Source organism: Marmota marmota, unplaced genomic scaffold (assembly GCF_001458135.2).
Source record: "Marmota marmota marmota unplaced genomic scaffold, marMar, whole genome shotgun sequence".
Taxonomy (NCBI): domain Eukaryota; kingdom Metazoa; phylum Chordata; class Mammalia; order Rodentia; family Sciuridae; genus Marmota; species Marmota marmota.
This window is the reverse complement of record NW_026000082.1, coordinates 11,763,913-11,834,673: the sequence shown is the minus strand read 5'-3', so window position 1 is coordinate 11,834,673 and position 70,761 is coordinate 11,763,913. Positions and strand designations below refer to the sequence as shown.

Here is a 70,761-nt window from a genome sequence, read left to right as displayed (position 1 = left end):
TACGTGGAAGTGGTACGTCCAGGAAGGAATCAGCTTGCTGAATCCCTCCCTCCTCTATGCCAGGCCTCTGCTAGATCCAGGCACAACATGGACCAGAAGGGCTCTAGGTCCAATGCTGAACCAAGACACTGACCCACAACAATCAGACATATCAGGAGATGACAGGAGGGCTGGGGGCCAGTGGAGGGACAGCTTCACTATGCCTGTGGGGACCTGGCTGCAGTGGACCTAGAAAGGTTTGGCAGAGGTGGATTTTCCAGCTGGGCCTTGATGGAAGGAGTTTGCAGGCAGGTAGTGAGAGGGACAAGTGGCATTTCAGGTTACAAAGAAAAGTATGTGCAAATGTGCAAGCTAAAGGAACATCAAAGGTCAGGGAACAGTACCAAGTGCAGGGTGGCTGGAGTCAAGGTGCAGGAAGAGAAGAATAGCTGGGAGACAGCCTGGACAGTGAGGGGGCCGGTGGATGAGCGGCCTGGGAGTTCCTGCTTAAGGGGAGGGTTTTAAAGACTGTGGAATTAGGAAACTCCTAAGCAAAATCCTAGCTACATGTGCCAGGAGCTTCCTATCTGGACAGCTGTTTGATAACCAAAAATCTGGAGCAGCTGGAGAACATTGGGTACTTTATTCGCACCCCCCACCCCCACCCCACCCCAGCACCTGAATGTGAAATTAGGGCAGGGACTGTGTCTGATTCATTTCTGTGGCCCCAGCAGGTTCTGGTGCAGGTCAGGGACTCAATGCACATGCCAGGAACGAGCAAATTAGAAGACAAGCCGGATCAGGGGCCAAACCCTCCCTCTGCCATGGTTTCTCAGGGTTCTGCTGTTGGTGCTGTCTCTAAACGTGCAAGAGCCTGCGCCCGCCCTCCTGATGCAGACAGCAACGCACCCTGATAAAGCCAGAAGGGTTGGATTGCTTCAGAGCCAGAAAACACCTGGCCCGTGGCAGGCTTACTTCGGAGGCAGGCAGCCCACATGGCCATAGGGACACCACTTGAGGCCAGCTCACAAGGAAAGATGCATCCAGCATTGTCACAGGGGCCTCGGGACCAGGACTTGAACCAATCAAATATTAGTGTTTTCCAAAGGTATGATTTGGGGGAAGCCGTACGGTGGGGAGGGGGCGTCAAAATAATCCAAACCCTAATCAGCATTAATGAGCTCCTGCCGCACACAGGAGATGTGTGGTGTGTGCACAGTGACCCTCTTTATCTTAGTCTGTTCTCCCACTGAAACCCCCTCCTCAACCTTCCATCCCCTGTGCCATACCTGGCTTCTTACCTGGTCTCCTTGGCACGCCTGTCCTCCCTGTAATCCACTCTCTACCTGGCTGGCAGAGTGAGTGCCCATACTGCACCATGTCATGCTCCTGCCCAAAACCCTCCCACGGATCTCATCACACTGAAAACAAACTCAACTCCTTTCAGAGGCTGGCTTGGCCCTGCGAGTCCCGACCTCTGGCACCAGCTCCATCTTGTCTCTTACCCCTGGCTCCAGCTGCTCTGGCCTTTGTCCCCCAAACTCACACCGTGGCTTTTGGGCCATTGGCAGAGGCTCCTCCTCTGCTCGGCACACCCTGATCCTCCTTTGACTCCTTGTCCTGCAGGTCCTCCTCCAAGGGTCTTCCTGGCCTCGGTCTCTAATTAGGCCCACACCCCCGCGTCACTTGCTGCCACATGAGTGTCCTTCTTCACAAGACCGCATGCATCTGAACTTACCATATTCTCTTATTTATTCCTTGCTTCCCCCCACACACCAGAACACCCTTCCTGGGGCAGTGACCTCGGGTGGCTCTGCTTCCTCCTTCTCGGTGCTGGTGTCCCCTAGCAGGGCCTCATGCAACGTGCTGAATGAACGTGTGGCAAAAGACCAGAGGGCCCCCGCCCCACCTCCAGCCGGTGAGGGTCCCCCGCAGCCCGGCAGAGTGGATCCCCAGCGTGCGCACCAACAGATGGTGTGGAGCCCAGAGTGGGCGCAGCTTTTATTAGTCTGAGTTGCTTTTGCTCAGAATAGGATTAGCATAAGCACCGTCCTGGCAAGTGGATAAGGTAAAGCTCTGTTAGTTACATTCGGATTTTGCTTCTCTGCTGCAATCCAGAGCCCCTCCCTCTGCTGGGTTAGCCCAGCTCATGGCTCAGGGTGCTGCACAGAGAAGTGGACGGGGTGGAGCGGCAGGGTGGCACTGGGAATCCTTGACCTCTCTGTCCCCTGCATCCTACCCTACCACCCCAGGCAGAAAGCCTGTCACTGGCCAGCCTGCCCCCATGTCCAGGAAGGTGCGATGACAACAGACAACTGTCTCTGGACTCCTGCGGAACCCTCCCAGCAGCCCAGCAGGAAGATGAGCAGCAGTGTCCTCATTTGACACTTGAGAAATTGATGGTTCAGGGAGGTTGAAGGACTTGCCCAGGGTGACTCAGCAGGTCATCGCAGACAGGCTACAAAGCCAGGTTGTGAGCCTGGTCCTCGGCCTCCCAGCCCTTCCCAGCCTCACTCTGGGGAGCCGCATGCGCCTCCAGGGGTCAGGTGTCAGCTCACTGAGGCAGCGAGCAGCTGCGTCAGAGGCCGGAGTCTGCCCTGGGAGACCTCTTTTCTGGCTAAGAAGTAACCCTGGCCTCAGCCGTGGTCTCTGTGCTCCCCAAGAGCATTCAGCTTCAGTTCACAAAGAAAGAGTTCCGTAACATCACTTTGCAACCATGTGTACACCAAGAAGAAAGAGCTACTAACATTGTGGAGTGCTTCTTCAGGGCCAAGGCCGTGCTGAGGAAGGACTTTCCATGTCTTATCTCAGTATTTGAAATTCCATTAATTTCTCTAAGTAAGGAACCTCCTACACATGATTGAAAAAACAGATTACCAAAAAGTATGTAGGGAAAAATAAATCTCTCTCCCTCCTGTGGACTCTGTACTCTTTCCCTCTCTAGATATCAATGACTAGTTCCTTCCATATCCTGCAAAGTCCATGAGTTATTACCATCTCATTCAATCATCTCAACAACCCTTCGAGGTGGGCATTATTATTTTTGCATTACAGAATCAGGAAACTTCAGAGACAGAAAGCTACTTACCCAAGGTTACACAGCTTGAAGTGGCAGAGCTGGGGTTTAACATGGGCTGACTCTAAAGCCCATGTGTTGATGACCACTCTGTCTCCTGCAAAGAGAAGAGAACCAGAAAGGTGAGTTTCGAAGCGTGGGCTGAGCTAGTAGCAAAGCCCCTTGCAAAGTCATGTTGAAAGTTGGAGCAAATCCGAAAGGCCCTTCAGAAAAGAGCTGGCTTAACTCACACCCACCATCTGGTCACGCTTTCCCATCCCACCTGCCATCCAAGCTGCATTTGTAACATTTTTCAAACCTCCTTCATCCATTATCTCATCAGTCCTTGCTGAAGTCCTGCTTTTGCGAGGCAGGAGTGACCACTAGGGAAACTGAGGCTCCAAGAAGGAAGTGAGTGGACCAAGGCCACAGAGGTGATGAGAGGTGGTCTGGGGCCCAGACCGGCCGTGTCACAGCCTGCTGCAGTGGCTGCCCTCACCAGCGGCTCCCATCCAAGCCCCTTAGCTTGATGTCCCCATGATCTGGCCTCCACCTTCCTCCTGGGTCACTCCCTTCCACACTCCAGTCTTTCCAAATGTGTCACCGTTCCCAAACATGCAACAGCCTTTCTCAACCCCTATTTTCACCTGCCATTTCCTCTGCCAGCTTGCTTGGTGGGCTCGTGCACATCATTTCTTAATTTCTCTCTGGTCCCTGGGACAGGTGCCTGACACGGTCTTTTCATTGTTGCTGTTATCACTAGTGTATGGGTCATTTCATAGGGTGGCCTGGAGCCCAGGCTCTGGAGCAAACTGCTTGGGTTGAAAGCCTGGCTCGGGCAGTTGCCAGCTGAGTGATCCTGGGCAAGTCATCTACTTGTCTGTTCTCGACATCTCTGCTGATATTTTCTCAACTCTATCACGAGGAGATGTTGTACGGAGAAAACACCACTTACAGAACATGAAACATGGAGCCTGGCGCAGAACAAGCCCTCAATGTAGCCTGGCTATCATAGCTTTATCTGCGCTCTGCGATGCCTGCCTGGGACCAGTCCCTGTGCTGGGCACCACAAGTGGACTCCGAGGCCGTCTCTGGCCTTAGAGCCCAGGAGGAGAGAGGTGTGTAGACAGCCCATGTTGGTGCACATTCTGACCGTCACTGTTCTACGCGAATCCACCCTGGTGCCTGGTTTCTGTGGATCCAACACTATTCTGCCACCACTCCTTCCCACCAGAGGAGCCTGGGGCCTCCTGCCCCCGCCCCCTGAGTGTCTCCTCCCTGGGGAATGGCTCTGTCAGCTCCCCCTTCTCTCCACGTGAACACCAGAGACGGCTGTCCTCGAGATTGAAAAGGCCAGCTGCACTTCAATTTATCTCCCCAGGCTGCTCCCCAGCTGAGACTTACTGGCTGTGCCTGTCACAGTGACCCCGCAGGCTCAATTACACATCTGCTTCCAGGAGAGACTGGGGAAGGAACCTGCCTAGATTTGCCGGGTGGCCCCAAGGGAGGGACATGGGCCCTGTCAAACGTGGGACCTCAGACAGCATGGGGCCCCCTCAGCTGCCTCTCTTGGCATGCATGAGGAAACTGAGGCCAGGCCCAGGGAGATACATTGGAAGTTCCTGCCAGAGAAAACGGGCCCCGAATGAAGTCCAACGTGGGCCCTGAGTGCCATCTCAGGAGTTCCTCTCACTGTCCTCGAGGAGGTGACTTCATTATTCCCCAAGCAGCCTTCTTCCTGCATAATGAAATGTTTGCTATGGAACATGCTTTGAAACTTAAGCTGAAAGAAAACATTGCACTTCCAGAGACCAAGACCACAATCTGTCCCCCAAAACATGTTAGAAATGCAGCAGCGCAGGCTGACACGGGATCCCGGGTGTCACTGGTGTCACTGGTCTGTGGTGACAAAGCAGAGTCCCAACTTTGCCCCCAAAGACAAGGACCCCGAGCCCCCTTATACATAAGCATGAACTTATTCTTCTCAAAGGGCCCCCCAATTATTCCTGGGAGTCCCCAAGAGTAGCTACAAACCAGCCCATCGGCTATAGTCACTATGAGGTAGCCCCACGCTCTTCCTCTGGGGCTCAGGCTCCTTTCCCATCAATAGCCTCAAGGGTGAGGCCCTTGGAAGGCTGCCACTCCTGAAGGTGCCTGCCATGGGGACAGGGTCAGGGCCCAGGTGCTGTATTCTGTGTCCCATGCTGCCTTTTGTCCACTCAGGGGCCATGGGAATTGAGGGTGAGTCCCAAGAGGGGAGCCCAGGTTCCTCAACTCCCAGCTCTGCCAAGTGGAGTCTGACCGACATGGAACCCCTTATAGATTGAAAGCTTATCATCTGAGAGGCCCGGATCAGCCCACCCCACTCACCGTACCTGAGCGGCCTCCACAGTGAAACAAAGGTGAAAATGCTCACTTGGTAGGGCGGTGGAATGAGGTCATGTTACACAATGCCTGGCTTACACTAGGTGCTCAATGAATGATGGCTGCTGCTGCTGCTGCTACTACTACTATTCTGTCTGAGACTGAGTTCCTGGGGATCAAAGGCAAGTGATTCGTTTGAGAGGTGATCAGAGGATTCTTCATTGAGGTGTTGGTATGAGGGGTGAGGGAGCTGAGGTCTGTACCCACTAGTCATTGGCTGGGATCTGCTGCAGGAGAATGGGCATGAGGTTCCTGGTGGCTTTCCTGCATGAACACAGGCCAGGCTAGGGGCCTCTGAGGCCAGAAAAAGTCCTCAGGCAGAGTGGTAGGGCCAGCCCTGAGAAGGTGCCAGGTTGGCAAGTGCAAGATGGTGTACCCCAAGAGACATAGACAGGAACTACCAGCGTCTGGCACAAACACTATGTAGTGTCACTTCACATGAAAGATGAGATGCTACAAGTGTCTGTGTCAGGCTGGGGGACCCCAGAGGGGGCGGAGGCTTCTTGACTGTGTGACCTTGGCCTGTGCAGTCTTTGTCCTGTTTCCCTGCCCACCAAGCAGGGAGTTCAGCCAGCTCCCAGAGGTTCCTTATTCCCCAGCATTTAATTCAAGCGTCCCAGGGCCCTTGGGAAGAGGCAGGCAGCACCAGTGTGAGGCTCCATGTCAGAGGTAAGAACAGAGCAGAAAGGAAGCAACTAGGCCAGTAGATCCCACCTGCACCTGGGGATCACCTGGGCACTTGATAGAAATGCAAATTTTCAGGCCAAACTTCAGAAACTCTTGGGGTGGGACAAGCAATCTTTTGTCTTTTTTTTTTTTTTTTGGTACCAGGGATTGAACCCAGAGATGCTTAACCACTGAGCCACATCCCCAGCACTCCCCCCCCTTTTATAAAAAATATATATTTTTAGTTGTAGTTAGACACGATGCCTTTATTTTATTTATTTTTATGTGGTGCTGAGAATCAAACCCAGTGCCTCTCACATGCTAGGTGAGCGCTCTACCGCTGAGCCCCAGCCTCAGCCCATCCCCAGCCCTTCTTAATTTTTATTGTGAGATAGGGTCTCACTAGGTTGCTTACAGTCTTACTAAGTTGTTGAGGCTGGCTTCAAACCTTTCATCCTCCCACCTCAACTTCCCAAGCCGCTGGGATTATAGGCATGTGCTCAGCTAGCAATCTATCCTTAACAAGACCTCCATGGGGTGCTGGTCCTGTGCACGCTCAGGTTCCAGACCAAGGTCCAGCTGTGAGTCAAGGCCAAGCTGGGACTGGAATCTATCTCCTGTGTCCCAGACTGTCCCTTCAGTCATTTGGACGCAGGGTCCAGTGTCTCTCTGCTTCTCCCAGATACCTTCCCCCTCACATGTGATGTGCCTGGGGTTTATGAAAAATCTCAGCGTGAGGGGAAGAAAAGAAAACCATTTTGGAGTCCTGGAATCCGACAGATCTGGAGGCCTTTGTTATCCCTTCTCTGCCTACCTACTTTCTACAACCACTTAAAAACAGAGACGTCCATCAGTGCTTCCTGAGGTGGGAGCCCTTCCCCTTGCAGCGCCTGGGTCACAGCAAATAAGAGAGAGGGAGCAGCTGCAAAGGTATAAATTATGCAGGATCCCCCAAGAGCAGGTTGGCTTGTTCAATTGCCTGAGAGGAGGCTGAGCATGATGGCCTGTAATTCCAGGGATTCGGGAGGCTGAGTCAGGAGGATGGCAAGTTCCAGACTAGCTGCAGCAACTTTGGGAGACTCTGTCTCAAATAAACAAACAAACAAATAAAATGCTGGTGGTGTCACTCAGTGGTAGAGCATTGCTGGGTTAAATGCCTGAGAGGAGAAGGGGATCAGGCAAGGCCACTCAGCTAGACAAGGTTCTTGACCAGGCCACCTGCACAAAGGGGACCTTCTAGCTCACTTTCCACTCCACTCCTCTCTCCTGCAAGGGCTCTTGGGATTGCTGGCTCTGCACCATTCTTCAAGTCTGACTCGATGCTCATCAGCACTGTGTTCCTGGGCCTCACTTGGGGCCCTCACCTCTTCCACCAGCTCTGGTCAGCCCACCATCCATGGCCTCCTCGGCACAACTCCAGGGTTCTCCCTTGCCTCGGCCCTCCATCCCACTATTGCCTCCTGGACTCCTAACAGACAGCCTTGACTCCATGAGAAAATAAAAGCAGCACACAGGGGCTGCCTCACCCTCCTCCCTGGCAGAACATGTGCCCGCACCACAGCGCTGGGTTCTGAGAGGCCAGATGTTGTCCCTGCCATGCCCGTCCCTCTCCGTACTCACACCTCTCCCACACAGGGCAGCCCGCTCTGCTTCAGCATCCCCCTTTCTCCCTTTCTTAGCTTTTCCCATCAGTATGTAAACGCATTCAAATACCCCATCCAAGACAAACACAAGCAGCAGACCGAAACCTCCATCACCATCTACGAAATAACCCCCTCCATCACCTCTCCCCGCCCAGGCTGTTCCCTGCCTCTCTCCTGCTCTTCTCAGCAAGCCTGTCCAGAGGCTGGGACTCTGGCTGCCTCCATTCCTCACCTCTGCCCCCTCCCTGCCCTGGCTTCCCTTGCCTGGGGTCACCAACGCTGTTCCCATTCCCATATAAACCACAGCTGCGGACCATTTCATCCTTGAGACCCATCCTTTCGCTCTTCCAAACACCCGCCTTGTTCCCAGGCTGCTGGGGGCTTCTCTTCATGTGTCCAACTGGGACTCAAGTGGCTACTTTTAGGTGTTGGTCACTGTGCTTGGGTCTAGTGACTCAGGGAGGAGCAAGATGGTTAGAACTTGTCTTCCAGACAGTACAGAATAATGACATCCTCAGGGGTCATGCTTTCCTCCCCCAGTCTCTCCTGGGAATCACACCTTGTGCAGTCTTTGAGCTCTTATCTTCTGCCCAGACCTCTCTCCCAAGTTCCACACCCACACCTCTAACTACTCTGAGGATAATTCCTCCAGAATGGTCCACAAGCAACTCAAATTTGCAAGATCCAAATCAGACTTGTACTCTTCCCCTTAAATTTCTCCTCTATTAAGAATCAGGCCATGCTCTTCCTCGGCGCTGCCTTTGGAGGTGGCCGCCATTCGTATTCGGCACCATGGCTGCCCTCAGACCTCTTGTGAAGCCCAAAATCGTCAAAAAGAGGACCAAGAAGTTCATCCGGCACCAGTCAGACCCATACGTCAAAATTAAGCGTAACTGGCGGAAACCCAGAGGGATGGACAACCGGGTGCGGAGGAGGTTCAAGGGCCAGATCTTGATGCCCAACATTGGTTACGGGAGCAACAAGAAAACCAAGCACATGCTGCCCAGTGGCTTCCGCAAGTTCCTGGTGCACAACGTCAAGGAGCTGGAGGTGCTGCTCATGTGTAACAAATCTTACTGTGCGGAGATTGCCCACAACGGTTCCTCCAAGAACGGCAAAGCCATCGTGGAAAGAGCGGCCCATCTGGCCATCAGAGTCACCAATCCCAATGCCAGGCTGCGCAGTGAAGAAAATGAATAGACAGTTCACATGCACATTTTTTGTGTGCTTAAATAAAGCCACAAGCTGCCAAAAAAAAAAAAAAAAAGAATCAGGCCAGCTATGGAGGCTGTGATTGTGGCTCAGTGAGGGTTGTGGCTCAGTGGTGGAGCACTTGCCTAGCACGAACATTGGGTTCGATCCTCAGCACCATATAAACATAAATAAATGAAGTAAAAAAAAAAAAAAAGAATCGGGACAGCTGGGCGAGATGGCACATGGCTATAATCCCAGCAGCTTCAGAGGCTGAGGCAGGAGGATTTTGAGTTCAAAGCCAGTCTCAGCAAAAAATCAAGGTGCTAAGCAACTCAGTGAGACCCTGTCTCTAAACAAAATACAAAATAGAGCTGGGGATGTGGCTCAGGGATTAAATAATCCTGGGTTCAATCCTTGGTACCAAAAACAAAAATAGAATCAGGCCATCACAAACCACAAACTTGGAAAATATTTTTCATTCCTCCTTCCAGTACCACCTTATCTATCTTTTACACTGGCTTTTGTCCTTCCTATGGCCGATGCCCTGTGCCCTTTTCCCTGACACAGTCCCTAGACTACCCTCCTCTTGCCCCCTCTGAACCATGGCAGGGACACAGCTGGAGGGAGTAAAAGTAAATCTGAACAGACCAAATGTCCATCTGTGGTGAGTGGATGAACACTTGTGGTCTATCCATACAATGTGGTATAGACGGTCCCAACTTACAATGGCTTGACATGTTTTTTTTCAATTTCATGATGACACACAAGTGATAGGCATTTAGCAAAAACTGTACTTTGACTTTCGAATTTCGATTTTTCCAGGCTAGTGATGTGCAATCCTATCTGTATTCTCTCACGATATTGGGCAGTGGCAGCAAACCTCAGCTTCCAGCCAGCCACATGGGTAAACCACCAACATGCTAAGCCATGGTATTCAGTAGCTTAGATATATTAAATTTTTTTTTTTTTGGTACTAAGGATTGAACTCTGAGGCACTCAACCACTGAGTTACATCCCCAATCCTAGTTTTAATTTTATTTAGAGACAGGGTCTTACTGAGTTGCTTGTGGTTGCTGATCCTCCTACCTCCACCTCCACTTGCCTAGCATGTGTGCACCACCAAGCCCAGTCTTAAATCCATTTAAAAAAAAAAATATATATATATATAGATAGATAGATAGATAGATAGATAGAGAGTGTAGATAAGCACAATACCTTTATTTATTTATTTTTATGTGGTGCTGAAGATCGAGCCCAGTGCCTCACACATGCTAGACAAGTGCTCTACCCCTGAGCCACAACCCCAGCCCCTTAAGTCCATTTTTCACTTAAAATATTTCAGCTTACCCTAGGCTTATCAGGATGCTACCTTATGGTAAACTGAGGAGAATCAGAGCATCTATATCTCTCATCCATAAAGAAGAATGAAGTGGGGTTGTTTTTGTCGTTTCTGGTGCTGCCGATTGAACCCAGGGCCTCACACACACTAGGCAAGCCCTCTCCCGAGCCACGAGAATGAAGTATTAGTACTCACTGCAATGCTGACGACCTCGAAAACACTGAGCTAAGTGAAATAAACCAGACACAAAGGTCACATTTCGTGCGATTCCTTTTACATAAAAGGTCCAGAAAAGAAACATCCATACATACAGAACACAGATTTGTGATTGCCAGGGGCTGAGGAGGCAGAATGGGGAGAAATTGCTTAATGAGTAAGAGGTTTCACTTTGGCATGATGAAAATGCAACTACATAGAGGTGCTGTTCACACAATGTATGAAATGCCATTGAATTGACCACTTTAAAATGGTTAATTTTATATGAAATGAATTTATGTTAATTTTTATGTGAAATTAGCTTTTTTTTTAAGTAAAACACACACACACACACACACACACACACACACTGACCTTGTTAGTAGTCCCTTGTCGGTTCCCTGGTTCAGCTCTACAGTTTGGCTGCCCAGGCCTCCCCTGGTCTGGCTCCCTCCACCTCCTTGGCCTCACCTCCAGCTACTCCCTGGAGTGGCCTTTTTGCCACACAATCTCAGGGACTTCTAGAGCGCCACACCCACCCACCATCTTCTTCAATGCTTCTGGGCCTTTCTACATACTGTGGACACTTTTTTGTTTGTTTGTTTGTTTTTATATTTTTAATAATTCTATGCCATGTAAATAAAGTTTTTATTTTTGTTTCCTAAATAATACCTATTCTTAATAGCAAAATTAGAAAATATCAATAAACACAAAGGAAAAAGAGTCATGCCATTTACAGGCAATTACCTGTGGACACTTTCCCCACTTGTCCAGGCTCATGCTGCATCTTTTAGATGTGCCTGGGGATTCTGATCCCTGGGAAGCCTCTGGGGCCTCTCCCACCCTGGTCAGGAGCCTCTGGACGTCCGCCCTCCCAGCACACTGCGCAGGTCCCTCAGCGTCCCTGTCATCCTCCGTCATTGAGTCTGTCTCCCTCCAGGCTGTGAGCCCTGATGAGGTTCTGGTCATCCCTGTACAAGAGTCCACAGGGTCGCGAGGAAGAGCATCAGTGTGGAGGTGACAGCATGAGGAAGATGGACCTGGGGGGCCCAGGGGAAGGGGCTACTCTGCCCCTGTCATCGAGCCCAGAGTCTCTTGGAGGTGGGGCATTGCCAAGGGCAACATCGCTACAGATGGAGGCACAGGGCATTGGAACAGGAGTGAAAATCACGTGGGCGCCAGGTCACAGAGGACAACCGAGTGGCAGCCTGTAGAGCAGAGGCCTGGGGGACTAAGTCAAGGGGAGGCCCTGAAAGCCCTGTTTGACCTGCCACCTGCCATAACCACACACATGATCACACCTGCACACATCATGACAACCCCCCACATACACCAGCCCAACCACCACACACCATCCCAACCACACACTATCACACCTATACACATCCTGACAACCTCCCACATACACCATCACAAAACCACACACCATCACAACCACACAAATACAACCACCACACACCATTACAACACAACCATACCATCACAACCACACATATTATCATACCAACACACCTTCACAACCACACACAATCACACCAATACATGACAACCATATACAACACACCCACACCCACACTATCACAACCACACTCCTTCACAAGCACACCATCACAACCATACACCTCACAACCACATACCATCACAACACATACCATCACAACCACACCATCACAACACAACACAACCATACCAACACCATCATGATCACATACCTTCACAACCACACACACACTATTACAACACAACACAACCACACCAGTACCATCCCAACCACACACCTTCACAACCACACACAAGATCACATCTACACACACTATGATAACCCTCATACATACCTCCATCCCAACCACTACACACCATCCCAAACACACACAACACAACCACACTCGCACCATTACAACCACACACCTTCACAACCACACACTATCACACCTACATATATTATGACAACTCCCACACACAACACCACAGCACATGATCACCCACACCATTATAACACATAACTTCATGGCCATACACACCCCAACACAAGCACCACACACAAATACTACCACACCATGCCACCTCTACCACACACACCATCACCATTCTCCACTGAACAGAGACCAGCACACAGTGGGGAGGGGTAGAGCAGCAACCAGAGGTGTCACCCCAAGAGCAGAGGGGTCAGTCGCACAAGGCAGGAGAGCAAGCTCCGACTCTACCCTGAGGGCCTGGGAGGAAGTCCCCTTGGCTGTGTTACGGGTAGAGCACAGGGGCTGGCCCTGCCGGCCGAAGGCCCTCAGGACACTGGTTCCTGCAGTGTGGGGCAGGTGAGTTGGGTGTCCCCATGGCAAGGACTCGTAGGACCCAGATCAGCCCACGTCCTCACCCAACCTTCCCCCGGGGCCAGGCTGGTCTGTGCCCAGGGTGATGGCCAGCAGCAGTGAGGGTAGGGCTGGCTGGTGGGGGCCACGAGGACGGGGGAGAACGCAGGTCGGAGAGACAGTGGCACATGGACGGGCAGATCTGGCCTTCCAGGTCCCCTGCGCCACTCTTGCCCTGGCCCCCATTCTCCTGAGGTGGCCGTCTGCTCCCTGGTGATGGCACTGATACCTCCTTGCAGCCCCACAAGGTGGTGCTGTGTCCAGCGCCGGCCCTGGCTTCTGCCAGGTGGGCAGAATGGCCTGCAGAGGTCTGGCTGGTCCTCTCAGCCCTGCTCCCCACCCCCCTGCTCCCGGGGCTCAGGAACTCCACAGCACAGCAGGCGCCCCCCTCCAGGCATAGACCCCATGCCCTCTCACACCCGAAACACCCAGCACTTGACCACACAGGCCACACCTGCCTCCTGTAGCCAGTCCCTGGGCGGCTCTGGCCAACTCCTAGCTCCATTGGCAGCTACCTTTCTCACGGCTCCTACCACCCCATGGTGGGCATCAAGTGAGACACCAGGGAGGTGCATATGCATGAGTGTATAGAGGGGGTCACATTAGACACATGCACACATGCAGACACACCTAACACACCTGCACACTCGGCAATATGCAACTCCTCAGCCTATGCCCCAGCCCCACACAAGGGAACTCAGACATTCTTGCATATGCCCCAGAAGGACATGGGGACACAGGACCCAGAAATGCCCTGCTGCTCAGAGTGGCAGGTCTGGTTGTGATGCCTAACACCCAGAAGGCCTCCCTTCCAATGCCTCTTTTGCTATAAAATTGATCTGGGAAGGCGGCCAGGGTCCAGGCAGGGTTTCTCCAAGCCCCAGACCAGCCCCCATTCCAGCCTAAGTTCAGCTCCAGTAAGCAAAAAATTTCTTGCCCCCCACCTGCACCCAGCCCTGGTTTTGCTCCCTCTCCCCTGGCTGTGTGACCATGGGCAAAGCCTTCCCCTCCCTGGCCCCTCTTCTCTTCCCGAGGCTGGGTTGTCCTCTACCACTAAAGGGAACTTGGATCCTGGTGAGAGACACGGGCAGTGGGGACATGCTGTGCTGGAGGGTCCGGCACGCCTAGATCAGACCCCCCGACTTCTGGGTGACCTTGGCACCCTGAGGAAACTGAGTGATACCTATCTTATAAAGAGCCCAGCCCAGGGCCTGGTGCACTAGGCACAGGTGGGAGATCTTTGCTTCTTCAATGAGGTGAGGAATTTTTACCTTATGGCAGGGGTTGATGGAGAGGGGACGCCGTGTTTTTAAAAAATCCACAAGACTGACAGAGCTGGTGGTGCCTAAAGACAGGGAGCTACAGCGTTAGGAAGAGAGGTGACTTTGTCTCCTACCCCACTAAAATCCCTCCCCTCCATGCCCTCGGCCTGGCACCCAACTCTGCCAATGCCTTCACTCTGCAGGTCAGGGGAGGATGTATGTCCAGGGGCATGGGGCAGTGGCCTAGTGTCCATGCTGTGTGCACCTGTGCACATCTGTAATGTGTGTACACATAAATGACGGTATACCTGCCTGTGCAGGAGGACCCCTCTCCACCTGCCTGGCAGTATGTGCAAAACCACTCAAAGGAGCCTGGTGGTTTGGGTTCAAATCCTTAAGTCACTTGAGGGATTTATGACCTTGTCCAAGTTACTTCACCTCTCTGTGCCTCAGTTTCCTCATTTATAAAATGGCATCACCCTTGCTTGGGACTGTCCACCTGCCTCCCGCCCTCAGGCCTCTGCCCACACTTTCTCCACCTTTCCCCTTTTCTGCCTGGTGACTGCTCTGTAGTCTTGGCCTCAGTAGCTCCTTCTCTGTCTCCTTTGGGCCAAATACCTCTTGTTACCACGCTGATCAGAGAGAAACCATTTAACTGATGGGTGACCCCAAGAGCAGCCTCCTGAGGCCACTTGTTTCTAACTCCACCATCAACTTGCTGTGTGGCCTTGGGCACCTGAATTCCCCTCTCAGGCCTCAGTGCCCCCTTTGTAAAATAGCCAGCCCCTCCTCCTCAGGACAGGCCAGAGGATCACAGGACAGAGGGTCTGGGAAGAGCACTTTGCAAACTGCAAGTTGCTTGGCACCTATACGGAGGAGTTTTTATACAAACAGGCCTCCTTCCTGGTCCTGGAGGTAAGCCCAAATGTGTGCACCCCTGTTACCTGGCGCTCAGGTGTGGGGCTGTTTCTGTTTGGGTTTGCTTGGGTTTGTTTGGGTTTGATTTCAAAGAAGGGGCACTCCCTCACCCAGGTGACGTGGGAGGGATCTGATCAACAATGTTGCCAGGGGAATCCCGACGGCAGGGGGCCCTGATCACCCCCCACGGTGATCAGGCAGAAACTCACCCCCCAGGAAGGAGATGGCAGCGAGATGGCACCACAGGGACGGGTATCCCTTGGAGTCATGTGATCTGGGAGTGTGTCTGGTCCTCTGGGCAACCTGAGGTCAGTAACTTTCTCTTTGGAGCGTCAGATATAAGCCAGGATTTATGGTTTGGGGAGCCCCTATGCCCCAGAGGGGCATCAAGTGAGGACCCAGGGAGGGGTGAGCATCCTAGACCCCCAGGCTGGGCCCTGCTCTGTGGGAAGGCTTCCTCATGCCCTGTCCCCACCGCCTAGTAGCCTCTGCCCTCTCCCTCCTGCTCAGGGCTGCAGCCTCCTAGTGAACTTGGAGCTCTGCTCTCCCACACCCCCTGCTGGGAACACCCTTCCTCCCTCCCTTTGCTCCCCTGTTCATGTCCTTTTTCAGGATCCTGCCCAGGCACCCCCTTTTCTTGGGGAGCTTCCCAGCCCCAGGGCAAAGCTGGGACTTCTGGTTGGTTTCCCCAGACCACTCATACTTGCCACTGGCTACTCATCATCTGCCCAGTTCAGGGCCTAGTACCCCAAGGCACAAATAAATACCCCTAAAGTGTCTTTCTGCTGGTGACAGTAGAACATCTCAGAGACTCCATGAGGTTTCGTGGGAAGAGCCCCCAGAAGGAACTGGACTCAGTCCCCACTCCATCTCTTACTCCATCACTACAGGGGGAGGGGGTAGTCTTTGGTGAGCCCCTTCAGCCCACCCTTGCTAAGCCTCAGCTTGCTTTCTTCCTTTTTGGACTGAGGGTTGAACCCAGGGGTGTTTTACCACTGAGTTATATTCCCGATCCTTTTTATTTTTTATTTTGAGACAGGGTCTCACTAAGTTGTTGAGGTTGACCTCAAACTTGCGATCTTCCTGCCTCAGCCTCCTGAGTCACTGGGATTATAGGCATATGCCACCATGCCTGGTGAGCCTCAGCTTTCTTACTTGCAAAGCCTGGAGGTTGCAAGATTAGAGTGGGTAAACTGTGCATGTGGCCCAGTGAGCAGGAGCCACTGAGATGTATCTCCATTTCTGCCAGCAAGTCTAGGGCTCTTTGCAGTGCACTCCCAGGAACTGCATCCAGGGATGGTCTGCTGCTGAGAGGTGTAGGCCTAGGTTGGGCCAGGGTGCTGAGGAAGCTGGAGCTGCCCTCCTAAATGTATCCCCTATCCCAAGTCTGGGTGAGCTAGGAGGAAGCCAGCAGAAGGTGGTGAGCTCTGTTGGTTGTTCACCAGATACCACTGACTTTGGGCAGAAGCATCAGATGCTTGGGAGGCCCTGAGGCTGTCTGGGGCAGCCGGGCCTGGCTTGGGCACTGTGTGTTCTGTGTTCTGGGCTTCACAGGCAGGCCAGTGCAGCCCTGGTTCATGGAAGCCTTGACTGAGAACAGCCTTAAGCTCTGACAAGGCACATGCTGGGATCTCAGGAGCCCAGAACCCATTTTACAACTTGGAGTGGGTCTATGGGTCTGTGTGTTTCTGGTCGGTACTTAAGAAGCTCATAGTTTGCATGGAGAGTATACCAAGAAAAAGTTTGGTAGCTGGGGGTTAGGAGAGGGACTCTAACATCAGATGGCCGGTGTAAGTCCTGGCTGCACCCCTCACTAACCCAGTCTCTCCGTGCTGCACCTCTGTAGTGAGACCTAATAGTTAATATGAGAACAATGCCTGGAGCTCAGCACTGGCCCTTGCCTAGCGGAAGCTATTATCTGTGACCTCAAGCAAGTTACTCAGTTTCTCAGTGCCTCAGTTTCCTCATCTGTGAAATGGAACTTATAACAGTATTCACCTCACAACCTTATTATGAAGATTCAATGAACTAATTTTTAGAGTGTGCTTAGATTCTTAGAACACCACAAACACAAAGTGCCGGATGTTAGCACCTGGCACGTATTTTGATCCAGCTATGAGTGTGGGCAACAGCTGGCATCTGCTCTCCTCGTCAGCTCCCTGACATGCTCTACTGAAACAGCTGAGGTCCAGGCCCTGCTGACCTGTCCATCGGCCAGATTTGAATCCCCACTCTACCATTTCTTAAAACTTATAATAAGAGTTACTGTTCGGAAAATTAAATGAGAAAATAAATGCAAAAGAATCTAGAAAGATGCCCAGCATACAGTAAATTTCCGTAAATTCTCCTCTCACTGTTCCCAATTCACAGATGAGGAAATTGAGGCTTTAGGAGGTTATGAAACCTGCCTGAGCCTCCACACATCACCAGTGGCAGAACCAAGACAGGAGCAGTTTCAACCTGATCTGCTGATGCCTTCCTGCCACCTTCCTGCCTGGACCCCAATGCCCTAGGGTCCTGGCTCCTGCGGGGTGCTGGGAAGAGCTGCTTGAAATTGGATGGACAGACCAAGATGACTCAGTCAGGAGGTGCCAGAGACAGCCTGGAACCTAGGGCTCAGCTCTGTGGGACAAGCCGTGCGTGATGCCATCATGGCAGGCTGTGCCCCTCTTGGCCCAATGGTTTCCTCCATTCTGAAGCCAGGACACAGGGACTTCCACCATCATTCCGAGAGAAGCTGTTGGTCCCACCTTGGTGCCTTATTTAATAACTCCTCTGCTGGCCTCTCCCACTTCCCCTCCAATATGCTGAGCCCCCACCCCAGCCCAGGCACCATGGGCTCTTCCATCCTCTACGCATTGCACATGCTGTTCCCAGTGGCTGGGATGCCACTCCAGCTCCTCTGCCTGATGAGTGTCCTCTCAGCCTTAGACTCCCTCTGTCCTCCTCCAGCTCTTACACAACTGTCACTCATTTCAACCCCATCTTGGTCCCTTCAGTGTCGAGAGGAGAGCACTCGTTTATCTCCACGCACATCTCCGCTCACCCAGGAGATCCACTGTCACCCCCCGGGATGCTTGAGATCTACTTGTCACTCTTCTGTACCTGCTGTGTCCCAAGGAGGCTGACCCACATTCACTGTGCCCACCGCATCAGAGGATGGAGGACAGGAAGACAGGTTCCCCGTCCTCTTGGCTGTGCCCCAGGAAACACCCGCCTCCTCTGTGTGACCCCCAGTGTCACAGCCCAGGGCTGCGTGCTCTCCTGGGGCCTCTCCACGCGCTGACACACCTTTGAGAAACATCCTTTTATTGAGCTTCTCCAGATCCCTGATTTCAGGGGACAGTCTCTTGGTTCTTGCCACCCTGACTGGTACCCGCGGCTTCAAGCATCCTGCACCTCACAGTAGTTTTCAGGCAAATCTCTCTCCCTGAGGCAGTGAGCTCCGCAGGGCAAGGCCAGCGTCTGGGCCAGTCTGCTTCTTCATGCAGAAAGAGGACACAGGGAGGACACTTGAGAAATGTCCTTGACTTGGATTGCACCAGAACATAATAATCGCACACACAAAGAATTGAGTGAATTTTGAATCCACTCATTCACCCACTCATTCAACTGCAAATGCTCCTTGAATGTCACATGTGTCTGGCAGGGGTGAACAAGACAGAATGGATGGCTTCCTGGGGTTCGCGTTGTGATGAGGAGACACAGGCACAAAAAGCAAAAGCAAACAAACACCTGGAATCATTTCAGATGAATGCTCTGAAGAAAAGCAGGGCACAGGATACACAGTGACGGGGCCACTGGAGCAGGGAAGGCTGGGAGGAGGCCAGGTTGGGGGTGCTCTGGTGCAACACGCAGGCTGTGGGAGGAAGGGCCTTGTTCTATTGAAGGACAGCAGGGAAGAAGGAGGATGAAGGGATGATGCGGGGGATGGGTGGATACCACCTTATTGAAAGGCCCCTTCCACCTTTGAGATTTGAGGACTCCTGGCCCTGGCCCAGGTGAGGCCTTCTAGCCAACAACTTCCTGAATCCGTGCAGGTGAAATCCCCGTGTGAGATGCTGCTCTCCGTGTTCTCCTAATTCATCCTCACAATCATCTACCTCCATTCCACCCATGAGGGAAATAAGGGTCAGAGAAGTTAAGCAATCTGCCCAAAGCCACACAGAGTCAGGGAAAGAACTGGAAAGAAACCCAGATCTGCCTGAACTGTGGCCCAGCAGGTAATTTCCTAATACTAGTGCACCCATTTGCCAGGGACCCCCTGGTCAGGGACATCAGCCTTACAGAAGTAGTCTGGTAACAGGACCCAGAGCTTCTGTCCAGGGGTAGGTGCACCCTTTGGAAGCTGGGGTCCCCCCAAGCTCTCTCCACAGCTCTCCTCTGTCTGTAAAGGGAGCACTAGCAGGTGAGCAGGCAAGCTGCACCATGCCCACGTGCCCCGACACTCTTGCAGGGCCAGGCACGTTGGCTAATGGGTATCATTTCAGCCCTTTCAGTTCTAATAGACACTGTGCTGCCATAAAGACTGTCATTTCCTGCGGCTCACGCAGATAATCAACATGCTGGCCGCCTGGAGGGCTTGGAACAGCAGGCTCTGGGCACATCTGCGAAGATAGAACCATCTTCTCATTCTCTGCCCTTCCAGACCTTCCCCACCAGACACTGCCCTTGAGTCTGAGGGCATTGCCATAAACCCTTCTTTTTCTGTACTGGCCTTTGAATCCAGGGGTGCTCTACCACTAAGCTACATCCTCAGCCATTTCTATTTTTTATTTTGAGATAGTATCTAGCCAAGTTGCCCAGTCTAGCCTTGAACTTGCGATCTCCTGCCTTGGGCTCCTGCATTCGACCACTCTAAATATCTTTTTTTTTTTTTTTTTTTGGTATAGGGGATTGAACCCAGGGACCCGTAATCACTGAGCCACATCCCCAGCCCTTTTGTGTGTTTTATTTTGAGACAGGGTCTCACTGAGTTGCTTAGGACCTGGCTAAGTTGCTGAGGCTGGCTTTGAACTCGAAATCCTCCTGCCTCAGCCTCTTGTACCACTGGGATTACAGGCATGCGCCATTGCATCCAGTCACTCTAAACACCTCGAAGGCAGGAATGTCATTTGATTTGCACGCTGCTGTGTGTCTGGAGCTGTCACAACTACAGACACAAGTATGGAAACCAGTGGCTGCTTGTTGGCTTGTTAAATGTACTGTGATTGGGCTACCATTTTTTTTAAACCTGAGACGATGGTCAGCATCATCAGTTTGGACTGCTTGAGCAATCAGTATGCAAATACGAAAGTGAACAGGGGAAAGTAGTGTATTATAAAAATAGTTTTGTTTATTTCTCATTAATAAGATTGCTCTACTTCTTGGTATCTGGTAAATCCCTGGAAAAAGGTGGGTTGATTTGCATAATAATCCCAGAGGTCATCCCACTAGGAAGGGTTGGGATTCTGATCCCTGTGATATAAGTTGAGAAAGAAGTTTACATCTTCTTTCTAAGTTAGATATGAATGGTAGAGGCTCTGAGTGAAGAAGCCCAAAGAAGTTACAGAGGCCGACAAGAGACTCATCTGAGGACGAGGATGGACTAGTGATCTGAGCTCAGGATTAGGGGCGAGGACAGACACACACCGGACTTCAGTGAGCTTTTTGGTGAAAGATCACAAGAAACACCTGTCCTCAACCTCTGTCCTGCGCTCCTCCTGAGCACAGTGCTGGGTCTGCTGTGGTTTCCACTGGAACTGACCCAGCAGGCCACCACCACCTGGGTTGACCAGCATCCAGCAGGATGTGCAGGGCCCGTCTTTAACCCCACATCATATGGCAGGGCTGAAATACCAGTACTAGATGGGATTTTGGCTCCCCTTCCCTGTCCCTGGAGTTTGGAGGCAGAGCTGGCTTAGATGAGGTCTTGAGGTACCCGGGTCAATTTAGGAGGCTGGAAGCCTTGGAGAGACACTGGACTTCCTCCTAGTGAAGGCTTGGGGTGAGCAATGAATGGTGCCCCGAGTTAGTGAAGCACTTATACAAGTCACAGAATGTGTCCATGGTACCCACACTACCACCAGTGACGACAGCTGTCCAAGCCGACAAGTGACACACACAGGAGAGTCCTTTTCTGGAGCAGAATATTTTTAACCTTAATCATAACCACAATTGGGCCCACACTCGGCAGGCTGCAGTTTACAAAGCCCTTCTCCATTCATGTTCTGAGCCTCACGCCAGCACTGTGAGATAGCAAGGCAGGGGGGTGGTCCCTAGGAAATGGAGGCTCAGAGAAGGACCTGACTTGCTCTTGGTCACCAACAAGTCGACTGCCTTCTAGGGATGCCAGATGCAAGCCCCTGTCCTGCCTGCTCACAGCAGCATCAGGACCACGATAGCAGTGATCATGAGGACTCCAGCCAGGATGCAAAAGCCCAGGAACACGATGTCACTGGTGTCCTGGGCCACCATGGTCACTGGGCCCTCCAGCGCCTCTACCTCCTCCCTGGGGGGTGCCTCCTGAAGGTGCTCAGCAGTGGCAGCATAAGGTCCAAGCCAGTCAGAGCCGGACAGCAGGTGCACAGAAGCCTCCTTGCGCCGCGGCTCACAGCGGACCTCGTACTCATGGATGTCCTCCAGCCCAGGGGCTGAGAAGTCGATGTATAGCACACTGACGATCACCGAGGTGTTGTTTCTCCTCTGTGGGGTCACAGGGCACTTGCTCTCACCTGATGGAGCACAGGCTGACCTGTTCCCTTAGGCATATGTAGACCTGGTCTGGTCCTCACTCAGCCACCCATTCCCTTTCACTCAGAGCCTTGGTTCCCCATCCAGAAAAGGGGCCCTATGGGCATGGGCTGTCTGGAAGGAGAGGATCAGATTTGATGAGGTAAGTTAATGAAAGGCGGTAGCAATAACCACGGCCAACAGTTGGGGGCTCATTTACCATGTTTCAGGCTCTGTAGCTTAAGTGCATTATCTCATAATTCTCATTAATATCCCTATTTTACACATGAGGAAACTGAGGCCCAGAGGTTAACTCTTATCTGGGATCACCTAGCATATAAGTGACAGAGACTGTATTCTCACACAGAACCGTTCAACTGTGCTACTCAAACCAAAAAGCATCAAGACAGTCCCCATCTGTGACAAATGTGGGTGACCACCAAGGCCAAGAGAGCAATGTTTTGCCCACAGTGAGGCTCAGGAGCAAGTCTCCTGCCTCTAAATTAGCAGCTTTGTCCCTGGGGTTGTGGGGCCTTCCTTCTGGAGGCTTCTCTCCCAGTTGTGTGTGCAGTATGAGTCCCTGCTCTCAAGTCACTGGACACCCAGAGACAGCACCCTAGGATAGGGAGAAAGCACTGTGGAATGAGATGTTGGGGAGCCTACTGCCTCCCCACCCCAAGAATGACGGAGGCAGGGGTCAAGGTACCCTGAGTTGGTGGGGCACCAGGGCCTGTGGGGCAGAACTTTGGTGAACAGTCTGGGGGTCTGGAGGGTGGGGCTGCAGTGACCCAAGGCCACTCCTCACCATGTCACATATGTAGCAGACTCTTTGGGCCACCCAAACTGTCCCTTCTAAGGGGGCTGCTGCAGAGGCAGGGCTCCTAAAAACAGAAGCCACCTAAAATAGGTAGCAGCACAGGCAGAAGGAAGCTCCCATCTCCCAAGACTGGGCCGACCCCTTGGGAAGGGTTGAAGGGTGTGACAATCTGGAGTTTTACAGACTAGGTGACTTCTGGGATCTCTTTGGGCTTCCAAAGGACCCTATTCCCATGTCCCCAAGGGAGCCTCTTACATTTGTTCCTCAGTCTGTCTGCCTCTATACCCTGAAAGGGACTTTTGTCCTGAGATTTGGGGACATGGGACGAAGTAAGACAGGAGCCAAGAGTAAAATGGGACCCAGTAAGAAGGCTGAAGCCAATCTACATAATGAAGAAAGGAGAGAAAAACCATATAAGATGAGGAGGGGGTTCAGCAGGGGGTGGGGGTCTTTCATGAGTAAGAGCCTTTAGAAGGACAAGAGGTTTTCTAGGTTGGGAAGTCAAGTCTCTATGGTTTTCAAATGAGCACAGAAAGATTGGGCTTTCATTTTTTATTGTTGCTTTTGGCCATTTGAGCCTCTTTGAAAGCAATTCTACGTAGAGACCGGCCTCAGGGGTCTGGGGCTGGTAAGGGTTACACTAAGCATCTATGATCCAAGGTTTTCAAGTTTTACATTTCCAAGCTACTGACTCCACGATTCTATGGGTCTGCGGCCCTGAGTTCTGAGGTGGTTCTGTTTCTATTAGTCCTTGGTTCTGGGAGTTTCTGGGATTCTTTGTCTCCATCTTTCCATGACTCTGGAATGTGATTCTGTTCCAAGAAAATCCCCAGGGGACTCAGGGCATGGAGCAAGGATGAGTGCAGAATGTCTTTGCAGCAAAGACCAGCCCCCCTGCACTTCTCCTCTCAGGACCAGGAGGCAGAGGAGCAGACTGGAGGGACCAGAGGCCTACAAGTGGCTCCTGCTGCAGGACAAACAGCATCTGCTGAAAGCCCGTGATTTCTGCCAAGTCAGCCCAGATTCCAAAACTGGGGAGTCTCTGCAACAGAGGGCACAGTTCCTTCTCTCACCACTGTCTTTCCTGACCTCTTCCTGGAGGGTGCTTAGGGCACTGGTCAGTGACTCTCTGAGGGCCCTATGCCTGGGTTCATGACCTTCAAAATCCAAGGATAGTAGAAAAGTTTCATTTGTGAGCCTCACAGCCTTTGGAGGGAAGTGGATCCTGTTATTTGAAAGATGCTTTTGTTTGTGGAGCCCAGGGATGGATTTGGATCCCAGGTTGGGGAGGATGGGCAGGAGTGAGCCTGACAGCCTTGTGTACTAAAGAAGTAGAGATGTGGGTGCCTGGGGGGGTTCTGAGGGAGAAAGGGAGGAACAGCAAAGATCTTAAGTGGTGTTCATCAACAGGCTTTTATCATGTAGGGGGCGGGAGGTGGGGACTGGGGATTGAACCCAGGGGTGCTTAACCACTGAGCCACATCCCCAGCCCTATATTGTATTTTATTTAGAGACAGGGTCTCACTGAGTTGCTTAGGGCCTTGTGAAACTGCTGAGGCTGGCTTTGAACTCACAATCCTCCTGCCTCAGCTTCCTAAGCCACTAGGATTATAGGCATGTGCCACCATGCTGGGCTTTTGAGAGCAGCACCAGGGGAGGCTATAGGTTGTCACTGGGCTGTCCAGCAGGATCCCCTATTCAATCCCCCCACCTGAGTTCTTTGCTATGTCTACACTAAGCAAAGATGTTGGGATAAATGAAGCCAAGAAGGGGTGAGCTCTACATCCAGCCTTGTGTACCCCCTAGAGCCAGAGGAGAAGCTGGGGCAGGCAGGTGCCTTTCTGCAGGGCCAAAGCCCCTCCCCCAGACCCATGTTCCTCCTCTCCTCCCTCCCCATCTCACCCCTACCTGAGATTCAGTGCCACAGGTGTCAAAGCGGGCCTGGATCCGGAAGTTGTTGCCGACCTCCTGGGCAGCACAGTTTCGGCTACCTAGGTAGACCTTGGTCCGCTCCAGTGGGGCCAGCACTTGAGCCGAGATCAGGATCTGGAAGTCCGTGCGTGAGCAGCTCACGTTCATGGGCACCACTGGAAATGAGAGGGAAGAGCTGAAGGCCTTAGGGGCAGGAGTCTGACCCCTCCCTTCTCAACCCCTCTCAAAGGGTAGTGGATGGGGAGAGAGGCCTTGGAAGAGAAAGGCTCCTGTGGAGTCCTACAGGCGCAGCGTGGGGTGTTCATATGCACCACTCTATTAACACCATCGGACTGGGAGCACTCGAGGACAGGCACCATGTCAGGGATTTATGCTTGCCTGGTGTCCCCAGAGTCCAGTGCAGACTGGACAGTCAGCAAATGCTGAATGAATGGTGGAGTGAGGAGTGAATGAAATTCTTAAGTGTAATAAAAGCACCTCATGCCAATCACTTTGCCATGTGCCCACCAATTCACTTAAACACTCATTCAGTCATTCAATAAGTAGCTGCGCACCAGATTTACAGAAATGGGTGGGGGGAGCATTAAATCCCTGCCCTCATGGAGCTTACATTCTAGTTGATGCAGAAGGCAACAAATAGGTAGAATACACATAGCATAGAGCGGAAAATCAAGCCAGGATGGAAGACAGGAAGGGCAGTGGGGGGAGGAGGAAGGAGAGTTGCAGGGGTTTTGGGTGCATCTGATACTGGGATTGAGCCAAGGCCTTTCGGATGGTAGGCGCTAGGTGAGTGCTCTGCCTCTGAGCTGCATCCACAGCCTAAGAATTTCAGTTTTGAAGAGGGTGGTAAGGGGACCCCCACTGTAGGTGGACCCCATGAGGTAGACACCACTAAACCTATTTTAGTTTTGTAAACTGAAATTCTGAGAGGTGAAGTTGTTTGCAGCGGCCGAGTTGGGATTTTAACCATTGAGTCTATAGAATTCCCGAGTCCGACGTCTCTCAGGGGGCTCTTGCTGCTTGACAGCTCCCCGAACACCTCCTAGTCAGCACTCTGTGTATGACTCTGAGCATCATACGTGTGTGTGTGTGTATGAGTGTGTGTTGTGTGTATTTGTGTGTGTGTGTGTATACGGGGGCCAGGGGCACATGTAGGGGAAAGGAAGATGGTGGCCGGTGGGAGGAAAAGAGACTGGCCTCTCAGGCCTCTGTGGGAAATGCCTCAGACACATTTCAGCCTCTGGTGTCTGGGCAGTCAGGGATTTATGGGCTGGCTGTCTCCCACAATGATCTTGGTGGCGCTGAAATGTGTGTCACCCCTGATTGATGCTGCGGCTGCCCTCCCAGTGGGGAGGCCGCCCGCAGTCTGGCCCCATCTGGAACCTGGCCCTGCACAAGTACCCCTGTCTGACCCTGGGCTCCCAAAGGGATCTGGGAGGGCGGGGAGGGGAGTCCCTGCACTGAAGTCCCTGGAACAGGAGCCAGGATTAGAGCTGCCCCAACCTTCAGTATCTGGAGGCACTGAAAGAAGCGGCTGGTCCTAAATCACACAGAGCTGGGAGAGGGCTCAGGACTGAGAACAAGACTATCACAGGCAAGAGGGACTCTAAAGATCTTTCAGTGAATGTTTTCATTTTGTAAGTGGAAAACTGAGATCCAAAGAGGAAGGCAGATGCCAGCTCCCTGGGGCAGAGCCCCAATGGCACCTGGCTTTCTGGAGCATGCCCTCCCCCCAGTGCAGAATCAGGGGAGGGGATCAGTCTGCAGAGCCACAGCTGTCCTGCCCGCGGGGATGGAGCCTACTGAGGCCCAGAGGGGTGGGTCTGCCCAAGGTCACTTCCCAACCACCGGCTTGCTGCAGCTCTGTTTCCTTCTCCATTGCCAGGGCCCCCAAATCCCCTGTCGTACAGGGTAAAGAGAAAGGAAAGAAGTTGGAGTTGTGCTCAGTGGTAGAGCACTTGCCTGGCATGGGTGAGGCACTGGGTTCGATTCTCAGCACCACATATAAATAAAATAAAGGTCCATTGACAACTAAAAAAAAAAAAGAAAGAAAGAAAAGAAAAGAAAGAGGAAAGATCTTCTGAATGCTGAATAGGTCGAGACCCTTGAAGGAAAGATGCCCTCAGAGCCAGGCTTCTAGAGCATTCATCAACCCCTTTTACAGAGGAGCCCACTCGGGTGGTCAGCAAATGGCAGCTCTGGATGTGGTTCTGGTCTGTCCAGCCCTGGGATCCCCTCCCCATGTCCTGCTCAGGCACACACAAAGGCAGGAGAGTGGGTTCTAGTCCTGGCTGTGCCATGGACTGCCTGTGTGACCACAGTGAAAGTGAAGTCCCTTCCCTCCAACACCTCCATTTCCATATCTGCACAGCAAGGAGATTCGCCCGACTAGGCAGAGGACACGATAGGTCCAGAGTGCAGGCATTTCTAGGGCCATGAGCCAGAGAAGGGTGGTGGGAGGAGGGGAGAAGAAGTGGCCTCTCTTCACTGACAAAACTAACCAACACAAATACCGGCTTCCTCTGCAGTAGAGTATGGCCATCTGACTGAGTTCAAACCAATGAAAGACAAGAGAAAATCTTGTGAGAGCTTCTGGAAAAGCTTTTTGCTTTCCTGAGACATGTGGCTGGCACATCTACTACCCTCTTCCAAACCGGAACATGGACAGGATGTCTGGCATAATACTGGTGGCAGCCATGTTGCAACCATGAGACCGAGTCTGCCAGAAATAGCACTTGGAATCCTGTTGAGTCCCTGGATCAATAGGTTGCTGCCTAGCTCCAGACTTTTCTTTGTGTGAGGAAAAACTAGTGCCATTTGTTCAGTCAGTATTTCCAAATGATACGAGCAGGGCTGTAGGCATCTCCATGGCTCTGCCAGTTGCTTCCACAAACAATATTGCCACATTTTGGGTAGTACCCCTGGATCCAGGGGATCAACCACAGTAAGAGAGAGGCCAGGGCTCCATGAAAGAAGGGGCCAGGAGAAAGGAATTAGGATGGTGGAGTTCAAGCTGGAGAAGGAGGGTCCTGCCATAGTAGAAAGAAGCAAGGGCCATCCTTGTGTGGTCTCAAGGTCCCAGGAGTTGGCAGTGGGACCAACCAAACAAGGGCTGGCAGAGGCCATCCATGGGATCAGAACGAGCTGGCAGGATGGAGGGAGAAGACTGCACAGAGCTGGCTGCAGAGCCTCGCCTTCCCCCTACTCCAGTGCACCCACGCCCTTGACCCCAGCTGACCTCCAATGTAGGCCACAGAGAAGCCCCTGCCGGTGCTGCTGCGGTCCGTGTGCAGCAGAAGCAGGAGCTGGTTGTGGCTTGAGGTGATGGGTGGTGGCAGATGGTGGCCACACCAGTTTCCCAGCTGGGGTGCCTCCTCACTGGCCCCATCAAAGGCTGCCAGATGGTCGAAGTCACAGGTCCTGGTCAGGCTGTTGGGCTCCTCCAGGTCCAGATCCAGGAAGAACACCTTGACCCGGTAGCCAGGAGGCAGGCGGATGGTCCAGTGGCACCGGATATTGTTGGGGTAGGAACTGGGGTATTGAGGGCTGGAGAAGTTGCCTCGCACAGCCATGTACACCTCCTGGCATTCTCCTGGGTGGGGGAGAATGGGGGAGGAGGAGCATTGGGGAGGAGGGTAAAGAAGGCCCCCTCTGCTGCGCCAGCTCAGTCAGGGCACTGCAGGGGCCTCATAGTGACCACCCTGGCAGGTATGGACACCACAGCCAGCAAAACAGACAACCGATCCTGAAGTTTGCTTTAAATTGAAACTAAGCTGGGTACAGTGGCCCATGCCCATAATCCCAGCGGCTCAGGAGGCTGAGGCAGGAGGATCGAGAGTTCAAAGCCAGCCTCAGCAATGGCAAGGCACTTAGCAACTCAGTGAGACCCTGTCTCTAAATAAAACACAAAAATGGGCAGGGGATGTAGCTCAGTGGTTGAGTGCCCCTGAGTTCAATCCTTGGAACCAAAAAATAAAAATTAAAATAAATTTAAATAAATAAATAAACTGAAACTAGCTGAAAGCTGGGACTTTCGTTCCAAATACAACCCCTTCAAAAATGTTGGTCCTGTTAGGAATTCAGGAATAACACCTCAAATATGTCCTCAAACTTAAGTCCAAGCTCCCTGGTAGACAGACAAGGCAGCTCAGACAAGGCAGCTCAAACGTGGCCTTGCCCTTTTCTCACAACCCGTTCCTGTGGACTGAGAAATTGTCCTCCACGTAGTCATAGGTACACTCCTCGTTGTCCTCCACCTCCTATTGGCTGTTAAAGCCAGGTCACCAGCCTGTGGTGCTCGTGGGCAGTGGTAGAATCTGTAAGTGACCCCTATGGGAGGAAGCTGGGCCACTGGGAACAGAGCCTTAAAGAGCATATTGGCCCCGGCCCCCCCCCGCCCCCGCTCTCTCCTGTTTGCTTCCTGGCTGCCATGAGTGAGTCATGCTTNCTGAGGCTGGCTTTGAACTCTCGATCCTCCTGCCTCAGCCTCCTGAGCCGCTGGGATTATGGGCATGGGCCACTGTACCCAGCTTAGTTTCAATTTAAAGCAAACTTCAGGATCTGTTGTCTGTTTTGCTTCCTGGCTGCCATGAGTGAGCAGCTTTGTTCTACCACACGCTCCTGCCATGCTGTTCTGCCTCGCCACAGTCCCAGAGACCACAGGCCAAGTGACCATGGGCAAAAGCCTCTGCAACTGTGACCCCAAATCAACCTTTCTTCCTTATACGTTACTTTGTCACAGTGACAGAAAGCTAACACACCCATGCACCCCCTACATTATTACAGCCTTACCAAACAACTTCCAGTACTGTGAGCACACCAGATACTGTCTTTCCTGCCTTTACACACCCTGTTCCTCCTACTTGGAACCCTTCTGCCTCTGGTGAAGTCCTTCAAGGCACTGATCAATTCTCTCCTCCGCCAGGAAGTCCCCCACTATTCTTTCTGTTAGCACACGTCACAGTGGGCTATCATTGTCTTAGCCATCACCCCCACTGGACTGTGAACTCTCCAAGCATTCATTGTTCCTTTGTACACATATTAATTGAGTACCTACTATATGCTACATAAAAAAAAAAAGCCCATGAGGAACTCACAGTGAGGCAGGAGGAGATTGATATATAAATGACACGTGCAAATGAAAAGCAGTAGATCACAGTGAAAAAAATTTTGCTAAGGAGTTGAGGAAGGGATTCATTCTTTCTGAGTGAATCCGGGAGTCTTCACAGAGGAAATGACATGCTTATGCCTTGCTATTGGCCAGGAAGTGAGTACTAGAGCATTCCAGAAAATGCAGAAAGCCCAAGGCCCCAAGGGGACAGAAAAATGTGGCCTCTAGAGGCATACAAGGAGGCACAGCATCCGGGTGAAGCTCCTCCTACCTGAGAAGTAATGGGCCTTGAAGCCCCGGCCTCCAATGTTAAAGTCGGACTTGAAGACCACCTGCAGCTCGTGGCCCAATGACACGAGGGTGGGGGGCCTGGTGCCACCACAGAAATGGTGCCCATGGGCAGGACCAGGCCCCCCCAACACTGCCACGTAGTCATAGGTGCACTCCTCGTTGCCCTCCACCTGGAAGTCCACAAACTCCAGCTTGATGGTGGCAGGCCCTGCAGCCCGGATCACCCAGCGGCATTCCACGTTGTTGGGGTAGTTGTTGGGGTACTCAGGGCTGGTGAGGACCCCTGATAGACCAGTCAAGACGCCACCGCACACATCTGCAAGGGAGCCCACTAGAACTGAATTTCTCTCCCCATAGCTCCCAGCCTCCTCCCTCCCTGGGAACCAGATGCCCCCAAATGCTGCTCCCACAGGGATGTCATGGGAACCGCATCACCGTCCACTGAAAGCTTGGTACACCACAGGCAGAGGCCTAGCACTCAGCACCTACTCCACCTTTTAAAATCTCTACCCTAACCCTGGCGGGCATGTGTTGTTGTTTTCCAGGTTAAGTAAGAAGATCAAGGAGCAGAGCAGGTAAGTAACTCACCTGAGTTTGGGTTCACCAGCAAGACCCCGGGGGACAAAGATCAGAGTGCAAGGAGTTTATCTGAGAGATCTAGGAACATAGATGTGAGGGAGGGAGACAGGGACGGGAAGTATGGACAGGTAGCTGCTGAGCCTCATGAGGAGCTCTGAGTCAGGAGGGCACAGTTTATGTCACCCAGTGACATAATGTCACCGTTTACGAGGGCACTGGGCATTTACACACCAGTTCCCAGAGTCCAGGATGGGGGCTGCTGGGGTCGGGTGACCTTCTGAAACTTCAGAGAAAACAGGTTGGCGGGTTAACAGTCTAAGATTCTTGTGTTTTAGCATTCCATGGTTCTGTGCCTCTAAATTCAGCAGGACTGGGCATTCCACCCAAGTCCCCAGTGTTGCTGTGAGTGGACCCTGGGAACCAGGAGCCTCTGCTGTTGTCTGTTGCTTGGGCTGACCTGACTGAGCCTTTGGTCTTGACCTTGGGAGAAGGGAGAGCTTTGAGTCTGCACAGAAGCCTGAGGACACGAGGAAGGAGTCGAGGAGAAAGGCAAGAAGAACAAGGCCTTGGCTCCCTGCGCCATCCTACGCTGCAGGTGACATGCCTGCTTGAGGGAGTGAGGGTTAGAGACTCCACATAAGGGGCCAGTTCTAGGAAAGGTCCTGGGAGGGAGGGTCACCGCTGCATACAGACCTATATGCACCTGCCCCGGGCCCTGGGCCTCCCTGCACCAGGAAGGAGCAGGATGTGGCAAAGCGTCAGCAGCAGGAGCAGCAGCAGGGTCCCCAGCAAGCTGGTGTCAGGACATGGAACAAGAAGGACAAGGCAGAGAGCACCCAGGCCTCATTCCTGCACGTGATGAGACCCTCTGGGGGCTCCAGGAGCAACAGAGAGAGGCACAGGACTACTGCCTGAGCGTGAGAGCCCACGGCCACCAGGTCAGTGAGGTCATGCTGCCCCAGCCTAGAGGTGGTGCCCAGGAGCAGGGTCAAAGGTCACAGCACAGCTTCCACGCTAAGGTACAGACCTCCCCTGACTCTGCTGCCCTCCTCCCACCTCCATTCTGGGGCCAGCCTCCCACCCGTAAGCCCCCTTGACCTTTCTGGTAGCCTGCAGAAAAGCCACGGCTGGCCACATGCTTGTCAGAATGGAAGACGACAGCCATGACGTGCCAGGAGGAGGTGAAGGGAGGTGGGGGCACCTGGCCACAGAACCTCCCCAGTAGATTGCCCTTGTCTCCAGAGGCCCCGTTGTAGATTTCCAGGAAGTCAAAGCCACAGGTGTCATGGTACTCCAGGTCAAAGGTGTGGAAGGCGAGCAGCACAGAGGACCCCTCGGCCACCACAATCAGCCAGCTGCACTCCGTGTTGTAGGGGTACAGACTCGGGAAGTTGGGGCTGGAGAAGTTTCCAGAAGGTGCTGAGAGCACACCCCCACACTTGACACCTGGAGCAAGAAAGAAAGACGGCCCAGTATCAGTACTGGGGAGGTTGATGTGTGCAGCAAGGGAGGCTGGGTCCTGGTGCAGGCCCTGCCCCAAGGCAGTCCGGGTATTTGTGTGTTTGTTCATGGATTTATATATTCTTTAAATTCTCGTGAAGCATTCTTTTTTATTTATTCGACAAATGTTGTCTGAGATGTCAGGGCATTGTTCTAGACATTAGGGTTACAACAGGGACAAAACAGAAAGTCCTGTCTTCACAGAACTTACATTCTGGTGGGGAAGACAGAAAATACACATGAGCCAACTGTGAAATAGTGGTAAGTGGAGAACAAAACAAGTGAGAAAGAAAGACAGTTGGCCTTCCAACCCTGGATAAAACTGCACTGTGTGCCAGGTCCTGGGTATGTGCTATCAGTGATTTAAAAATTATTCAACCTTAAAGAAGAATGAAATTATGGTATTTGCAGGTAAATGGATGGAGCTGGAGAATATCATGCTAATAAGTGAAATAAGTCAATCCTAAGGAACCAAAGGCCGAATGTTTTATCTGATATGCAGATGCGAATTCACAATAAGGGGGGCTAGGGAAGAATAAAGGTATTTTGGACTAGACAGAGTGGAGTGAAGGGAGAGGAGGGGCCATGGGGGTAAGAAGGACAGTAGAATGAATCAGACATTATTACCCCGTGTGCATATATGACTACACAACCCGTGTGATTCTACATCATGTACAACCAGAAGAATGAGAAGTTATACTCCATTTATATACAATGTGTCAAAATGCAATGTACTGTCAGGTAAAACTAATTAGAACAAATTTTTTAAAAAGGAGAAAATTAATAACAACAACACCCTTCAGTGAAAACATGCAGTCTGTTAACAGCATTCAAGGGCATAGGTACATACGCATATGCTTGTATTTTTAAAAGAGTACAAAAGGAAACTAATAAGAATGATTCTGTGTCAGGGGAAGGATACAAAATACAGGAAATATTGATGGCCAGTCCTTGTGACACTCACCTTGTTTCATCATTTTGACTTGTGATCCCAGAAAATAATTCATATAATTTTAAAAGATAAAATTTTTTTAAATAAAAAAAATTGATGAAACCCCTAAATATCCCACCTGGAAGCAAACCTAACTGTGTCAAGTTGGAGACATAATCTCATGGGGAAAAAATTATTACAAATGACTTAGAAATACTACACTTTAACTGCACCTGCCTAGTAGAATATATCCTGAGGTCAAAATGAACCACGAAGAAATCTTAAACCATATTCAGCAGTCTTACTATTAGTAATAATATCAAATATTATTAAAAGTATTATAATATTGGAACAAAGAAAATAAGTATGCTGATGTCAATACAAAGCAAAATTTCAGTGTAAGAGATGAGAGATCCAAATACTACAATAAAAAAATAAAACTCTGTATCCTTAATATGAATTGAACATATCAATTTGAATTTAAAATTTATTTTTATTTCTAAAAAAATACTCTGTTCATTAAACAGGCCTAGAAGCAATGATATTTCAGTACCATTTTATACCACTAGACTTTAGATTAAGATTCTTATGCCCAATTGAACCAGGTCTCCTTAGAGAAATGGTTGATACTAGGTCTAGTACAAGAAATATATAAAACATACTTGAATAGCTTTGTGCTAAAGAGCAAAGAAGGTACCAAAGACTGCTGGGATTATGTGAAAGGACAGAGGAGCTAAAAGTTATAAAAGAAGGTACAATTTGAGCATCAAAAAAAGAATAACTACTACAGTAGGTTGAAACATATCAAATATATTTTTAAGAACTCATGAATTCATAATGTGATGCAAAAGAAACTTATTGGTTTCTTTTAGAGATTGTTAAGATACTAATTTATTTTTGGAAAATTGATAAGTAGAAAGGAAAATAAATTAAACTTCTACTTTGTCACTCCCACATGGACTGGATTTTCAAACAACCAAATAGCTAGTGAGGGAAAATTATTTTTATAGACAGCTGCAGAAAGAATAATAGCATTAGAAAAATCATAGTTTTGCAAGTCTTAAGGAAATACTGGATCTACAAACATCATCAATATCTACTCTCATCACTGAGTAAAAAATTGATGATAGGTAAGAACTAAATGGTTGGGTATATAGGTAGTCTCTATAAAGCTCTTTTAATTTGTTAAATGTTTGAAATTGTTTATAATTTAAAAATAACAAAAGTTGATAGGTATAGTGGCCTGTGCCTATAATTACAGACACACGGGAGGCTGAGGCAGGAGGACCACAAATTCAAAGGCAGCCTCAGTAATGTAGTGAGATCTTGTCTCAAAATAAAAAATTAAGAATGTAAAAGGGTTAGGGATGTAGCTCAGTGGGTTCAATCCCTAGTACTTAAGAAAAAGTTAAGTGGCTAGGGCTGGCGCTCAAAGGTAAAGAACTTGCTTTGCATGTGTGAGGCACTGGGTTCAAGCCTCAGCACCACACAAAAATAAATAAAGATACTGTGTTTTCGTCTACAAGTAAATAAATATTTTTAAAAAAGAAAAAAAAGTTAATATGGAAATTTATAATGGATGAATCAGATTAATAATTCCTGAACCCACCAATAAATCTTATTGTCAAGGTGCAACCTTGGACAATATGTAATACATACCACCACCTATAAAGTCTTCTTGGAAAAATAAAATAAAGGAACTTGAATTTAATAAGGTCTCTGGATCTATCTATAAGTTAGAGTGAAATGGAGGGGGATTTGTGTGTGTGTATGAGGGTGTGCTGGGGACTGAATCCAGGGCCTCATACATGCTAAGCAAGTGAGCTACATCCCCAGCTCTAGAAGAACTTTTTTTTTTTTTTAAAGAGAGAGAGAGAGAGAGAGAGAGAGAGAGAGAGAGAATTTCGATATTTTATTTATTTATTTTTAGTTTCCGGCAGACATAACTTCTTTGTTTGTATGTGGTGCTGAGGATCGAACCCAGGCCGCACGCATGCCATGCGAGCGTGCTACCGCTTGAGCCACATTCCCAGCCCTAGAGGAACTTTTTTAAAAAATGAACTAAGTTAGGAGGTTTTTTCCCATGGGTTTCACTGTATCGCCCAGGCTGATCTTGAAAGCAATGCCCAGGCTCCCTGGCCCCCCAGCCTCCTGAGTAGCTAGGCCCCATGTGCACTTGGCCTAGACAAACATTTTTTTAGTCTTTTTTTTTTTTTAGTTATAGATGGACACAATATCTTTATTTTTATCTATTTATTTTTTTAATGGGGTGTTAAGGACTGAACCCAGTACCTTATGCTTGCATGGCAAGCACTCTACCACTGAGCATCAACCCCAGCCCCTAGACAAACATTTTTAATGACACTTCAGGGATATGTTAAGCCAAGTCCAGAACATAGGATATTCTATAAGATTAAATATTCGGGATACTTTAACAACAAATGATGGGGGGGACACATTGTTATGTTGAAAGAGTCAAATACAAATATAATGTATGAACATTTTTGAATTCTGATTTGAACAAATGAACTATAAAAAAGACTTCTTCAGGCAATAATTAGGGAAAACTAGGCATGAACAGAATATTAGATAAAGTTAAAGGAATTATTCCATTATAATGATATTGGGGTTAATATGGTTTTATGTCTTTCTAGGTTATAGGTATATCCTGACATATTTGTGTATGAAATATGAAATCAGCTTTAGATTCTTCTAGAACCATCAAAATGGGAAACAAGAAAGGTAGAATGTTAACTGTTGAAGCTGGTTGATGGAGATAAAGGGATTTATTATACAACTTTTCTCTACTTTGTATAGGTTCAAAATTTTTTGTAATTCAAATTTTATTATGACATTTTACCACCCTACTCACAATCAAGAGCCCCTCCCACTCCTTCCTCCACTCTTGATTTAGTGTTGTATTTTTCTCCTCACTATGCATCACTATCTAACACGCTTTTACTTGGGTAATTCAGTTCATTGCTAGTCTCCCTCCATGAAAATGGAAGCTCCATGAGAGCAAGGATTGCGATCCCTTTTGTTCCCTGCTATATCCCAAGCCCTAGCACCAGTGCCTTCTTACCAAATAGATGAGTGAGTGAATGACCTCATATAATGTTCACAGCAGCCCCATGAAAGGCAGGGCAGGTGTCACTGACTCCATTTTACATATGAGAAAACATCTGCAGAGGGAAGCTATTTGCCATCTATTGCTTTGCTCAGTACCCGCCCTCTACCTCCTGCTCCCCTTCCTTGCCCTGCAGGCAGACACATGAGCCTAGCAGGGCCATCCTTGGAGCCTGCCAATGCAGGACCAGCCTATTGGGTGTGCCTGTGCTCAGGTGGAGGCCAGAGCTCTGCTCAGAACATCTGGATGGGATTCCTTTCCTTTATAGTCTCTAGTCTAGGAGTGGGAGCCCTGGGTGGGACCAAGCATGGGGTCTATGAAAGACTCCTGGTGGGCAATTTGCAAGAACCATGTGAAGAGTGAAATTGGCCCTGGGACCAACAGGTCCTGGTTGCTGGCATCCCTGAGCCCACCTCAGCTACACCCCTGCCTCCCTGGTTCCATTCCCATGCTGCTTTGTTTTGCTTAAACTCATTCAGGTTGAGCTTCTGTCACTTGCACCCAAAGGTGTCCTGAAGAATACACTTGACTAAAGTCCTCAGAGGTGAGCACATGCAGCAAGTGCGTGCCCCAGCAAGAAAGAAACTAAGGCTAATGAGGGATGTGGGTGGCTTCCTGGGCAGCTCAGGGAGGGTGCAGAGGCGGGATGGGAGAGTCAGGCGAATGAGACAGAGTGCAGTGTGACTGTGCTGTGGCTACACAGGAACTTTGGAGTCCAGAGTGAGGGAAGCTGATCTGTCTGGAGACAACAGTATTAGGTGAAGGACAAGAGTTACAGAGAAGATGATATTGAGTTTGACCAAGAAAAATGAGAAAGTTTTGCTATTTGGGGAAGACTGGGGGAGAAAGGACACAATTGCTTGATCTCCGTGTGCCTCAGTCACATGCCTATAAAATGGAGATGCTGCTGCCTTCTTTGCTGGGTGGCTATGAGCTGGCTGCACAGATGTACACTGGGGTCACATTGTTGGCTCCCTGCCTGGTCCCTGGGTAAGGCCAGTGCCAGCAATAGTGTCTGGTTCACGCCTTTATGGCAAGAGGATAAAGAGACATTATGTCCAGTGCCTGTCCTGTCCTTCCCCCAGTCTTGCCCATAGGCAGGAAAGGCCATGAGAGTATCAGAGCAGAACTCCTACAGCTCAGGTGGCCCAGGGCACCAGGACAAGTACAGACCTTGTCCACAAGGACCCAGCCAGGCATGCTGAACCCTAAGGTCACTCCAAAGCCATTGGAACCCCGGTGGCTGGAAAATGGGAATGACTAGCTCCTCCTGCTGCTCAGGCATGAGCTGAAACACGTGAGTGGCCATCCCATCTCTGCCAGCAATGAGGTGACTGAGCCCCCTTGAGCTTGAGGAAGATGGGGCACTGACAGCTGTTTGCTGAGCCCTCCATGCATCCCTTACAGAAGTGTGAAATTCTATCACCCCAGCCTACTGAATGGTACAACAAGGAACACTGACTCCGGCGCAGTTGGCAGTGGGATTCAGCCGGCCCTTAGGAGGACAAAGACTTGTTCCTGTGAGGAAACTTTAATAGTTCTCTGGGCCATTCCCTTTGTCCTTCATGATCCTGTGGCCTTGGATGAGTTCCTTAACATAGCTAGCCCTCAGTTTCCTGTAAAATGGGGACTGATACCACCTCGAAGTTGGTTGTGAAGATGAAATGTAATCATATAGGTAAAGCCTCCGGCAGACACCGGCACTACAGAAATATTATCTTCCCCATCCCAGAAACAAATCCTCAATTCAGCCAGCCTCCACTAAAAGGGCCTCCTGCTTTCTGGTTTCTCACATGGAAACCTCAGGAGACCCTGGCTCTGCCTGCTCCCCACTCCTGGCTCTGACATCTCCAGGCGCTCCTACCTTTCATGGCCTGGGCCCTGGGGCCTGGGCCCAGCAGTGCCACAGCCAGCAGCAGACAAGACCCCAGCTCTGTCAGCATCTCCTCACCAGGGGACCCCACAGGGCTGCAGAGTTCAGATGAGCCTGAATCTGAGGGTCTGGAGCAGGGGAAAGAGAGGTGAGGCTGAAGGGGCCTCCAAGTTAATGGTGGCGTGAATAATTCATAGGCCCCTCGAATTAGTAAGCTGATCCCCAGGTGCTTCCTTCACTCCACTCTAAGGTGACGGATCTAATGTCACCAGGTTGACACGTTCTGAGATCTGCACTGGCCAGACTCTGTCAGGAAGGCAAGCAGCTTGGACCTGGAAGGAAATTGGGTGGTAGAGAAAGGGCCTAAGTAGTGGGGCCAGGCAGATCTGGGATCAACCCCAGTTCAGCCTCTAACTTGAACAGGTGACTTAAACAAGTCATTTAACCTGTGTGGGTCTTGTGCTTCTCATAGTCCAGGGGGTCCATTCTAGGACCGTTGTGAAAACAGAATGAGAATGTGAGCTAAAGCATACAGTAGGAACTTACTGGTTTTTCCCATTCATTCTTCCCTCAAGGGAACCAGAAGGAGCCTCAAATGCATGGAACAAATGGACAAGCTTCCTTCAGATGTGAGAATTAAACACAGAAGGAGAGTGAAGGAGGACAGCAGAAGGAGACAAGGAAAAGTCTTTCTGATGAAAAAATGCAGCAGGAAGAGCAGAACTGGCGCTTGAGTTATGTTGTGCAGCTCCTACCAGCTCTGGGCCACAGTGAGCATTCTGGCCAGAAATATTACATGTTGGTTCCTTTATTGATCCACAAGCCTTGCTTGAACATCACTATGCCCAGAGCCAGGCCCTGGGCAAGGAGCTGGGGCTGCAGAAATGCCCTCATGGCTCTGTGTCCAACAGGAAATAGGGCCTTTTTTTTCCCTCTGAGAGTCTGTCTCTGCGGTTCAGTTCAGTTTAACATGCATTTCCAAGCTCCACCTCTGCAGAGCCAGGGCCAGGCACAGGGGCTTTGGAGGGAAACTAGCCTGCCTTTCCAGGCCCTTGGGCTCTGGTTTCTGACAGACTGAGGTCTGAATCCTGGGTCTACAGCTGCCTCGCTGAGGGGGTGTGGGAAAGTGACCTGAGTTCTTGGAGGCCCAGCTTCTTTGCTGGGGGAGAAGTAGTGGCAGCAGCTGCCTGCAGTTTGTGGGGAGGATTGAATGAGATCACGTGAAGGATGTCTCAGCCATCCTGGCCTTGTGTGAGAACCAACAAGGATGTTTTTTCTTTACCTTAGAGGACCCAGATGTCCATTTTCCAGACCACATGTTGCCTCTGGCCCATCCTTCTGTCAGGAAGTCTCCAAGGAGCCCTTGGCTGCCAGCACAGGAGGCCACCTAGAAGGTGTTCAGCAAGGAGCATCAGGAGTGGTCAGCCCGAAGGGTTGGCTCACCTGTGGGCCTTGACTGATAGAAAAGAAAGGTTCTGGGCAGCCTAGGGCTTAGCTTCTATTAAACATACCTACCCACTGTGGTATGAGATAAGGGCAGCCAGGGGCCAGGCTGCAGACTTCTGACCTCCCCAGCACACGATGCACCCCTCATCAGACAGGCCCTGGGGTCTTGGAGTGAATTCCTCCATGGGAAGACCCTGTAACAGGAAGCCTGCGAAGTGATCCCAACAAGCACAGGGAAGGATGTGAGATGGCATGGGTTGGGGTGGGGGGGCAACTCAGGCTGTATGAGTGGGCAGGGCGCCACTGTGGGAGACGGGGCCCAACCTCAGGGGCATCTCCGAGACAGTGCTGACTGCCCTCAGGGACAGTAAGAAGCTGTGCTCATGTCCCAACTGCCAACTGCCACTGACCGTAGGCCATACAGTACGTTCTCTCCAAGGCATGTCCAACCCACCTGTCCAGGGCCCCAAAGTTGAGGCAAAATCCTAGGGATGTAAGTAGAGAGGGAATGGAGAATGCCCAGGGATGAGGGCAGGCCACGGCAGCATCTCTGAGCCACCCATAATAAAAGGCTGTCATCATCATTGTGACTACCCCCTGCGTTGAATATTCCCCAGTCATCCACCTCTGAAACATCTATCCCATCCCATAGAACAACTGCCTCTCATCCTGGCCTTATAAATTACACTCCATCCCCTAGTAACCACTACAGTGGCCCTTGGGTCCCCCAAGATCAATAGTTCCCAAACTGAACTCTCTAACACCCCAAGACCTAACTCATATCTCTGGAGCTTCCTCTTTCAGGTTACAGATCAGCCAACAAAGACAGAAACACAGGGGTCTGTCTCACTCACCTGCCCCCATAAGCACACCTACTGGTCACATTTGGGCTTCATTCCTTCTTGTGCCTCAGAAAGGCTTCCAAAACGTAGTAACCTAAGCTTGCCATTTCTCCCGCAGTATTGCAACAGCCTCCTCACTGGCTTGGGTCCCCACCCTCATCTGCTCCCTGCCCACCCCCAAACCACTTTCTAATCTTTCTAGAAAACTAATAGGACCAAGTCATTCCTCTGTTCAGGATGAAATCCAAAGTCCTTCAGGATGCCTTCCTAGCTCGTCTCCCCATACTGAGCTGCACAGCTGGCCACTGCCATTTCTCTCACCTCTCTGCAAATTCTGTACCCTGAGCCTGGATAGCTCTTCTTTCTGCACCATCCTCCCATGATGGACTCTTACTCAGCCTTTAAAAACATTTGTCATGGGGCTGGAGGTATAGCTCAGTTGGTAGAGTGCTTGCCTTGCATGTACAAGGCCCTGGGTTCGATTCCCAGCACCAAAAAAAAAAAAAAAAATTTGTCACCTCTTCCAGGGTTGTACTGACCCCTCAGCATCCCAGCGCAGACTGGAATTATAGGTATGTGCCACTGCACCTAGCTAAGGACACTAATCTTGACTGGTCTCCCCAAAGTTCTTAACTCCTAATATCATTGCCTTGGGGTCAGAATTTCAACACATGAATTTTGGGGGGATGCAAACATTCAGACCACAGCAGCTTCCTATTGGAATCCAGGATGGTCTGGTGCAGTGGTTAAGGAAGAAGGTCTCAAACAGAGACCACATGGGCTCAAATTAAAAATGTGGGGGCTAATAGCTGTGTGACCTTGGACAAGTCCTTTGACCTCTCCAGGCCTCTGTCCTCATCTGGGAAATGAGGAGAGTGGGCATCTACAGAAGGGGTCAAGGCATGGCGGTGCATGCGAGAGCACCGCACACAGGGAGTTTGGAGGTGTGCTCTCCCTTATCCTACGTTCCATCTGTATGAAATCCAAATGCTACACAGACCTCAGGACCTCAGGACTTCTTGTATTTTTCATTTTAACCCATCTCTCCTTGAAGTGACCTCTGGGTGGGGCCTCCTGCTGCCTGGCTGCCTTTCCCTCCAATCAGCAGCCTGGTCATGGCTTTTCTCCTGGTCCCCAGGGGAGGTGGTAGAGAAGGAACAAAGGCTGCCACCTGCCAGGGTCATTAGGGTGTGTCCAAGCTACCCACAACAGTCAATCCTGGGCGCCTGGGTGTCTGTCTGGGCCCTGTTGTGCCTACTCCCGCAGGCTGAGCTCTGAGGACCCACTCTTAAACTTCTAGGGGGGTCTCTTGGCATAAGATGACCCTCCCCTCCATGGCTGGCTCTGCAGCACCCCGGAGCTAGGGGACACGGGATCTCTGAAGGAGTGTGAGCTCCACAAGGTTGTGAGTACACCATCCAAGCTCAGGGGACTGATGCTGTGTGTTTCTGTTGCTGTGCACACATGTGTATCCATCTCTGGGTGTACATTTGTCATCACCTGGGCACACTCTTTCCTGGGTATGTGAGTCACTTCAACATCTATGCAACGAACACCAAGTACACTAGTCTCTGGGTGTGGCTGTCCCTTTCTGAGTGTGAATATGCTCTCGTGTGACTACTCATTGCTGTGTATTGATATCTGTTTCTTTGCACACAAATCCATCTTTGCACACACCCATGGATCACACATGCAGTGCTTCCGTCTCTGCACGTATCTACGGCTGTACTTCTAAATCTGTATGTACTCTGTTGTCAGTGTGTCTATTTCTCCCTCTGGATATATTCAAAGATTTCGGAGTGAATGTCCTCATTGAGTATACATCCATGTCTCAGCACAAATCAGTACAAATGCCATAGCTGTGCATGTGCACAATCTTCCCACAGACAAAGTGCCTCTCCATAGGCACACGTAGTCCCACGGGGATGCAGCTTCTACTGCTGTACAGATCTGTGTCTCTGGGCGAGCACATCTGTGCCTGGTGCATGTAGCTATGACAGCACACTCTTACACAGCTCAGGGCTGCACATCAGCACCCCTAGATGTCAGCATGGATCTCTGGGAGTGGATGTCTATAACAGGGGTTCCTCTCTGCATCAGTTCTGTCTTCATTTTGTATCTGTCACTGATTTCTGGGTACAAGGATGGTGCCTTCCCTGTTCCCTGGGCCAGTCGTGAGGACTTGGCAGAGGACAGGGCCAGGGAGGTGTGTCCACCCCTGGGGACTCCTGGCTGGGTCCCAAAAGCCACATCTCCCTCTTACTAAAGATCAGGGGAAACTTGGAGAATGTCCCCTGAGTGTGGCCCTGGGGCAGATGTCAGGAGGTAGGAACATGGAGCAGCTTCCACCTTCAGCTCCCTGAAGTCAGTAGGGTCCGGCCCTGCCTGGTGAGGGCATGTCACACCCCACACTTACACTGGAGCCTGTTAGGAAGTCACGGGGTCCACACCATGGGAAAGTGTATGTGCAGGGCTTGGGGTGTCCCTGGAAGACGGAGGAGGGGAAGGAGACGAGGAATGGAACACAGGAAAGAGAAGTGACAGATTCAAGAGAAAGGGGGAAGCTGGCAGCAAGGGAGGTGATGGGGGGGCTGGGGTCCCCAGGTGATGGAAGGTGGCTTATGGGGTTTGGCTGGGTCCTTGTACCTCTGGGAGCCAACCCTCACCCCAGGGCTAGGAAGTCACATCCTCTCTGAGTCTCTATTTTTGTTCTCTGGCAGTCACTCTGTCCTGTTCCTGATCCCAGAGGCTGGGGTGTGGAAACCACATCAGGAATGACATCCCAGAAGTCCAGATGGGCCAAGGACAAGCGTTCCAAAGAGCCCCCGGACAAGGGCGTGACCTTCTTGGCCTCCAATTCCTGGGCAGTTGAGAAGAAAGTAAGGAGGGGGCTGGAATCGCTGCCATCTGCAGACCCCCACCCCAGCTCTGCACCCTTGTTCACTGAGACTCCACCCTGCAGGGAAGGAGGTCCTGTTTCCATGTCACAGATGAGAAAACTAAGGCCCAGCACCCGAAAAGACCTGCTCCTAGAGCTGGGGCTGGGCAGAGCTGGGTCCTGCAGTCCTGGGACTGGCAGGAGCTTGGGGAGTCAGGCAGAAAATAGGCCCCTTCAGAGGGAAGCTACCCCTCCAGCAAGGGGCCATTGCTCTCACCTATATTTGAGTAAAGGTTTGGGTTTGAATCTCCCCAGATTTGGATCCTCGTTCCACATCTGATATGCTGTGTAACCCTGGGCAAGTTGTTCCCCACTTTGAGCCTCAGTTTCTTCAATGTGTGAAGTGGGGTTCCTAGTCTTACCCTACCTCATTGGACTGCTGGGGATTAACGGCATGATCCTGGAGGAAAGGGGTGCACTGATGATGCAGCGCTGTCTCACGGCAGAGATCTGCTTTCGCAGGTGGCTGAGCACTGACAGTAGCTGAGATGATGACTCAAGTGGACATGTCCTGAGCTGGGATTCTGCCAGCTCACTGCACAGTTGCTTCATCTAAGGCTCACTGTGCCCTCTGAGGACGCAGCACTGTCCACCTCACATAATGGGAAGCTGGGGAGAAGTTGCTACCCAGGCTCCCACAGCCTGCAACAGGAGCTCTGGGCCACCAGATGGGGTCACCAGGGAAGCCTGAGAGAGAGGATTTGCAGAGGGCCAGAAGGCAGAGAGGGTGAGGAGACACACAAAGCAAGCCTCCGGCTGGCCCAGCCTCTCCCCTCCCCCTCCTTTGATGACTAATTAGCCTTACTTCTTTGGCCAGGCCAGCCGCTAACAAGCCAAGGTGCAGCAGAGGAAGTCCATGGTTACATAAGGGAAACTGCCCCGTGCCCTTCCCTGACCCACAGGAGCCCGATGGGATGCCCGTTCCAGGACTGTGACCTCCAGACAGTCTGGAAGGTTTTGCTGTCCGCTCTCACCCCTTGGGGCTTCCTGTCCTCTCCCCTTCTCATCCTCCATTCCTCAGCTGCTCATTCACAACCAGGTCTCAGGGACAAGAGCAGCTCTGTGCAGAGCCTTCCAACATGCCTTGTACTGGACACCAAGCCTGGAAACTCCCTGCTCCACAATGAAGCTTTCAAACTTCAACATGTGGGGAAGCATATACCGGTACCAGTGGTATCAAAGCAACCATTGAGTTCCTACTGATTTCCAGGCACATTCTTATGCAGCCATATATCCAAGCTATGAGACCTTGGGCAAATTCTTTAAACTTCTCTCCATGCCTCCGTCTCCTCATCTGTAAAATGGGAATCATGAGTTAATATTTGTAAAGAGTTTAGAAGAAGAGACATGTCCATGTGATAAGCTGTATTTACACATTCATTTAAATTAACTTTAAAGTCTTTATAACAACTTTACAGGGTAAGGAGTATCAGTTCCACTTCATTGTATGGTGAGTAGAGTTCAGAGATCATTGCTTTTAACAAACATTTATTGAGCACCTACTCTGCCAGGTTTGAAACTTTATGCACTTCATCTCATTTAATCCCCACGGCTGAGGAGGCTTAGTATCCCTCAATATTTGCAAACACCCACTTGTGGGCAGTCCTACCCTAGTTGACACCCCTGGCTGGTTATTATCTTCTAGCACATGGACACCAGGACAGCAGAGATCTAACAGGTCTGGGCCACCAGATGGGCCTAACAGGTTCAGTGCTATATTTCAGCCTGTGGTGCAGAGTTAAGAGGGCAACAAATAGCTAATGATAAAAGGAATAAAAATATTCCCAGTTTTCAAATATGGGAACTAAAGTTCAGAGAAGTGAAGTGATTTGCCCCAGATAACACAGCTGCTCAGTGGCAGAGCTCAGGTTTGAACCTCCCATGTGACTAGCTTGAGAGCCTATATTCTTCTTTTTTTTTTTTTTTTTTTAAGAGAGAGAGAAGAGAGAAGAGAGGAGAGGAGAGGAGAGAAAGAGAGAGAGAGAGAGAGAGAGAGAGAGAGAGAGAATTTTTTTTAATATTTATTTTTCAGTTTTCGGTGGACACAACATCTTTGTTATATTTTATGTGGTGCTGAGGATCAAACCCAGCACCCCGCGCATGCCAGGTGAGCGCGTTACGTCTTGAGCCACATCCCCAGCCCCAAGAGCCTATATTCTTACCATGGTGCTGCTTCTACCCACATGGAGCCCCATTTGTGGAAAGGAAGAAGAGGTCTGAATTGGGGTGCAAACTCAGGGTGGTATAGATGTCTGCAGTGGCAGGTAACTGAGACCAAGACCCTGCAGACCCCTTCACCAACTGCCCTGGCTTCCTCCTTTCTCCACTTGGCCCACCCTTATCTCCCCAGGCTGCCCGTCAAGCTGGTCAAGGGAGCAGTACTTCCTCATAAGATCTTCCATTAAGAAGGGGGGCCAGCCGAGCTCCCACAAGTCCAAAGGCCAAAGCTCCCACACTCAGCCTCAGGGGCATCCTGGCTGCACGAAGGCTCATACAGGAGCTCAAGGTGAGCGCAAGTATGCCCAGTGGAGAGAGGCCAGGGGGATGCAGAGGGCTTCAGAGAGCAAGCCCACCCCTCTGCCCATTTTCTGGGTGTGTAAGCTGAGGCCCAGAGGAAATAGAAAGAAAAGACAGATCCCTGCACTCACCTAGTGTCCGCTGTGCATCAGGGAGAGTGCAAGACTTTGCACGTTGCTGTAACAGCATTTGCAGAGCCCAGGAGGAGGTGCACACCACTGGAGTCAAGGCCCTTGAGAACCCAGCGGAAAACACAGCAGGTGTTTAGACATATTTGCTCCATACCCAAATGAATGAGTCGTGCAATCCTCAGAATCATCAGGGAAGGTAGGAATTACCATCTCACGGAGGAAACAGGCTCAGAAAGGAGGGAACTGACCACAGCTTCAAATGCTGCTGAGAATGACCTCTGGACACCAGGGACCTTATCAGGGGCAGCTGCGGTAGAAGAGGAGTGCATGCCAGATGGAAGTGGGGTGAAAAGTGGAGGGAGGTGAGAGTGGAGGCTGTACAGGTTATGGGCAGCTCTCCAAGGATAGGCTGAAAATATGAAGGTGAGAGAGAAAAAAATAGAAGGAACATACTGGAATAGCATGAAGGTAAGGTGGGCTGCTGTGTGTTTTACTGCTTTAGCACGGGGGAAACCGGGACAGGCTTCAGTGCTAGTGGAAGGAGCCAATAGACAGATTCTGGAGAGTCCCTGGAGGAAAAGATCCATTTACTCAGAGATTCAGAGAACCACTGAACTGGGCCTGAAGGCTTGCCTCTTTGTAAAGACCCCCAGTCTCCTCAGAGGGGCAGAGGAAGGCAGCTGAGCAACTTTACATACGCAATCTCCTATACTCCTCCAAGCCACCTGGGAGGAAAGGAATTAGCACCCTCATTTTACAGAGGAGTGGTAGCTAATCCATGGTCTTATGGATTCCATCAGCTTCTTTATTCATTCGTCAGTCACCACGGCAACACTTACTGTCCACTGTGCTGGATGGGGGGATACGTGGGGGGGGCTCACTGTATTGAGCCCAGCTTCGTGCAATAACACCATTTTCTCCTCTCACTATTTTACCTCTCCAACATCTATTTCTTTGCTACTGATCCCTAAAGACTAAGCATTAAGGGAGATCATGTACGGAATGCTGTTGATTTGCCACCTGTACCCCTGCCCACCCTGGAAGCACCTGCCAGAAGTTTCCATGTGCCTTGCTAGTTCCAGGTTTCTTACCTGAGGGTTTTTCAGGCTGCCAACACTGAGGCCACTCAGGAGAGGCCAAACATGCCTGTTCAGCCAGTAAGGGAGTAGGCTTGTGGTGGATAAATGCCCAGCTTCCTTGCCCCTCAGTGGCATGATTCTGACAGTGTTCCACTGTCTTTTGCATGGACCACAGCAGGAGGATCTCCAGTTGCTGCCAGGGGTAACCTGCCCACCCACACCCTTTATCATCTCTCCTTCCCAACTGTCTCACCATGTTTCCCTGAGTCACCTCCCATATAAACTTCTTGTACCCAAATCCTTGCTCAGAGTCACCTTTAGGACAAACCCAGCAGTCGACATTCAGCAAATGTTCACCTCAATGCTTGTCCATATTTTTACAGAACCAGACATCTACGAGGACACAACTGGAACTGCATCACCGTCCACCAATCTGCACCATCCAGGAGCAAGTATGGGCCAGCAGCCTGTGGGTATAACAAGAGTGAGAGGGCCAGGCTGTGGGCCCCAAGGCACTTTTTTTTATAGACTGAAAACTGGATTAATCTCTGCCATCCACACAGCACTATGCAGTTTATAAAGCTGTTTTCTTGTGTTTCGATTCTGCATTGCATTTTCCATACCAGGGTTCCAAATCATATGCTCCAACTCAGGGGTCTATGTCCAGCATATTTGACCTCAAATTCTGTTTGTTGCAAATACACCCCCTCACCCCCCTCCTCTCCTCCTTCCAGATTCCCTCATGGTCAGCCAGGCCAGAGGTGAAGTTCCCCTGTGTCCAGGCAGAGGAGCTGATGCAGGCCCACCTGCCCTCCAAGTTGGCTGGTGTGGCCTACCATCCAGGCCAGTGTGCCTACCTGGCTGCCATTCTGAGTGCTGAGATCAGGGACCTGGTCAAGGACATCACCCAACCCCGCTATAAGTAGTGTGTTCTGTCAGCATTGGGAGTAAGGGGCATGATGGTGTGGTGGTCGCCAGCCAGAGCCTGTGGGACCCACATGCAGACTGATTTGCCACCTCCCACTATGTGAACTCCACGCTCTTCTGCGTGGCATTGGTGCATGCCATTTATTTAGAATGAGCCTCGTGGGGTGAGGGCCTGGGATCCACATGGGGTCCCATAATAAGGCCTGGCATGGAAACTCAGTTCCTAGCCCACTAGTCAGTGACCACCTGTGTGTGTAGCAGCCACCTGGCAAGGACAGCAGCTTCCCTGATCCTTCGCCAACTAAAAAGAAAGGAAGCAAGGTGCATCTCCCCCGACCCTTCGGCAAGCTGCCAGACCACACACGCTGTTGCCGCCTCTGCCTCTGGCTGGGATCATGTCAGCCACGCGCAGCTCCCAGCTGGGTGTGCAGATCAGAAGCTCTGAGCCGCAGCTATCTATGTCTTTGATTAATAAAAAATGGGAGATAAATTAATAATGACTTAATACTTGCAATTTGGGATCAAAATCTTCCAAAGCATGGGGAAAATAATAAAAAGAGGAGTTTTTTCTTCATTTGAATCAGGGTCTTGTTATGTTTCCCAGGCTGACCTTGAACCCTTAGGTTCAAGTGATCCTCCTGCCTCAGCCTCCTGAACAGCTGGGACTACAGGCACGTGGCACCCTGCTGGGATGGGAAATTCTGGACAATAAAAAGTAGGAATAAATGCCATCAGTCATGAACCAAGTGCTGTTGGGTAAGGCCACTCAAGAGTAGCCTCACAGCAAGGTGCTGTGCTTAGGTGCACACATGTATCCCTCATCCTCACTGGGATGAAGGACAGATAACCTGGGAGAGGGTGCTACCTTCCACCATCTTATAGAGCAAACTCAGACTCAGAGAAGCCCAGTTAGTTCTTGTGGGTCACAGCACAGAATCAGTGAGAGGCTTGAACTTGGTCTGCTTCATTTAAATGGAAAAACAAAATACTCCCCACCCCCCGCCCAAAAAAAAAGGAGGAGAGGGAAAAGCCTACAACAGTGGTGTCTGGCAAATCATTATGGGTTAAGTTTATGGGGAAAAGAAGATGTCCAAGCAGAAGGAACACCCAGTCAGCAGGAGTGCTGGGAATGATTTATACTCCTTCTTGCTGGGTCCCTGACATCTAGAAGAGGGCCTGGCATGGTACAAGCTCACAGTCTTGAATGAATGACTGAAGAGATTGGAGGCATAAAGGGAATAACCTGTGTGAGGTGGGAGAGAGGGAGTGGATGTTTGTAAGCCCATAGTTTGTGAAGAGCGTTGCAATTTGGGGTCAAAATCACATTTTGAGATTACACACACACACACACTTTAAACTGGGGATTGAACTCTGGTGCAGTTTACCACTGAGCTACATCCCCAGTCCATTTCATTTTTTGAAACAGGATCACTAAGTTGCTGAGCCTGGCCTGGAACTCATGATCCTCTTGCCTCAGTTTCAAGTTACCAGGATTATAGGCTTATGCCCCGCCACCATGCCTGGTTCACATTTGATTTTTTTTTTAATATTTTTTAGTTGTCAATGGATCTTTTATTTATTTATATGCAGTGCTAAGGATCGAACTCAGGGCCTCACACATGCCAGGCAAGCACTCTACCACTGAGCCATGACTCCAGCCCACATTCGATATTTTTAAAAAGATCTTTAAGGGTCAGGGCAGTGGCTCAGTAGTAGAGCACTTGCCTGGCATGCTTGAGGCACTGGGTTCGATCCCTAGCACCACAAAAAATAAAAACAAATAAAGGTATTGTGTCCATCTACTACTAAAAAAAAATATTAAGAGATCTTTAATTATAGAATTATTTAAAACAAAACAAAATAGAAAATATTAGCAGATATCAGTGAACCCATTGCCCAGATTAACCAGTTCACATTTTGCAATGTTCATTTCAAATGTTTTTAATATAATACAAGTACAGATGCAGCCCGAGACCCCACCCAACTCCTCTGTCCATCACCAGAGCCAGCCTCATGCTTGCAGCTGGTTCCTCAACTCAAAAGGCAGCATTACTTTGGATTTTAACAATTTCTAAGTACAGGTGTCTCACTGTACCTATCCTTTTACAACATGCAATTCACATCATTATGGTGTTTTTAGGATTTAGTCTATGTTGACAGATGTCTAGTTCATTCATTTTAACTGCTGTCTGATGTTCCACTGGGTGAATAAGAACAATTTGTTGGGGCTGTGGTGTGGCTCAGTGACAGAGTGTGCTTAGCACACGTGAGGCTCTGGGGTCAATCCCCAGCACCAAATGAAAAAGAGGAACTGTTCATTTTTTCTCTTCTTCATGGACATACAATTTTTAGTTTTTGCTGTTTTGAACAGTGCAGCAATAAAAATCTTTATACACATCTCCAGGTGCATTCATGTGTCATATATAACCTTTACAACAATCACCACAGGTTGGAACTTGCGTTGCCTACATGACCTTGGAGAATTGCTCAATGACTTGGAAGCTTAGTTTCTTCATCTGTAAATTGGGGTAATAAAATAGCATAAATATTTGTTAAGATTCTGTGCTTCAATGAATATGAAAAGCATTCTGCCACCTGTCACTTGCTCCATGAATATTGCTTATCACTCAAGTATTTGACCTTCAGGATGTACTGCGCGCCCTCTCTGCTGGGGAAGCAGTGGACTGGGCTATGCAGGGCCCTTGCTGTGCTCAGTCTGATGGGTGTGGCAATGGAAGAACTCAAGAGTCTCTGCTCACTGCTCCAGACTGGGGTGGAAGAGGCAGCAAGGATTCCCAAAGAAGAGACACTGAACCAGGAGCTCAGAGGATAAGGAGGTAAAAAATGAGAGTGGGAGACTGGAATCAGGAGGCTGGCCAGGCAAAGGGAGCAGTAAGTGTGAAGGGAGCAATGATACCAGAGAACACGTATGGAGTATAAGAGGTGGGTACAGAGCAGGTGGCAGCACAGGACAGGTCTGGAGAGGTGAGCAAAGCTGAGATGCCATGTCCTGAAGGTAACAAGAAACCATGGAAAGACTTTAAGTAGGACAGTGATAGGCATGAATTTGCACGTTAGGAAAATCAGTCTGATTAGTGTAGAGCAGGGCCCAAAGGGGACAGCCTGGGCCTAGAATAAGTCCAAGACCTATCTGATCACAGAACTGTTGTCACTTTGTTGATTTCCTGATGCCTTTTGGTCATGTCCAGCTCCTAAGTCTCCTTCTACCACTGCAATATCACACAGTGGCCACCACCCACAGCACTTCCCCGATGGCCTACATAAGGCACCAGCAGGAGATGGGAGGGATGGACCAGCTGCCCAGAGTCTCATCCCAAATCCCAAGAGGTCTGTTTTCACACATCTTAACCACTCCTCCTCTTCTGGGGCTCACTAGGCACCCTGCAAGGCACAACACCCAGACACAAGCTCTCAAGTATCTGATGACAGGAGTCCTTCTGATCTTGGCACCAAAGGCATGGCTAGGTCCTCACCAATGTCCCTGACAAGTGATCCCGCCAGCAGCCAGACTACACAGACTCTATGTGGAGGGAGGGGAAGGATGACCACTCTAGGACAAGAGGGGCTGTTAACCATGAGGTGACCTTGTCTAATACCTAAATATCAAATCTCTAAAATGGCACAAAGAAAAATATGAAGGAACTGACCCAGACCTTTACTCTCCAAGTGAGGACCCCCACTCCACCCCTAGTTATGAGTGAGCGTACTCTCCATCCACAGGGGCACAGTGGCATGTCCCTAGCCTTCCCTAGGTTAGGTAAAGCCCTAGAACTAGCTTATTTCTAGTCCTACTCCACACTCCATTTTTTCAGATCTACAAGTTTAACCCCTACCTTCCTGGCTAGGCTGGAGCTCCTTGACAGGAAGGCAGCACTTGCCCACTGTTGTTTCCTAAGTATCTAGAACAGAGTCAGGCTCATAATTGCCTCCAAAAACCTTTCAAGTAGAGTCCACAGGATGTACTGGCAGAGGGCAGGACAAGGACACTGGCAAGAGGTTACAGGGGCCCTGAAGGAGGGAAAGTGTCTTGCCCCAGGCACAGGTCAAGCAGGAGATCAACAGTCCCTACTTGGGAGCTCTATCAGGGCCTTTTCCTTTCATTGCACTGTGCTGGAGGGAGCCTGGCCCTACAGAAGTGTTCTAGAGGAAAATGCCTGAGAAACTCTGGGTTAAACCAAATGAAACCCGTAGTCTTCTCAAAGCCTTTAATATGCTCACATGCGTATGGTCTTGGAGAAGGTCACATCCAGCAACCCTTCCTCCATCTAGCACAGAATCCCTTCCTGTGGAACAGTGTGAACCCTTTGCATGTCCTTCTGTTGCTTATCATGACTATTTGGTGAACATGGCACAGCACATTTGTTGTAACTTTTTTGGGGGGGGGACAGGAAAATCCTTTCTGACAAAATTACTCCACACCCCAGTATACAAATAGGATAAAAATAGAACTCTTCTGGCTGAAGTGGGGCCTGGAGATCCCTCTGGCCATCTTTTCACTGCTGTCATCCATGCAAGAGCCCTGTGGAGCCCATTTTGAAAACCACTGGTGGAGAACTATGAGCACAGGGTTGAAATTAGGAAACGTGTGGTGACAGCTCTCCTGTTAACTCTTTCGCCTTGGGCAAGTCATTTGGCCTTACTGGGCCTTGACTTCCCCATTTATATCACTCTGTTGGACTAGACATTTTCTAGCATCCTATACTTTCAGCTTTGATATGAGGACCAGAAATTTATGACTGCAAAAACCTAGCTCTTAATGTCCCATGGCTAAGATTCCACTGCTTAGAATTCCAATTTTGGGGATGGCCCGTAGCCAGCCAGTGCTGATGCAGCACACTGGAACCCAGGCTGAAAAAAGCAGAATTATATTAAGTGCAGTGCACTGCCCAGGGGCACCAGGCTCCCTGGAGAGGGCACGCCCTCTGCAGGATGGAGGGAGTGGGATGGGGAGGGCTGGGGGAACTGGATCAGCAACCACTGCGGGCAGAGCTGAGAGAGGGACCCAGGTCTCCTGCTCTATCTTTAGATCTCCTTAGCAACTGTAACCAGGGCACCCAGCTGAAGGCACAGGCTGAGCCAGCCACCTGCGGGAAGAGGGAAGGTGTCTGCCTCCAGGCCTCTTCTTAAGCTACAGAAAGGGCTCTGGGCTGCCCAGACTCTAGAGCCAGAGTAAGGAGATTGAGTGCAAAGCTGCTTGCAGTGGGACATGTTTGGAGCCAATACAGAGGTCATCCAGGGTAATGCCTTGCTCCAAGAATGCTGGCAAGTCAGAATCCAAGGCCTTCAGTGCACAAGGTACATAAATTATGGTCCTTGTCCAGAGAGCATTTAGCTTCTGCTGGGGTCATTCTCTAAACACAGAAGGTTTAGAGGGTTTAAACCTAGGGTTCTGAGCTGGCATGAACACCACTGTTGGAGCTCCTAAAGGGCCTTCTAATTGGAAGAACCAGGGCAGCTCCCCACTTCTCCTGCCCAACTGCTACTTATCCTAGACTTGGCTTCCTTGGAGGAGTCCCCCTGACTCTAAGGCTGGATGCTTACCAATCAGGGCTCCCACAGCCCTCGTTCCACACAGCAGGATGCCAGGAAGAAATGCTTAACCCTATAGTGTAGAAACAGAAATCCTAAGAGATGAAGACATTTGCCTAAGGTTACATGGCAAGTGAGCAGCAGGGCCATGCCTGGATGCCATGACTTCTGATTCTAGTCTGAGATTCTTCCCGTGTCCCTGCAACAGGCCCCTGGTCAGGCTTTGGAAAGGAGATCCGGGCTAGAAGAGAAAGTAGGAGTCCTTAGTCAGGCCTGCACACAGCAAGCACTTGGCCATGTCCTCGGTAAACTTGGGGGAGCCACAGACCAAGGCAAATGGCTTTCTCCGACATCGACTAACCAGCTCTTCAATCAGGTCCTGGTCCAGGTGACCAAAGTGGGTCTTCTCTCGGTAACTCCAGGGAAGCTGCTCTGGAGAGTTCTCCTGGGAAGATCAGAAAGAGCGGGAGTGACTACCATGGGTTCCTCAGAGTTCACATTGCCAGCTCTTCTCTACCAAATGAGGAAAGAGACACAGAGAGGATAGGAAGCAAACTTAGATCCTCATCACCCTTGCAGCAGTCTTGGGAGCTGTTACCTCCCAGAGCGGGGGAGGTATGGGGAGGAGAAGAGGCTTCCCTGGGAAAGTGCAGAACTCTACTCTTACCACTTCTCACTGCCTCTGTAGCTGACACTGGCAGGGAGCGGTTCTCCCCATAGATAAGGGGGTTTCCAGAATCCCTAATGCGATCCATTACTGTCACCTCAGGGCATACTTTTGTTCATTTGTTTTAAGGTTTCAATGAATTCCTTGTTTATTTTAAAGATGTTTGCCAGGTGCCCACTGATGCCAGGTATGATGGTAGGGGACATGGTGGCTGCTCAAACAGATGAGTCTCTAGGTCTTGTCCCGGCTGTGTGTAACACAGGTCCCAGGCAGCAGAGCCGCCATAACAAAAGGGGATCTATCCTTCACATAGAGGCCCAAGAGGCCCAGGCCCCTTCTCTTCCTGCCCTCCATCTCTGGCTCACAGCTGTCCTCCTCCCTTAGGTTCATGAAGTAATCGGTCCACCTCTAGCTGACTTAGAAGAATTTCTTTTTCTATTTTAAGTAAACATTTTATTGAAATATAACTTACACATGGAGAAGTGTACAAATCATTAGGTGTACACAGTTTGAAGAACTTTAATAAAGAGAAGAAACCATATCATCAGCACACAACTAAGCCCAGGGCAGGACTGACACTCTGGAGACCTATGAAGGCCAGCTGCTAGTTCCTGGGGCCAGAGAGGATGGAGAGAGGGGGTTCGAGTTGGAATCTTAGCTGCTCCGTCATTTCCTGTGTGACTGACCTCTCTGAGCTATGGATGAGGACACAGGCTGTGGAAAACCCTGGTCCAGCAAGCCACAGAGGGTGAAACCTTGTAGAAGCCCTGGATGCTGAGGCTTCTAGCATCAAGTTTGCTCACAGGGCCTTGGAGCCCTACCTCACAGAGCTTATCTGACCCCAAAAGCCCTCTTGCACTGGAGAGTGAAGGAGTCCTCCTGATGATGTGAATCCTCCCACACTCCCTTCATAGTCTGAGCCTATACTCCCTCCACAGTCTTGACTCATCCTAAGGGGCCTCAAGGGCAGGGCCTGGTAGGGCCTGCTGGCTTCACTTCTCCTTCCCAATGCTCAGTTCCCTCAGGCCAGTTGGCTTTGCCTGCCGCCACCCTAACTGTGCACCCCAAAGTGCACTGGGTCTGGCTGCTGCTCAGGTCAGGAGGGGCCTGTAAGCAATGATGGTGTGGCAAGTAGAGGAGGAGAGTGGGGCTGTAACAGCAGAACACCAGCACCACCCAGGGGCTCTGGGCAAACATCCAGGATGAGCTCCCCTCAGCAGGATGCGAAGGGTAAGCAGGTGTTAAGAAAGGGAGGGGGACAGCTCCCCTGGCAGAGGACACAGCTTGAGCAAAGGCCTAGCAGCCAGGAAAGCAGAGCTCACTTGCACCACTGAGCAGACCAGTGACACCAGGACACAGCACACAGGGAGGCTGGGCCAGGAGGCAAAACTGTACATTCTGCCAGGGCTACTGAGTTTAGACACTGTCCTAATGGCAGTGGGGAGCCAGGAAAGAGCTAGAGCAAAGTGGTAGTCCATCAAATCTGTCATTTAGGCTGCAGAATAAACAACAAATTGGCAGGGAGTAACTGGAGTGGGAGACCCCGAAGGACACAATTTCCAGGGCCCAGTTAGGGGAGTAGGAGCCCTCGAGGGAGTATGAAGGGGCAGAGCCATCATCCTCAGCCCCTTTTACCTGCCCCTCCATCAATGGGCAGCCCACTTCCCTGCCCAACCCCAGGCCTCTGCAACATCAAAGCCCTAAGGTCAACTGCTCCACAAAGCCCTCCCAATTCTGCCTGCTGGCCATTAGCATCCTGACCATCCTTGCCTCTCAGCATCTTGTGCTGTGCTATCTTACAGTGATGAGCACAAAGAGAAAGGCCACTGAGCAGGACCACTTGGCCTGTCCCAGCATCCCAGCTCTCTACCAGCTGGCTGGGTTATTTTGTTCTTAATCATTTTTGCCTCAATTTCTACATCTTAAAAGGGGCATCATGGCAGTACAAGCCCCATGAGACTCTGTGGAGATTAAATTAGTTCCTACACACAGTGCTTCAAATGATACCAGGCAGAGAAAGTGCTCAAGGAGGGGGAACCCTTATCAGCTGTCCTGTCCTTGTGCCATCTCTCCGTGCACAGTTGAGCGCCTACAGGGCAGGGAGTGGGTCATCTTCACTTTTGTGTCCTGGAATTTTGTAGGCATGTGGGTGGGGGACAGAGGACAGGAGAGCTGGTCAGCATCCAAGGTGGCTACCACCCTCCTGCCCCACTCCCACTATCCTGGGCAGGGGCACCATGGCCTTCCTTCACCCACTCCCTCAGGCTGCACACTAGCCTCTGGCTTTGTGCCCTGCCTGGGTACTTCCTGCTGCTTCTAATGTTCACCAAGCATGACCCTCTTGATGTTCTTACCACTGAGCACTCTGCCCCATGGACAGGCCACAGACCCTGGCTCCTGGGGAGCCCAGAAACTCTGGTTTGAGGAAGGGAAATTCAGTTTCCTAACCCAACCCTCACCCACCTGACCACAGTGCTGAGGACCAGCTAAGTGACAGATGCCTCAAAGAGGAAATTAATGAGAGGGGTGTCCACAGTACAGGGCAAGAAGACTGACCATAAGCAAAAAGGAATGCTGGGAGGCCCCAGGAGGGACCCTCAAGCCAGCAGGTGCAAGGAGAATTAAATCTATAGACCAAGGAAGGCAGAAGAACAAAGGCAGATGAGGACCTGGCTTGAGATAAAGCGCAAAGACGGTCCTCCTTCTATGGTGGGGAGGATCCAAGAAGGGTCACTAGAGTGAATGAAGGGTATAGGGAACCAGAGGGAGGCAGTATCAGAAGGCGGTGTGACTTACAGATAAAGAATCTGCAGCTTGGGGAGTCTCATGAGCAGATGAACTGAGGTGATGGGGAACCTTCTAAATGGAGGGAACCTGGATCCAGTTTGGACCATCAGTTGCTGACACAGTCTCTACTCTGTGCCTGGCACTACATTAATCCCTGAACAAACAGTGCTGACCCAAACATGTGGTCCTGGTCCCAAGGAACTGAATACATCGAGCCTGCCCTGACTCCACGGCTGGTCCCAGGTCACACAGCTGGTGATGCCAGAGGGTGGGGGAGGCAGCAAAGGATGGTGGGAGGAGCTAGAGCTTGGGAAGGAGTCGGTCCTGGGCTCAAATCCTGGCTCAATCCTGTCTACAGTGTGACACAACTGTCTTTCGCTGATGAGTTCTGTTTACATTCTGCATAAGAACATGGTGAGAGCTGGGCACAGGGGTACACACCTATAACTGCAACAACTCAGGAGGCAGAGGCAGGAGGATTATAAGTTTGAGGTCAGCCTCAGCAATTTAGCAAGACCTTCAGCAACTTAGTGAGACTGTCTCAAAATTTTAAAACTGTAAAGGACTGGGGATGTAGCTCAGTGGTAAAGTAATAAAAAGAACTGGGGATGTAGTTTAGTGGTGAAGTGTTCCTGGTTCAATCCCTAGTGCAAAAAAAAGAGACCATAGTAATACCCGCCTTCTGTGCCAGGAGCCTGTGGGTATACTACCAGTGACAGGGATTATCAGTGCAACGTGGCGCAAAGAGGTTGGTCCTTGGGATGGATGCAAGGTGACTGCAGAGTCTCAGGGAGGGAAGTCACCTCCCTGGGCTTACCTGGCTGAGTATGAAGAAGGTGCGGACATTCCAGAAACAGGCCTGCTCCTGGAGGAAGGTTTTCAGATAGATGCTCTCAAAGGTCTTGAAGCAGCAGACCAGGGTGACGAAGGTCTCATCATCTTCATTGTCTGTGATGCTCTGCAGGATGGGCACCATGGGAGCCAGACCTGTGCCTGCAGCCAGCATGAGGAGCTCACCATACTGGGGAGTAGAATGGGCATGACAGGTGGATTGAGGGTCTCATCCCACCTGTCCTGCTTATGGGCCTTTTCTTGGTTTTGCTTGAACCAGAAGCAGTGCTCTTTCTGGGTTTCCACCCATCTATGCCCCCTCTCTTCTCCTTCAGGAAGTCATCCTGGCTTATGAAAGGCATATGAGGTATGTATAACAGAGATTAAGGAGTCTTGAGGCTGAAAGGGAACATAGCAGTGTAGTCCAACCTGAACCCGGGCTTGTTTGACTTCTAAAGCATTGCCACAAGGACTCTGCTCACAGCTTCTGCTGCCATGGAACTCACTGCCTCCCAAATCAGCTTGCTCCATCATAGGCCAACTGCCCCTGCTAGGGAGATCTCTCCACCTCACGCTGAGCTGAAACCTGCTCCCTCCAAAGCCTTGCCCACTCCCAACTCCATCACAGCACTATTCTCTGGGCTACTTCCTTTGTCCCTAGGCAGCCTTGAAGATATCTCTGGGCCCCATCTTGGACCCCAGAGCCTACCCTTCTCTAGACTAAATGCGACAATATACGCAAGTGTCTAACACAGCATTGGTCCAAAAGAGTCATGCAATCAAGGTAAGTTCCTGCTCAAGAGGCCTAGTTCCCTCAATTCCTCTCACTAAACTCATTTCCTGGCTCTAGATCTCTTAAAGAGGGGCAAGCCTTCTTAAGATGAGTGCATCAAAAGCTAGTGCCTGACCCCCATGCAGAGAAGTATTCACTTCCCTCATTCTAGAGATTAGGCCTCTGTGTAGAAATACCAAACCATATGATCTGGGCATTTTTTTTTTTTAAATCAATCTGGGCCTCAGTTTCTTAATTGGTAAAAAAAAAAAAAAATTAAAAAAATAAGCCAGGGTGGTGGTGCATATCTATAATCACAGATACTCGGGAAACTCATGTAGGAGAATCATAAGTTTGAGGCCAGCCTCAACAACTTACTGAGACCCTGTGTCAAAATAAAAAATTAAAAGGGCTGGGGATGCAACTCAGTGGTAGAGCATACCTGGGCTCAATTCCCAATAACACACACACACACACACACACACAATTGCACTTCCTCATAATGACACCTATTTCAAAAAGTGTTTTGAGGCTCATAAGAGATGACATAAAGTGCCTGGTGAGGAGCTGAGGTTTAATCCAATTAGACTGCTTCCCTTTGCTAGGCTCAGGATACCCTCCTACCTGCTGTTGTGGGGCCATGTCCTGCTGTCCTTGTTCATGCAACCTCCCATCTCCATGTCTTCAGCCTGTCTCAACCCACCCTGAACTTCTCCATGTTCAGGCTGTCTTCTGGGAAGCCTCTCCTAGCCAGGGCCAGGGAAGGGGGTCTTCCTTTGTGTTTTCATAGCTTGCTGTGCCTCCCTTGATATAACGGAGGCATACTGTTGTCATCTGTTTGTGTGCTTGTCTCCTCCATCAGACTAAGTGGGAGGACAGAGGCCTTGTCTGATTTACCTCTGGTCCCTGGAGTCCAGCATGGGCAGGAGCCTGGGTAAACAATTCTGTCTATTGCATGAGCACATTCATGCTTGGGTGTCAGCCTCAGGGCTGATATAATATCTGTCTGTAATGAGACAAGTGCAGAGAAGCAAAGCAGGCTGGCAAGAGGGGAGCAGCACCCAGGCATTCTCGTGGGAGAAAAACCAGCCCTGATCAAGGCTTCCAGTGGCCAACAGGAATGTTTGAGACAATATCGCCTTTCCCTGACTACTGGGCCCTATATCCTCACAGATGAGAAATGCAGGGGCTAGCACTGGAGGTGTAGCTCAGTGACAGAGTGCTACTATGCACCAGGTCCTGGGTTCAACCATCAGTGCTGGGAAAAAAAAAAAGATTAATAAATGCAGGGGGGCTGGGGATGTGGCTCAAGCGGTAGCGTGCTCGCCTGGCATGTGTGTGGCCCGGGTTCGATCCTCAGCACCACATACAAACAAAGATGTTGTGTCCGCCAAGAACTAAAAAATAAATATTAAATAAATAAATAAATGCAGGGGCTTTTGAGTGTTTGATGGATATAAAGGATAGCAACATTGCATCAGAAGGTTCCCTCCTGGAAAAAGTGGTCAAGACAAACTTTTTTATCTGGTGTCTACCCTAGGCAAGGAAGAAATAGGAACAATTTCCTTGCCCTGCTCTCAGGGACTGGGGGGCCGGGACACACTGAGCTAAAACACAGGGTTGAGTGCAGTTAGTACTGGGGAGTCCTATGGAATCCTGTGAAAGAGCACTAACGTGTACACATGCATGTGTAAACTGGAGACAGAAGTACCTGAAAACTGTTGTGGGAACTGAGTTAACATATATCAAGTGCTAAGGTCAGAGTATGTACACTGAAGGTGCCAAATATGTGTCTGATGGTATTATTTATTTATTTTCCTTTTTTTATGGTGCTGGGGATGGAATCCAGGGCCTCGTGGATGCTAGGCAAGTGCTCTCCCACTGAGCTACACCCTGTCCCTGATAGCATTATAATACATACATATGTGCAAGTGCTCAGTATGCATACCTGTGTATGTACCTATGCCAACATACCCACTCATGAAAGAGGATTTGGAAGAATACACATCAAGGTAGCAACCTGGTATCTAAAGAAATGGCCTGCAGGTGTTTGTTGTTTTCTTGTTTTTGCCTCTATATAGCTAAAGCTCTTTTTTCTGGATAATGAATATGTACTGCATTTATAATAAAGAAAAAAAAAACAATAAATGCTATTTTAAAATTAAACAAAAAGAAAGACGAGGTAAGCATGATTCATTCTTTTCCATTTGTTTTTGTTTTGCTTTGTTTTCCTAATTATAAAGGTAATAGGTGATCATCGCAGAAAATTTAGAATGTATAATTTTGGAACATATAATAAATGAAGAAAATAAAAATCACCCATAATTCTACCATTCAGAGTTTAGCATATTACATTGTATTTTCCTTTCATATTTTTTCTGTGCCTTTTCAGTTAGTTTCTCAACCTGGTATATATTCAGTTTTTTACCTAATGTTTATTACTTGATCTTGTAGCATAAGCATGCATTATTTATTTATTTATTTATTTATTTATTTATTTATTATTATTTTGTGGTGCTGGGGATTGAACCCAGGGCCTTGTGCATGCAAGGCAAGCACTCTACCAATTGAGCTATATCCCCAGCCCAGCATGTATCATTTATAAACAAATTATGTTTTAAAACCCAAGATAATACTCTATCAAGTGCCTGCATATTTGTATACTGGAACCCAGAATATTTAACTGTACCTCTAATGTTGGATATTCAATTATCTCCAATTTTTTGTTATTATACACACACACAAAAAAAACATGAATACATGCAAAGTAGTCAGCATTTTGGATTCTTTCCACACAAAAGACTTCTAGACATGAAATTACTGGGTCAAAGGATTTAAAGATTCTTAAGACTCTTGTTATATACTGCCAAACTGCTCTTCAAATATGCACCAACTGAAGAGGAATTGCTAAGTATTCCTGGGAAAATCAAGGAAGTAACATGCCATGAAGACGAGGGCAATAGCCTTCTGAGCTGGGAAGCAGTGGGCTCCTAAGCAGGGAGCCATGGCTATATTTGGCCCTATGAGTGGAATGCACAGAACAGCACCTGAGGGTTATGTGGCACGGACTCCTAAACACCAAGTAAATGAGTCTGGTTTTCTGAGCAATGGGCAGCCACAGATAGTCTTGGAGCACAGCAGGTGGTTTTGTTTATTAGTGTCTGTTCCACTATTCTATCTCCTCCCTTTCTCAACTCCAAGGATACTCTCAGGATTGAGTTTAAGCTTATGAACAAAGGCACAGTGAGGTTCTATGGCCTAAAATATGAGAATCACAGCCCTGGAGGTAAGCCAGGGGCATCTCCTAAACACTTAGGGTGCTGGCACTGACCTGATTTGGTTTATAGAAGAAGTTTCCAAAAGGTCCTCGCCAAAAAGCTGTGTCTCCCACTCTCCAGGACTTGACACACCGGGACATCAGCCCTGTCTGATAGCACTGAAAGCAAACACAGGGAGAACTCAGTGGGAAAGGCATATGCTGCCAACACAAACCACAGTTGTCATTAGTGTGGAGCTCTTCCTGCATGCTGAGGGCTTTACATATGTTCTCGCATCTAATCCACCTCTGCACCTACAGGTTGGTACTGTCATCCCTGATGTTCAGATGAGGCCCATAAGTTCCCACACAGGGAGATGGCAAGGCTGGGATACAAGTCCACAGGACTGTAGCCTTCACCAAAGATCTCAACTCAAATGCCCACAGGGACCCACAACCAATTGTTAACAATTTCAGTTATAGGGAGCAGTAGGGAGTGGTGGGGACTGTGATATATTGGTGAGATCGTGTTCCTTCTAGGGAGGACCACTTTGCAGGTACCAAGCTATAGTTTGTGGAACTGATGATGCCAAATCTTCTGATTATCTAAAACAGGCAGCAAATCTGTATTTTTATTTATAGTCTCCCATTTTAAAATGACAGTAATTAATAAAAATTTAAAACACTATATAGGCCAAAATCAAATATATTTTGGGCTGGATCCGGTTTGCAGGCCATACATCTGCAATGTCTGAATTATCCTACACCATGTGCTGAATATATGAGAAAATGAAGGTTGTGGAAGGGATTCCTCCATGGGAAGTGGGCAGTCTATGTTGCCTGGGTGCCACCCACTCTGTGCCAGGCACCATGCTGGGATTGCAGGGGAGACAACTGGACCTTAAGCTCCATGAAGGCAACCAGTGTCTGAACCATAGAAAGGACTTAATATCTCAATGAATTAATTAATCAGTCAATCCAAATTCAGGCCCTCCCCTTAAGAGTAAACAATCTGGAGCTGGGGGTGTAGCTCAGTGGTAAAGCACTTGCCCAGCACACAGGAGGCCCTGGGTTCAATGACTAGCAATACACACACACACACACACACACAATCTAGAAGGAATGTACAGCTCAGATACACACCTAATTCCCATGAGAAGGATAAAATGCTAGGAGAGTACAGCCAGGCTTAAAGAAAAGACTGGGCTTTGGTCTCCAAACATGTTTTCCATCACCAGAACCACCTTGGATACCACCTTTGCTTCTGCAGCTATCATCTGCATAAGCAAAGGGAAAGTCCTGCCAGGTGAGGTGTCACGCTGGCTGGTAATCCCAGCAACTGGCTGGGAGGCTAAGGCAGGAAGATTGTGAGCTCAAAGCCAGCCTCAGCAACTTATTGAGGTTCTAAACAAGGGACCTATAATGTCTGAATTACCCTACACCATGTGCTGAATATGTGAGAAAATGAAGGTTGTGGAAGGGATTCCTCCATGGGAGGTGGGCAGTCTATGTTGCCTGGGTGACACCCACTCTGTGCCAGGCACCATGCTGGCACTGCAGGGGAGATGACTGTCTCTAAATAAAATATAAAAAAGGGCTGGGGATGTGGAACAGTGATTATGCACCCTTGGTTCACCCCTAATACCCCCCCCCAAAAAAAGGCAGGGGGTTCACCTGGAAGAGGTCTGAGAAGAAGAGTCCTTTTTTTTTTTTGCAATGCTGGGGATGATCTTAGGGTGTTCCATGTTAGGGAAGGGCTCTACCTCTGAGCTCTACCACCAAGGAGGGCAAAGTTTTGCTCCTGCCTTTCTGGAGACTGGGTCTTAGAGCATACTTTGTTTTCTGACCCTAGTCTGGCGGGGAGACACAACCCCAACTGTGGCCTCAGAGGCCCTATGCCATAGACAGTACCAGGAAGAAGTGAAAGATTCTTTTGAGTCTCTACACGGACTGGTTTGGAGGAGATGCTCAAGATGCACTGCAAAACAAAATGGACACTGAGCTTCTATCCTTCTACTTGGGGTCATATTGCCTGAGGACCTTTGAGCTTCAGTTTCTTCATCTGTACAATGGGGCTAATATAATCTACTTGTCGTTATAAGGTTGAATTGAGAACAAAGAGCCAGAAGCAGTGTCCCGTACCCTGCAGGTGTCTCAGAAGTGCAGCCTCCCTCCTTTCTACAAGGGGAGGCAAACTGGAAAACCCCGCTGCCTTCCCAATTTGCAAAGACATTTCTGGCTTTTCCTAGCCAGCGGCTTAGGGATAATGAGGTGCCTCTCTAAAGAGAGGCTTTCCAGCAAACGAAGGAGAAAATCAGCCTTACAGCTGGGAGGGATCCAGCTGCTCTGGAGAACTGTCTCCAGGCTTATCCTCTCAGCAGAAACACACCCAGACAAGCAGCGCAGGGAAGCAGGCCATTTGGAGAGGATTTACAGAATCTCCCAGACAAACATCAGCGTGCAGAAGGGATCCCATCCAGGATTATGTGTGAGGGAATAAACATTTGAGTTCTGAAGCAGGCAGGGCAGGCAGGGAAGTGGGAGGGAAGACAACACCGGCATCTTGGAGTCAGGGGCAGGGCTCATCCCCCACAGCACTGATTAGTTATGGACCTTGGGTTCCCCTGGGCTTCAGCTTGCTCATCAATGAAATAGGAATAATAATGCATGTTTTAAAGGGAGATTAGGATGGGAAAGCTATCCTTCTACATTGGTGTTCCCCAGGATTCCATCTGGGAATGATGGGCTAGAGCTCTACTGTGAAATACTATTTCTAAGTAAAAAATGTCAGAGTATCAGCCATTTCGTGTAGTTCAATCTAATTATTTTTTCTGCATACTGGACCTCCATGACTCCTTGTACATTTGTTGCCCACTCCTTGGGTCTCCAGGGCACTTTGCATCTGACACACTTGCTCATCTCATCTCTACCAACTCCTCCACTTGCCCTGACTACGCTATGAGCACCCTCTCCTCCTGTCACTCGAACAGGGTACAGTTCCTAGAAGACCTACTCTGTGTCACCACCTCCCTACATTTGGTTATCCATCCATCAGCCTACAATGCCATTCCCCACAACCACCAATTCATACTACTTCAAGTGTATCAAAGGCCCTGCCTCTGCTCACCTCCTACGCAGAGGTGATGTCAGGTTAGTTCAGTTCACAAAGTCCTCCACATCCCACCTTTTTCCTGATTCTCTCAACTCATATCCTCCTCCCTTGGCACGCATTCTTCTGTTCCGGGATGAATGACTTACTTCCCTAAATCCTGCCTGCAGAGACTCCTTCACACATTTCCCCTCACTCCCTGCTCCTTAAACACAGTTTTTTCCAGGAAGCATGGCCTGCCTTCCCTACACCCCCAGCTGCCCTGAGTTGGGCTGGGCCTCCTCGATAACAGCATCTGTCACTCATGTCTCAGGGTTGGTTCCTTGAGGGTGGTCACCATGTCTGACATACCTTTGAACCCCAATGCCCAACACACAGTGAGTGTGGAGATTTGGTTCTCCTCTACTTCCCAGTTCTGTGCTCATTCTTCACTGATAGGAAAAGGTGAAAAAGAATAGTTCCTCCTAAAATCTATAGAGAATATGCCCTCAGTCAGTCGTCCAGCAGACCCCTTCCCAAGGAAAAGGAGAGGGGAGAAGGCTCCTTTTACCTGGCCTGCTGTTCCTGTAAGTCAGCCTCTTCCCACATGAACACTGGATGGAAACTGTTCGATCCCAACCAAGCTGGCAAGGGAGGTACCAATTCATGACATCTTAGGAGCATCCTCCAAAGAGTCAACTCACCTTGATTAAAACTTCAAAGTATCCTTTTGCATTGGCAGGGCTGATGGGCGTGTAGGCTCTCTGAATTTCCAAGTCATCTACTATCCCTCTAGGAAGGAGAAATACACAGTCAGGTGGTTAGCCAGTCATTCAACAAACCCTTATCAAGAACTTTCTCTTGGGCTGGGGATGTGGCTCAAGCGGTAGCGCGCTCGCCTGGCATGCGTGCAGCCCGGGTTCGATCCTCAGCACCACATACAAACAAAGATGTTGTGTCTGCCGAAAACTGAAAAATAAATATTAAAAAAAAAAACTCTCTCTCTCTCTCTCTCTTTAAAAAAAAAAAAGGAACCTTCTCTGCCAGACTGATGAATCTGAAGATGGAATCCAGATATCCCCAGAGATTTCACTGAGAGGCAAGGTACAGCAAAACAAAGAGCACTGAACTCATCCTCTGCCATATGGTGGTTGTGACAGGCAAAGTAATTTAATATTCCAGCTGCCCCTTCTGCAAAATGGAGACAGCCATCTATGTCCTGACTATGGGGCCACTGGAATTACAGGTGGAAGAGTGCTTCAAAAAGCACTGATGATGGGGCTGAGATTGTGGCTCAGCGGTAGAGCACTCACCTAGGGTTTGATCCTCAGCACCACATAAAAATAAAGGCATAAAAAATGTGGTATGTCCATTCAATGGACTATTATTTGAAAAAAAAAAAAAAAAGCACTGATGATGGGGCTAGTTTTATAGCTCAGTTGGTAGAGTGCTTGCTTTGCATGCACAAGGCCCTGGGTTTGATACACACACACACAAAAACAAACAAACAAACAAACAAAAAAAAACACTGATGATGTAAGCAATTTTGGGGACACTGCTGTGGTTTTTCCTGACCTCGTCTCAACTATGTAGTGATAATAAAGATTAAAAAAATTGTTTAGATTTATGAAACACTATCATGCACCCAGAGTATCAAAACTGGAAGGATTCTCAAAGGAACACTAGTCCAAAGCCCTATCCCCTGCACGAGTCCTCTCTACAATGTTATCATGGGGTCAGGATAGCAATCATGAATAACAATAATAGCCAGGTTGTATTAAATGCCTACTATGCACCAAGCATATTATACATGCTATTTCATTTCATTCAAATGATATCCACATGCAGAATCCTATGCTTAGAGAAGTCAATCGCACAGCTAGAATTCAACTGCAACTCAACTCCAAAGCCAGGTTCCCCACCACTACTCCTCACAGCTTTTAAAGAGCACCCAAGCACTCTTCTCCAGGCTTGTCATGTGCAAAATGTTCTTCTCTGAGGTATGCAAGGTTAAAAAGACCCTGTCTCGATGCATCAAAAGCAGGGCACTAAACAGAAATATTTAATAAATGCTTATGAAACAAATGAGGAAACAAGAACAGACATATGAGATGACATAGATGCAAAGAGCCAGCATGTCTGCTGCAACAGAGGTAAAGCTGACAGAGGGAGCAATCGCTCTCATCTGTAAAACCCCAAAAACCTCCTGGAGGACTAAGGGATAAGCAGGCCACTGACAGATCACAGTAGGGACAGGAAAAGAAGTAACTGCAGGCATATGGGGCAGCCCAGGCAAAAGCTTAGAGGCAGGACAATGTCGACAAGTCAGGAACTGGCGTGGGATGGCAAGGCTCACACAAGGAACACATGTGGAGTGGGGGACAGGGAAGAATTTGGTGGGAAGGGAGGCTGGAGGCCTTGGCTTAGGATGTTATCATGGAAGTACTGAGGTGCATCAGAGAGTGAACAGGGAGTGACATGGTCAGTTGAATACGTTAGGAATGTCACTGGGATAGTGAGGAGGATGGAGGAGAGAAGCCAGTCTAGAGGTAGGGGTTCTGGGCATCCCTGGCTTACGGATTAAGGGTTGCATGAGGCTGTGACCTGCCTGGGGCTCTCCTGCCTCCTAGAACAGTGAGCCTCAAAGACTGCCAGCCAGGCCAAGTCCGAAGCACCTAGACACATACCTGGAGTCTGATCAGCAATAAGCTCTCTCCTGGTGCCCACCTTATCCTCTGATTGCACCTTATGTCTCCTTTGCCAGCTCCTCTTTCTCTTGCCAGTCCCATAAATTCCAGAATTTTCAGGGTTCAAATCTATCCTCTTTCCTCTTTTCATACAAACACATATGCTCCTAAATGCCATCCAGATATGGGCTGATGACTCCCAAATCCAGATCTCTCTGATGAACCCCAAACTCATAGAACTGACTGCCTGGCTGACACCAATCCCTGGATATCCCAAAGGATCTTGTCCCTGGAAAGGTGGGGGCAGGAATCCAAGTGGGTGTAGAGCACTAAAGCAGGTCAGGACAAACCTCAGAGAAGTGGCTAAGAGTATAACTCAGGATCCAGGCTGTTTTGATTTGAATCCTGGCTCCATTGACTTCTCAGCTATGTGATATTGGGCAAGTTTATTTTCAGTGACAGTGTCATTTCTGTCAACTGGTGTTAACCATAATAGGTTAAAATCATAGGCCCTAGAGCCAGATTGCTTGTCTTCAAATCCTGGCTCCAACATTTCCTAACTGTGTGACCTGGATCAAGTTCCTAAATCTCTCTGAATTCAGGTTCCTGTGGGGGATTATAGTGGCAACTACTCACACAGGACTTTGTGAGGGTTATGTGAATTCACACATACGAATGCACACACTGTGCCTTGGATAATAAGTGCTGCTAAAGTGCTTGTATTATTATTTTTCATGATAATGCATTATCTAGGTCTAGTTCCATCTGAAGAACATCTGAGTCATATATTGCTATTTTGAAGAAGACAAATGAAGGCTTAAGGGCGGTCAGGCAAGTTGCCTAAGGCCACCAGTTAGGACAAGGTAGGCAGGCAGCAAGGCTCTGGTCCTCCCGTGACCTGAATGTACCGTAGGACGAGGTGCTGCCCAGGGTGCAGGCTGAGTTGGCTGTTCCCAGGTAGAGCAAATCGAACATGGTAGGTGTCCTTAGTGAGTTTGTCCAGGGCACAGATGCGGAAGGCCAGGAAAGTCTCTGGGCTCAGCTTGGAGGGGCAGCTCTGCAACAGGAAAAGACCTGACAGCTAGAGGCTGGGCCCAAGGGACACAAAAGCATCCTTCCCATGTTCTCCAAGGAGAGCTGTGTTGGTAAGTTTTCTGTGTAACACAGAGTAGTGCCACCTTATTTCCCTCTTATCCAAAAATATGAGAGCATTTTATATTCAGCTCATCTTACTCTTAAACCTTCCATGGTTTCCGTCAGTCCCAGGATCAAATGAAAGTTCCTTAGCTTATACTTAAGGGTCCAGTGAATAACCTTCAAGCCTCAGTTTATCTCCCATGCATCAGATGCCAGACTTTTCTCCCTCTTCCAAAGAACACCTGCTGTCTCTAACCTCTGAGTCTTTAGCTGCCCCAGTTGTGCCCTCTCTCCAAGACACCTTCAATGCATGAGACCTGCTCAGCATTCAAACCTGTCAAGTTCTAGATGTGCAAAGTTGAGAAGTTAAAGGCACTTTAAAGATGATTTAATCCAATATCCTTATATTATATATGGGTAAAATGAGACCTGAGAGGTAGTGGCTTACTTGCCCAAAGTCACACTATAAACAAGGACTCAAATTCATGTCTTCTAGGACTCAGCCTACTGCCATTACCATTCCAACCCCATTATCAACTCCTCCAGGAAGATTTCTTTGAATGCCATGACTCAGAATTTTCTCTTCTGGAAAATACCCACACCTTACTCAGCTGACCTGAGACTCCCTCTTGTCCAAATCAGAGTGCAGCACCAACTGTGGAACTCCCACTATTCATGGGAATGCTGACAGCATCACAGAACTAATGCTCTCAGGCTTGATATCCAAGACTTTTCCTCCACTGTGCCCTCTCCCACCCTACTAGATCCCCCATGAGGCCACAGCTGCCTGGGGCTCTGGAAAGAGCACTGGACTGAGTCAGGAGCACTAGAGTTAGCTCCAGTTCTGCTGTTGCTCGTCTGTGGGGTCCCAGGAAAATCACTTGATCCTCTGGGTCTCAGTCTCCTGGTGTGTAAAAAGGGACCAACTCATCCCTGATAAACATATGGTTATCAGATGAGATAACAATATAAAAGCTTTTTTGTTGTTGTTGTTGTACTGAGGACTGAACCGAGTAGCACCCTACCACTGAGTAAAGTCAGCCCTTTTTATTTTTTTTAATTTTTTAATTTTGAAACAAGATCTCACTAAGTTGCCTAGACTGGTCTTGAACCTGCAATCTTCCTGTCTCAGCCTCTGAAGTAGAAAGTATTACAGGCATGTACTACCATGTCCATCACAATACAAAAATATCTTACACAATGTTAATTGTAAAGGAAATGAGAAATCTCTATTATTATGACTATTAAACTTTTTAAAATAAAACTTACGCCAGGCCTGGTGGCACATGTTTGTAACCCCAGCAGCTTGGGAGGCTAAGGCAAGAGGATTGCAAGTGAAAAGCCAGACTCAGCAACTTAGCGAGGCCCTGGGCAACTTAGCAAGACTCTGCCTTTAAATAAAAAATAAAAAAGGACTGGAGATGAGGCTCCATGGTTAAGCACCTCTGAGTTCAGTTTTTGATATAAAAAAAATTTAAATAAATAAAATTTATTATTAGGTTGAAATATACTGTTTTACAAGATTGGCAAAATTAACTTTCTTTCATTTAACTTTCCATTTGTTATGATAGGTGATGACAGCACTATTTACTGAGCATCTACCATGTGCCAGGTAGTTTATTTATTTATCCCATGAAATCCTCATAATAACCTCTGAAGTATTAATATTCCCATATTCAGATAAAACTGGGTTTAGCAAACTAAAGTGACACACAATTAACTGGCCTAACCAGGCCTCAGCTCTTACTTTGTACATCCTTATGGTCCTTGGTCCCTTTTCTACAAGCTGAGTTTACTGAGGGCTGGTGTCCTGGAATCTTTACTTTATCAACAACTTCCTTGTGCCTAACACACAGGACACGGTACTCAGTAGACCTAGGATAAACTCACTCATTTGCTTAACAAATGTTTATTGACTATAATGCCAGGAATTGCTGGCAGAAGACAGAACAGTGAGCAAAACACAGCCCCACTCCTATGGAACTTACATTTTAGCAAAGAGACATGGACAATATGCTCATAAGCAAGTACATCTAGAAGGTGGCTGGTGGTACTGAGAATTAAGAAATGAAATTTGAGCAAACATCAGAAAAAAATGAAAGGGGGACTAGAATGGTAGCTCAGGGCTAGAGTCTTTGCCTAGCATGATTGAGGCCCTGGGTTTGATTCCCAGCACCAAAAAGAAAAAAAGAAA

At 49.5% G+C, this 70,761-nt stretch overlaps 3 protein-coding genes across 8 annotated transcripts in view; 1 reads left to right on the top strand and 2 right to left on the bottom strand.

The window, feature by feature from the left end:
* Positions 1-8,544: 8,544 nt before the first annotated feature.
* LOC107141608 (60S ribosomal protein L32-like) lies at positions 8,545-9,026 on the top strand. The gene has a single exon (XM_048815335.1). The coding sequence runs from the start codon at positions 8,560-8,562 to the stop codon at positions 8,965-8,967; it is 408 nt and encodes a 135-aa protein (XP_048671292.1). The 5' UTR covers positions 8,545-8,559; the 3' UTR covers positions 8,968-9,026.
* An 11,778-nt stretch (positions 9,027-20,804) lies between these two features.
* Cdcp2 (CUB domain containing protein 2) lies at positions 20,805-38,036 on the bottom strand. Its single transcript, XM_048815336.1, has 6 exons — positions 37,904-38,036; positions 31,580-31,927; positions 29,883-30,218; positions 27,740-28,093; positions 24,478-24,656; positions 20,805-21,725 (listed from the first exon to the last, which is right to left on the bottom strand). Exons 1-6 carry the CDS (start codon positions 37,980-37,982, stop codon positions 21,399-21,401), a joined length of 1,623 nt encoding a protein of 540 aa, XP_048671293.1. The 5' UTR covers positions 37,983-38,036; the 3' UTR covers positions 20,805-21,398.
* Positions 38,037-49,717: 11,681 nt separating this feature from the next.
* Positions 49,718-70,761, bottom strand: part of LOC107141739 (NADH-cytochrome b5 reductase-like) — a 24,090-nt gene continuing 3,046 nt past the window's right edge. Inside the window, exons 3-9 of one of the 6 annotated variants that reach the window (XR_007351999.1) lie at positions 68,339-68,487; positions 65,448-65,535; positions 61,731-61,835; positions 57,614-57,817; positions 53,704-53,787; positions 53,355-53,583; positions 49,718-50,308 (exon numbers count right to left, since the gene is read on the bottom strand). Coding sequence is in view for 5 of the 6 variants with exons in the window: in XM_015484957.2 (XP_015340443.1) it covers positions 53,416-53,583; positions 53,704-53,787; positions 57,614-57,817; positions 61,731-61,835; positions 65,448-65,535; positions 68,339-68,487 (798 nt within the window). In the remaining variant the exon portion in view is untranslated. Of the gene's footprint in view, positions 53,788-57,613; positions 57,818-61,730; positions 61,836-65,447; positions 65,536-68,338; positions 68,488-70,761 lie in introns of all 6 variants that reach the window. The other 5 variants (XM_015484957.2, XM_048815333.1, XM_015484959.2 and 2 more) reach the window with 5 other exon arrangements.

Coding starts and splice junctions, on each gene's coding strand:
- LOC107141608 (XM_048815335.1), top strand. CDS start 8,560: ATGGCTGCCCTCAGACCTCTTGTGAAGCCCAAAATCGTCAAAAAGAGG.
- Cdcp2 (XM_048815336.1), bottom strand. CDS start 37,982: ATGCTGACAGAGCTGGGGTCTTGTCTGCTGCTGGCTGTGGCACTGCTG. Junction 31,928..37,903: donor CAGGGCCCAGGCCATGAAAG/GTAGGAGCGCCT, acceptor TTCTTGCTCCAG/GTGTCAAGTGTGGGGGTGTG. Junction 21,726..24,477: donor CCTGTGGCACTGAATCTCAG/GTAGGGGTGAGA, acceptor GTGACCCCACAG/AGGAGAAACAACACCTCGGT.